General features: G+C 40.2%; 3 protein-coding genes across 5 annotated transcripts; 1 reads left to right on the top strand and 2 right to left on the bottom strand.

Moving 5' to 3' along the window:
• The first annotated feature begins 10,719 nt into the window (after nt 1–10,719).
• On the top strand, nt 10,720–32,167 carry dbndd1 (dysbindin domain containing 1). Its single transcript, XM_034196881.1, has 4 exons — nt 10,720–11,183; nt 14,932–15,081; nt 19,357–19,494; nt 30,835–32,167. Exons 1-4 carry the CDS (start codon nt 11,153–11,155, stop codon nt 30,987–30,989), a joined length of 474 nt encoding a protein of 157 aa, XP_034052772.1. The 5' UTR covers nt 10,720–11,152; the 3' UTR covers nt 30,990–32,167.
• A 516-nt stretch (nt 32,168–32,683) lies between these two features.
• Nucleotides 32,684–43,786, bottom strand: LOC117533239 (AFG3-like protein 1). Of its 2 annotated transcripts, none has more exons than XM_034196868.1 (17): nt 43,610–43,786; nt 41,233–41,323; nt 41,071–41,130; nt 40,857–40,975; nt 40,250–40,399; nt 40,075–40,149; nt 39,535–39,656; nt 39,149–39,422; nt 38,612–38,749; nt 38,223–38,376; nt 38,018–38,125; nt 36,111–36,236; nt 35,845–35,955; nt 35,632–35,747; nt 35,276–35,476; nt 34,592–34,786; nt 32,684–34,380 (listed from the first exon to the last, which is right to left on the bottom strand). In XM_034196868.1, exons 1-17 carry the CDS (start codon nt 43,721–43,723, stop codon nt 34,192–34,194), a joined length of 2,343 nt encoding a protein of 780 aa, XP_034052759.1. In that variant the 5' UTR covers nt 43,724–43,786; the 3' UTR covers nt 32,684–34,191. The 2 variants fall into 2 exon arrangements, with proteins under 2 accessions (XP_034052759.1, XP_034052760.1); XM_034196869.1 differs by having other exon boundaries at nt 41,233–41,320.
• Nucleotides 43,787–44,858: 1,072 nt separating this feature from the next.
• On the bottom strand, nt 44,859–60,703 carry def8 (differentially expressed in FDCP 8 homolog). Of its 2 annotated transcripts, none has more exons than XM_034196847.1 (12): nt 60,547–60,703; nt 59,320–59,442; nt 54,381–54,475; nt 54,124–54,273; nt 52,998–53,139; nt 52,386–52,550; nt 51,920–52,047; nt 51,442–51,555; nt 51,228–51,308; nt 46,827–46,967; nt 46,479–46,588; nt 44,859–46,165 (listed from the first exon to the last, which is right to left on the bottom strand). In XM_034196847.1, the coding sequence occupies exons 2-12, from the start codon at nt 59,426–59,428 to the stop codon at nt 46,072–46,074; spliced, it is 1,329 nt and encodes a 442-aa protein (XP_034052738.1). In that variant the 5' UTR covers nt 59,429–59,442; nt 60,547–60,703; the 3' UTR covers nt 44,859–46,071. The 2 variants fall into 2 exon arrangements, with proteins under 2 accessions (XP_034052738.1, XP_034052739.1); XM_034196848.1 differs by having other exon boundaries at nt 54,381–54,472.
• Between the last annotated feature and the right edge of the window lie 2,084 nt (nt 60,704–62,787).

The following is a 62,787-nucleotide window of genomic DNA, read 5'->3' as shown; positions in this document are numbered from 1 at the left end:
TGTGGAAGAAAAATTCTGAGTAAACATTTCCCTAGTATTTTCAGTTAAATATCGCTTTGTGGTTACCTCTTTTTGAACATTTTTGTGAACAGAGATAGAGCTCTTAAAGAAAACACAGGAATGATCAGAGAGTGCAACATCAGTCACCTCAACCTCAGAGATATTCAGACCCTTTGAGATAATTAAGTCCAGAGTGTGCCCCTTATTGTGCGTGGGCTCCGTCACATGCTGAGTCAGTCCATAGTTCTCAAGAACACAAAACAGTTCTTTAGCCCCTCTGTCCTGGGGGTTGTCAACATGGATGTTAAAATCCCCAACAATGACTAGACGGTCAAAGTCAATACACACTATAGACAGCAGTTCAGTAAAGTCATCAAAAAAGCTTGCACAGTATTTGGGTGGTCTATAGATATTTAGGAACAGAGCTCGAGAGGAGCATTTCAGCTGAAGGGCCACATATTCAAAATAAGCAAAGTTCCCATAAGATGTCTTCCTGCATTGAATGGAATCAGTGAACAAAATAGCAACTCCACCTCCTTTCTTATGCATTATTTTCTGACTCATAAAACTAAAGTTGGGAGGGGTTGATTAGACAAGAATAGCTGCACTGTTATTTTGTTCAATCCAAGTTTCCGTTAAAAACATAACATCGAGATTGTGCTCAGTGATAAAATCATTGATTAAAAATGTTTTTCCTGCCAAAGACCTGACATTTAATAAAGCTAATTTAAGTTTGTTAAATACACTATCAGTAATATGTTTTTGTGACAAGCTGTTGCTGACATGGAATCACTGCTAAATTTGATAAACTCACACAAACGTTTGAGCACTTCCTGTTTCTAAGCTGATTCACCACTCTTAATCTATTACCTATCAACACAGATATCGGCAAAGCTACTGGCAGGCAGGGCCCCGGCATGTCTTGGAAAGAGTTGAGAGTGCCATACGCCCTTGAGCCTGGACCTAGTTTGTTGCGTTTTGTACACACACATCCTTATCAGGCTACGGAGACCGCTGATGCTTTCTTGAAGGGGGGGGAGGTGGTTGACGTAGGTAACCATATTTTTTTATTTATTTAACCAGATAAAAAAGCATTGAGATAAAATCTCATTTTCAATGCTGACATGGGCAAGAAGGCAGCAACGTTACACATAACACATAACACAAACATATAAAATACAGAGAACACAACTAAGAAAACGAAAGACGAAAAGTAGTCACTACATTGTGCACATTAGGACTGTAAGAAAGGTACACTACTTATTACTGCAAGAGCAGCTGGTGGGAAGGACTTCAGACAACTTCAATTTAAAACATGCTATTGAGACAAGTGCCCTCAGTTTAAGGCGTGATTGAAGGTCATTCCAAGACCAAGGACCATAATAAAAAAGACTCCTTTTTCCAGCCTCAGTCCGCACGGCAGGTACCTGGAACCGTATCCAGGCACTGGATCTGAGGTTGTAAGGTTCACAAACTGGAGCAAATCTGGCACATACTGTATGTACAGTGGAAGCTTACCTAAAATGGCTTTATACATTAATAAAAACCTATGCTGCATCCTACGCATGTAAGTGAGGACCATCCAGTTAGGCTATACAGTTTGCAATGATGAGTCCTATGCATTTGATATATAACGCAGTGCAGCATGGTAGAGTGGGTCAAGTTTGGCCAAAACAGTGGGACAGGCAAATCTATAAATGGTATCACCGTAGTCCAGCTGGGACAGGAATAAGCCAGAGACCAACCTTTTACGGGATGAAGTTGAAAAACAACATTTAAGTCTGAAAAGGAAGCCAAGAGTGAATTTCAATTTCTTTGTTAGAACTTCAATATGGTGTTTGAAGTTCAGATTACTGTCCAACCAAAAGCCCAGATATGTGTAGGTATCGACAAACTCAACAGAGACGCCATCAAGGGTGTCAATGGAGAGGCAAGAGGATGCTGACGTGGGAGCAAAAAGCATTGCTTTGGTTTTCTTACTGTTCAATAGCAGTTTGGAATCAAGAAGTGCATGCTGCAGCGTGATAAAATCTGATTTTAAATTAGAAACGGCCATATCCAGAGAAGGAGCACATGAATATACAATAGTGTCATCAGCATACATATGATAGGTAAAAAATTGTGTCTGATTACAAATAGTTGTTTACAAAAAAATTACAAAATTGTTTACATATAATTAAAAGAGCAAGGGCCCCAAAATAGAGCCCTGTGGAACTCCCTTCTCCAAGGTGACAGGGTCAGAGACAGTACTACCCAACCTGACGCATTGAGTACGGTCGGTTAGATAACTCTGAAACCAGCAAATGGCATTATGACCGAAACGAGACACCAACATAAAATTAGACAGAATGTGGTGATCTACAGTGTCAAATGCTTTGGCTAGGTCAATACACAATGCAACACAAACTGATTTTTTATCCAAAGCAGCCTTAATATCCTCTAAGACTTTCAGACTGGCAATCACACTGTGCTTTGATCTGAATCCAGATTGCATAGGGTTAAGGATGTTGTGTGAATTTAAAAAAAGTTTTAGCTGAGTAGAAACTAAGGACTCAAGAATCTTTGATAACACAGAAAGATTTGAGATAGGACGATAGTTATTCAACTCAGTGGGATCACCTGCTTTCAAGAGGGGCGATACCAGAGCTTGCTTCCACACAGCTGGCAGTGTGTGAGTGGACAGGGAGAGATTAAAAATATCAGTTACTGGTTGTGCTATAATCTGAGCTACAATTCTTAAAAAGAACGGGTCAAGGCCGTCAGGCCCGGCAGACTTTTTAGGATCAATTGAGTGCAAACCCTGTAAAACTTCAGAGACCGAGGAATAAGCTACATCAGAAACAGGGGAGTTAATCTCTTGACTAGGGCTGTGAGTACGACCATTTTAGAGAGTCATGACTTTGCTCATCAAAAATGTGACCAGCCCTTTTTAAGTGAGCATTGAAAGCATTAGACATACCATCTGAATCTAAAATAAAAGAACCACTCACCTTCAGTTTTTGTGGGAAACTAGAAACCTTCTTGTTCTGAAGTGATTTAATTGTTTTCCAGAATTTAGAATGGTCATTAAAACAATCAGTGGTTAAGCTCAGATAGTAATCAGCTCTAGATTTTTTAATAAGGGCTGAACATTTATTTCTGAGGACACGAAAAAGAAGCCAGTCATCACTAGGGTTAGACTTTCTAGCTAAGGACCATTGCTTATTTCGATCATGAATGAGATCAGATAGTTCTCTAGTAAACCATGGAGTGTTCCTATTCTTAACTCTGAATTTTCTAAGGAGGGCGTGTCTATTAATAATCGATAAAAAGTGATCAATACAAAATTGGACGGCAACATCGACAGATGGAATTAACGCTATGAAGTGCCATTTAACCTCCGCCAGATCGTGTAGGAAAGCCTGCTCAGAAAAGTGTTTGAAGCAGCGCCTGAGCACAATAAGGCCCTTGGCTTTGGGCAACTTAGTGCTCCTAACGCAAGCAATAGTGCAATGCTCACTGATATCATTAGGAAAAACACCAACAGACACATACTTATGAGCTGCATTTGTTAGAATGACATCTGGGTATCGTTATTGGGTTTGGCAGGGTTTATTCTAGTGGGACTATCAATAAGCTGACTGAAGTTCAAAGAATCACAAACCTGCTTAAACTGTGAAGATTTATCACTCAACCAGTCCCAATTTAAATCACCCAATAATATGATTTCAGAAGAAAACGTAGACAACAATTCAGTAGGGCTAGTAATTGCATCCATGATGGCCGATGGAAGCCTATAACAGCCAATAACAGTGAGAGGAGCATTTGCTATAGTTATTTGGACTGCTAGCAACTCAAATTGCCTTGGAATTGAAATTGAGTGAAGGACAGAGCACTGTAGTTTCTCAGCAGTGTATATTGCAACACCACCAGCTCTGCCCTTACGATCCGCTCTGAATACATTATATCCATCAATGTGAATAACAATGTCATGACAGACGGTTTTAACCAGGTTTCAGAAACTACAACAATATCAGGCTTAGCAACTAAAAACCAGGTCTTGAACACATCTAATTTGGGCACTAGGCTTCTTGCATTAACATGCAGAAAACCCAATCCTTGTCTACAGCTAAACTCATTCGGAGTTGGCAAATGCAGGTTTAACAAACCCGTATTACTGAACTCTTTTGTAATATCAGTTCTTATCGTGAGTATTTCTATGTTTGTTTGACTCCTTTATTTTCTACTTCTTGGCTATTTTCTAGTGAAATTTTATTTAGCAGCTTTAATCCTCCAGGCGATCCAAAGTGTGTTTGAATTTAAAAGGCGACAAAAGTACAGTACACATGTTGCAGTAGTTTATACAGTATTTCTGCAACTACTAAACACAATCCAAGTTACCTAATGAGTAGCAGATTGATTTTAGGTTATTTGTTACAACAATCATAGTTTACAAAAACATTTGAATGAAGCACTACTTATTTTAATTTAGCTTGTGGCATGTTTTATCATTGCCACTTTACAAAGAGGATTTCAATCCTATTTATTGTGGTGGTTAAGCACACTAACTTTCATCTGCATAGACATTGCAATATGTTAAAACTAGGGCTGTCAGTCGATTAAAATATTTAATCGCGATTAATCGCATGATTGTCCATAGTTAATCGCGATTAATCGCACATTTTTTATCTGTTCTAAATGTACCTTAGAGGAATAGTTTTCAAGTTTTTAATACTCTTATCAACATATGAGTGGACAAATATGCTTTATGCTAATGTTTATTATCATTTGAACAATGACAAATATTCTCATGAATATTAAACACAACAACCTCTGAACATTAAAAATATTCGCCTCAATTCAACCTGGAACCTCTCTCATTCAATAATACAATACAACTGGTGTGTGTGTGTGTGTGTGTGTGTGTGTGTGTGTGTGTGTGTGTGTGTGTGTGTGTGTGTGTGTGTGTGTGTGTGTGTGTGTGTGTGTGTGTGTGTGTGTGTGTGTGTGTGTGTGTGTGTGGTGTGTGTGTGTGTGTGTGTGTGTGTGTGTGTGATGGATCGTTGGAGCTATGTGCAACTCAAGGCATATGCTCGAACGGGAGCTGCCTGGACGCTGCAATCATGTTGCGCGCACTATCCGTGCTGAGTGTGCTGACTTTACGTACAATGTCCCACTTTTCTGCATAAAGTCAAGTGCTCGGCGCAGTTGTGGCGAAATGTCGCTCCTCTGTTTTCATTTAAACAGCTCCATATCCGTTAGCGCAGCTAGCTAGCACCAGATGCTAACAACAACAATGCACGTAAGGTCTCTCTCTCGCTCGCTCGGGCCACACATACACACACCCTCCCGGTCCTCCCAACAGCCAGTCGGTGCCTGCCGGTGAGCGTGGAAGTGTGGTCTGCCACAAGCGGGCGGCAGGAGCGGGGCTGTCAGCATCAGCTTGTAGATGGTATTTTAAACTTGATGCGCTCTGAAACTACGGGGCGGCCGAGGAAAACAAATACACATGCGTTAATCGCAACCTGATCTCACCAGAATGCGTGACTCCACCACGACTCCTTAACACCGCATTGCGTGTTAGAGTCACGCATTCTGCTACATTTACGTGTCGGCACCACGCAAAAAACGCCAATGTAAAGTGAATGAGGCTCTTTTGTCGTGGTGCACACACGCATTCTACAACGTCCCGCAGTGAGCTTTTATTCTATAAAACGTTTTTTAAATCTACTATATAGCTTGTAGTAACTCACGGGAGACTTATTTTATTTTATTTGTATTCATAATAATTTTTATTTTTCGTCAGAATGTAAAAATTATATTAGTTACGAATTTTTGTTTTCAAAAAACAGTGTGTGTAATACAACTGTGATTTTTATTAAATTAGTTAGTTTTTAAGGAAGGCCAAAGCTTCAGCTGTGTCAAATAGATTGTTCCGTTTAGTTAACGTTATTTAAAAGATAATGATCATGTCCCCTTTATTGTATTACGAGCGTCCATTCCCATTGGATAACGGAGAATTTTACACCCGGAAGTAAGTATTCTCCTTACTGTCTATTGATTTTACAGTGATATCTGAACTACTCATCAACTCAAAAACACCAAATTATCCTTATTAATTACACAACATTGATTGGTTTAAAATGTGTACAATGCTTTTGTATTTTCCCCCTTCGATTCGGAGAAACGAATATTTTTTCGGAGTTTTTGGATGGCAGAAGACACTACACTACCCAGAATCCTCAGCTATCGTTTGGCACTACACCATGTGCTTAGCTTGACAAACCCCGTGATCAGTCCTCAAGCTCTGTGATTGGATGTTGGAGTGGCAGTGCGCGAATTTTACACGGAGCGTCAAAAAGCACCTTGAAATGGAATGAAACCCATCGACGGCACACTATTCAAAACAGGAATCGAACGTGTCCTATCCCCCCCCCCCCCCACCCCCTCTTAGGTCGCAGGCCCCTCCAATAGTGCAACACAATAAAACAGATACACAGAAGAAATAGTGCAATAAGAGTCTATATACAAGTTATTGGAATCTTTTTGATTCCAATCACTTGTTAGTTATTATTAGTTAAAGTTATTTAACCAGATAGAAGCATTGAGATACAATCTCATTTTCAATGCTGACCTGGCCAAGAAGGCAGCAACGTTACACATAACACATAACACACACATATAAAAGAGAACATAACTAAGAAAACAAAAGACAAAAAAGCAGTCACTACATTGTGAATATGATATATTAGATAAATAATTTCTATGTAGCAGCCAGATGAATGTTATGGATGTTTTTTCAAATATCAGGTGTTTAATAGTCTTATGGCCTGTGGGATGAAGCTGTCCCTGAGTCTGGTGGTTTTAGTCCGGATGCTGCGGTACCGCCTGCCAGACGGCAGCAGACAGAACAGTTTGTGGCTGGGGTGATGGGGGTCTTTTATAATCCTGAGGGCTTTCTTTAAGGTTAACGTGGTGTTTTTACTGCACTACATTTATTTTAGTTACTTTACAGATTTGGATTAATGATATGAAATATAAACAACCCTTAAATCAGACTTTAGTTACACCTGAGTAAAATTCAGTGAAGGTGATTGTCAAGTGCCAACAATCAGGAGAGATATTTGATAGTTGGTGCTTGAGAAGACTAAATATTTATCTGCAGATCCGTATAAAGCATATTCATTACTCGTTATTCTCTAATCGTTAATTAAAGACTGTATATAATTGATATTTTGCACATCCCTTTCAAGATTTCAAGATTTTCAAAGGTTTATTGACATATCATATACACAACTACGGTGTAGTTATGCAATGAATGCAAAACTTGGGTCACAGCAGGTTCCTCAACATGCATTACAAGACATCTATCAATATGTGTGTACCTCTATAAACTGTCATATTCTGCACATGTATTATTCTATCTAACATACATCTTATAAGAGTATAATAAATATGTATAATATCGGTTAAAATAAGTGCTTCAACATAGTTAACATTGCAGGAAAGTTGATTGTCAAGTTCCAAAACAAACCATGCAATATATTAGACGTTAAGTACTTTGTCAGGCTTAATATGTATCTGTAGATAGATACCCCCAAAGCTTTTTTCTTATTTAAAAGAAGACCTTAGCCTAAAGTATTCTTTAATGTTTAAATAAAGCCTTATTAGTTTGTCTGTTTTGCACATACTCCTATCAGGCACTAAACTGTTTTATTGTAGATATCACTTACAGTATCTTCTTGATATTTTCTATTCTATATTTATATCATTGACCTTCTACTTTCCCACTATTTTGTATATACTCTTAATATTTAAATGTTTTCATCAAATATAACACATTCAAAAGTGCTTTACAAAAAAAATGAAAGACATTAAGAAAAAGGCATTTTAAACAGTCATTAAAAAGCAACATAATCTACCTGCATTGCAATTACTCCAAACGTGTAATAACGTGCTTTAACCAGTAGGTGGTTTGGGTTAAAAAGCTGTCAAGTTTACAGTGTTAACAAAATAAAATATACTGCTGTTTCTGGTTTAGTTTACGACGGATATATTTTGTTATTGTTTTTATATTTTTAACACAAAAGCGATGGAAAAATCCCACAGCAACACAGAAAATATGGTCTTAACAGTCTGACCCAGCGGTCTAGTAGTTAATAAAAAACAATAATATCAAAACAGATTATTACTACTAACTTTATTGTGAAATTAAAACAGAACGGTAAAAGAATAGTTTCCGGTCTATTCTGATGCCCGATCTCTGTAGATAAATAAAGAACTACGATAGATATGTAATATGTAATGCAGCCAAACCATTTATTACAATGCATTCATGTGATGACTTTCAAAGAGTAAAGCAAGCACTGCTGAATAAAGTATGATTTTATCTTTTATGAAACGTGTTTTTTCATATGGCAGTTGGAGGTCAACCAATCACAGAGCTTGAGGACTGATCACGGGGTTTGTCAAGCTAAGCACATGGTGTAGTCCCAAACGATAGCTGAGGATTCTGGGTAGTGTAGTGTCTTCTGTCATCCAAAAACTCCGAAAAAATATTCGTTTCTCCTAATCGAAGGGGAAAAATACAAAAGCATTGTACACAATTTAAACCAATCAATGTTGTGTAATTAACAAGGATAATCTGGTGTTTTTGAGTTGATGAGTAGTTCAGATATCACTGTAAAATCAATCGACAGTAAGGAGAATACTTACTTCCGGGTGTAAAATTCTCCGTTATCCAATGGGAATGGACGCTCGTAATACAATAAAGGGGACATGATCATTATCTTTTAAATAACGTTAACTAAAGGGAACAATCTATTTGACACAGCTGAAGCTCTGGCCTTCCTTAAAAACTAACTAATTTAATAAAAATCACAGTTGTATTACACACAATGCACTGTTTTTTGAGAACAACAATTCGTAACTAATGTAATTTTTACATTCTGACGAAAAATACAAATTATTATGAATACAAATTAAATTAAAAAAGCCTCCCGTGAGTTACTACAAGCTATAAAGTAGATTTTAAAAATGTTTTATAGAATAAAAGCTCACTGCGGGACGTTGTAGAAATGCGTGTGTGCACCACGACAAAGGAGCCTCATTCACTTTACATTGTTTTTTTTTGCGTGGTGCAGACACATAAATGGAGCAGAATGCGTGACTCCACCACCAATCGCGTTGAAATAATTAGTGGCGTTAATTTTTTTTTTTGCGTTAACGCGTTAACTTGACAGCCCTAGTTAAAACGCAAGCAGATAATGGGTTTTTTCCCCAAAGCTGAAACTTTCATTAGTAAAGAAAGATAAAGCAGGCATGTAGACTTATGTATTTGCAAGGTTTTCTGTTCAATTCAGGCAACCACAAGCTTAAAAGACATGGGAACGTTGAAGACAGGATGACATAAAAGCATTCTTGCAAAGACTGGTGCAAATATTTGAGGTGCCCAGCAAAATGGATTTGCAGAGGCCCAAAAAGCAGATGGTTAACATGACACACATTAACATGGAATCATTATAAAAAATATGTTATCCACCCACTTTAACCTCAGTTTTTCATTACCTCCCTGAAATTACCACATGTAACATCTGTATGTGAATTTTCGTGTTGCTTGACTCGTGTTTCCCGCAATGGTCCGGATTTTGTAGTGAAATGCTAGTGGATTGTTTTGTTTGTCGTGGATTTTAAGTAGCTGCAGATGGACTGAAGTATTCCGGTGAAGACAGAAGTCTTGGAGAACCACAACTGTTTGACATCTTTCCCCTGGTGTTGAGAAAATGAGGTGAATCTTCCTCGGCTGGTGAGTGCTCTTCTAAACAAGGAGGTATCAGTCAGGCATGAGGAGGAAACACATTCTACTTGTGTGAACTTATAAGGATCATTGTAACCATAACTCTTAAATACATAACCGTAACAGCTCTATTTTACTGGACAGACAATTGAAGAAAAAGGGAAATCCAACGATATTCACACCATGAACACTTGCATTAAAAAACATACTGTTATTTCTTGAACAATTTAAATACATATTGTGGATTGCAGCATTAAAATACAAGGTAACCACATTGCTCAAATTACCAGAGACAAAATGATATCAGCCTACATAATAATAAAATAGACTTTTTTTTAAAGAAGACAGGAGTTGGGGTTTCTGATGTTTACTAGGCATGACAACCTGAAGGTGTTAGAGTCCACCACTAGAGGGCAAGCTCTACTAAAAGATCCCCCTAAGCAGAAAGGAGGACCATTTTCTGCTTTTTCTGAAGGCATTGTGTTCATCCTGTACCACAGACATGCAATTTGTATCATCTGTCATGTCCTTCAACTGTGTTTGATTGGCAATTGGTTTATCCTGACACCATGCCTGAGCAGTATATATTTGACATGAACTGACCCATCATTAGGTTTAATAACTTCTATATCCAGACATTGTTATGCTACAGTCATAGACATACACATGGGCATACTCATCCACGCACAGGCACACACACAATTTCCTCTCTCCAGTGGCCCATAGACCTCCCTGACACCCCATTCTCTCTGAGTCTGGGCAGGCTGTCAACTCAACCCTCCCTCCCTCTCTCCCTCTCTCTCTTTTTCTCTCACTCTTTTGTACTAGATATATCTCTCTCTCTCTCTCTCTCTCTCTCTCTCTCTCTCTCTCTCTCTCTCTCTCTCTCTCTCTCTCTCTCTCTCTCTCTCTCTCTCTCTCTCTCTCTCTCTCTCTCTGTTTCACTCACTCTCTGTGTATTCTGTACATACCAAGCCAAGCCTCTCAATGCTGCATTTACTGGAACAAGTGGCTTAGACATTTTCAGCGATGTCGCTGTTCCCAGACCTCCCTCTCTGTGGTGGACTCGCTCTGTGAGGCAGTGCAGCAGTCAGACGGCTCTGATGGCAGAGCGGGGCAGGTGCACTGAGCGAGAACAGCTACCAACATCACCTGTGGGGGGAATCTAGTACGAACGACAACAGAAAAAGGAAGAGGAGGAGCAGAGTCTTTGGAGAGAAGAGGTCTTGCCGTGTCTACAAACCCACCCCACCCTACTCTCTCTCATATGCACACACAGACACACTCTCCCCCTGCCTCTCCCTTCTTCCCTCCCTGTTTGTCTCCTCCACTCTCCGATGCTGGTGTGGTGAACAACAGGACACTCAGCTGAGCTGCATGGAGGCACAGGGAGGGGCAGGGAGCCCAGGTAAAAGCCATTTTTTATTCTTTCTTTTCTCTCTAGCATGGTTGTTTCTGAGTGTCTTTGTCTTTGGAATGATTTGTGGTCTGGATACCCTGTGTGTAGTAAGTTAGTGTCTTTTTATAATATTTGTGTGGACACTTTCTAAATGGGAGGACTGAATGATATTTGTCAGAAGAGCTGGTTTAAATCATATATACACTTTGGTGTTTGTCTTGTCAAAATTAAGTCACTGATATAGATAAGGTATAAATAGAGCAGTGCACTATTTACTATGCTCTGTCCTTGGTCATTTTCCCTCTCCTATAGGATCCAGTTGTAGAGGGTTCATTTTTACACTAAAGCTTCATGTTGAGTCTATTGCCCATCTGTACTGGTCTTTTTATATCCACACACTGAAGGTCAACCATGCAAAAGCTGGACTGAAATACAAATTGTCGTACAATAGTGGATGGCTGTGGCCTTTGTGTAAAGACCATCCAGAGAAGCCTGTGCTGTTTGGTAGCTCTGCACAATGCCTCACTATTGCACTGTAACATCTAAACAGTCAAAGGGTTGAAAATGTAACTTTGCTTGTATACATAGTAGACTGAGTATTGGAATGTATCTGAGTTAATATTTGATGTACAGTCTATAAATATGACAATATCATTATAACATGAGCTTTGATACATTAATATACATGTATATCATACTATGAGGCAAAGCCATAAAAGGGTAGTTTATTTGTCAGCGGATTAGTTGCATCTGAACCAGCAGGGTGCATTCAAGCACTATTAAAATGATGCTTTATTACACTGTTCTACCTCAAGGGTAAAGTAATGTCTCTGCAGCCACTATAAGTTGCAATTTAGACAGATATAATGGGTAATGTTATATTCCTGCTATGGCTCTGTTCCACCAATCATTGTTTACAGACAGTATCCAACCACTACATGTTCTTGCTGAGGGCCAGAATTACCTGCCCATGAAAAATTGGGAGATTATTTCTTCATTACGATGATATTGAATTAGAGTGAACAACATTATTATGATGTATCACAGGAATGGGTCACTAAGAGGGACTTCTGAAGTGCAGTTTTAGTTTTATGGCTGCTCTGTGCCAACAGCCACATAATGTAAGCCAGGATAATATTTTGGAATACGCACCAAAACACTATAAACTGAGACTGAATGTTGGGGTCTATGTATCCCTAACTTCTGCACAGTAATTCGGTCATCAATGTTAAGAGATCTTTTTAGAAATTCTAAATCTCTAAAAAAATATAGTAAAACAATAAATGCATCCAATTACTTTAAAGTACAGAAGATGAAGAGCAATCACCAAGTGAAATGATCTTGTGAAAAGGGTGTTGAGAGAGGATGGTAATTCCTCCTGCCTGCGTTACAAACAGCGATTGATTTATTGAACCAGGACACTGGGTTTGATTAAACCTTTGGCAAATGTTCACTAGATAATTTTCATCCTCCATCCCTCTCCTTTTCTTTCCCTCTCTCCATCTGTATGTCCTTCCGTCTGTCCTTCTGTCTGTCTGTCTGTCTGTCTGTCTGTCTGTCTGTCTGTCTGTCTGTCTGTCTGTCTGTCTGTCTGTCTGTCTGTCTGTCTGTCTGTCTGTCTGTCTGTCTGTCTGTCTGTCTGTCTGTCTGTCTGTCTGTCTGTCTGTCTGTCTGTCTGTCTGTCTGTCTGTCTGTCTGTCTGTCTGTCTGTCTGTCTGCCTGTCTGTCTGTCTGTCTGTCTGTCTGTCTGTCTGTCTGTCTGTCTGTCTGTCTGTCTGTCTGTCTGTCTGTCTGTCTGTCTGTCTGTCTGTCTGTCTGTCTGTCTGTCTGTCTGTCTGTCTGTCTGTCTGCCTGTCTGTCTGTCTGTCTGTCTGCCTGTCTGTCTGCCTGTCTGTCTGTCTGTCTGCCTGTCTCTCTGTCTGTCTGTCTGTCTGTCTGTCTGTCTGTCTGTCTGTCTGTCTGTCTTGTTTTTTATTCTAACTTCTTCCCAGCCGCTTTCGCAGGTGGTGGCTAGACCAGGCCATCTGTGTAAACTTGTCCTCCTTTACAGGCAGATTATATTCTGACTTTCTTGAAAGATCTGTTTTTTCTGTCACATAACAAACATCCTTACTGAGAGCCAATCTCATCTCCATCAAACTATAAAACATTTAGCCATACATGAAGAAGTAAATTTACACACGCATTTGTCTTAGATGGTAGCTGTATCTGTGGCTAAAAACCTAAACATGTCTTTATGTGATATGCAGTAATGTTGTGTGTATTCTATATTTCCTTATGAAACACAAATAGATTATTTTTTTTAATAATGCACTGCAACTCCAACAGCCCTCTACTCTTCCAATCCAATTTTAGAGTTAATGCATCAAATTAGCTTTGGTGGAGGGGCGGAGGATAAACTGCCTTAAGAAAATGGAAGTCCTGCGTTTTTCTACTATGGATATTTGCTGAAGAAGGTGATGGTAATGGAATCCAAAGCTGCTCGTAGATAGTCTAAATATTGAACAAACATTTCATTATAACAGCAGAGGTAACTTTATAGCCTTTCAGTTTCTGTGGCTTCTCGCTGGGGAAATTAATCAATAGAATGCAATGAACACTGCTTCAGAGTAAAAGCTGAATCCATCTTGTTCTGGCTTAGCTTTCGGTGTAACTGAAATGTGAAATTCAACTGTCTAAGAGCATACTGCAGGAAGAAATATCTACCAGCAGCCATCTGGTGAGGCCCATCAGGAATCTGCTATACTCCCACACTTCTTTCCATCAGATCTACATGTTATTAGAAAAAAAAGCCATCCTGCCATGTTGCTAATGTTGCTCCAAACACAGTTTCATTTTCAGTTTTGATTTATAAAAACTCTATTCTATAATAAATCTAACATGCTTGATTTGTTGTAACCACCAAATCACATGAGCCTCCTGCAATTTGTCTATAGTCGATGTTGCAATTTCAATTTCTGTATTATTTCAGTTAAATGAAAAGCGTTTCTGTTCTCCTCTCCTAACCTCACTGAGTCTCATCACAGTCTCACTCCACTGTGCTTTTAGCTGTGTCAAACAGGCGAACTGAGTTTGTGCATACTCCTGCATTTGAAGGGATTCTATTTTAGGTGCTATCTATTTTTAAGACTTTGTTAATAGAAACTAATAGAAAACTTGTTTTCCAATTTTGAATGGATGTGTTGGTTTCAAAAGCATGGCCAGGCTGTCAGAATGCATATTGTTTATAGAAACATTAAAATGACAATTATGTAACAACTATAACAACAGGCAAGTTAACCAATCTTCTTTCAAGGAATCACACATCTAACATACAACACTGTCTTTACACATGCACACAAAGATGTAAACAGAAATGCATACAGGATTGACAAAAGACAGAGACTATGAATGCTTTTAAGAATATGATAGGAAAAGATGATTGGTGATGTAGTTAGTTATCTGAGAATTAATGTCAATTGAATTTAGTAATTGACTGGGAAAACGTAATATTGAGTAAACGTGGAGGACAAATACAGAACATCAATTAGACAGTGGGTCCAAAATTGCCTCTTCTTAGTGCTTAGGATCACTAAAGCCATATCTTCCCCTTCATTGCAATCAGTTTTCTTGGAGCTTAATCTGAGATCTACAGAGCAATAACCCAGTATATCTAAAGATATCCTTTATTAAAAATCTAAAAACCTATCAACATATCTATCTTTTTGTTCTCTTGGCTCCCTCTGACTATCTGTGCTGTGCCTATGTGTGCCGGTAGATCCCAATAAAGACATCCAGAAGCTGCTGAAGCCCTCTAGCTCCAGTGACATATCCAAGGAGTTGTTCCACCACCCAGGGGAGGAGGAGGAGGAGGAGGGCAGCCTGTTGGGGCACACTGCAAGCCTCCTGCACATCGCTGAGAAAAGACGTGAGTACCCAGGGAAGTGCAGGGTATTGAGAAGTCAATATTCAGAATGTGAAACAGTGATGAACATTTATTGTTGCATAATAGTGTAATTATGGGTGGAAATGCTCTGAGCAAGATATTTGATCGATACATTTGTTTCCAACAAAGAAGAGATATGAAATAAAGATGACAGAAGACATCCTGCTTCTGATAAAGAGTGTATTTTCAGAGGCAGTCACTACTGGATCGATGTGCAGTAAAATGGAGTAACACATAATGAATTCCCCATAAAGCTATCTCTTACAACATGTCAGGTATCTTATTCTGGTCTATTTACATCCTCATCCAATAGAGTTCAGGTGGATCTGCTCCAAGCTATAAACCCACTGAGTTAGTGTGGCCTATTTCAGGTTTTCTAGTCCCACATTCTCAAAGACCACTGCAGCTTAGTCTGAGTTGAAAGGACTCATTGTGCGTCCCTTACAGAAGCTGCCCTGTACGTGCCAGGCTCATAGCCCAGGCACAGAGGCAGATACTGGGGCTGCACGGGTGACAAGGAAACCTTTATCTGCTTCACCAACCAAACACTTTTTCAGAGAGGCCACTCATCCAGGAGCTAATGTCTGTGTCTCGACGTGACCCACTAACTAACAGTGCCACCTGACAGGTCAGCTGATAGTTTGTGTGGCATAGAGAAAGAAAGAACAGATCCCATCCTGAGAAAACATTGAATCAAGATGATCATCCCTGTTGTTACAGTACGTTTTCTCCCCAATCATTGAATGATCAGACATTTTAAAAAGAGGGCGTGCTCTAAAATATATTTTTCATTTAAGTTTGTTGTCCATTGCAGCTTCATATTTAATGACACGGAAAGCCATTCCTCCCTAGTGCTACAGTTTTATTTCCATAAAGACAGACTATAGTTCATCTTCAACATTTATTTTTAGACCTTGAGCAAACAGCCTACCTTAAAAAGAGGTTTATGAGAAGAGCAAGTTTGAGTTGTTTGCAACTGCAAGAAATGTTGAAGTCAAAATGATGTAGGAAAAAAGTGGGATTCACAAACTTTCCTTCCACTTGATTTAAATCTTTGGTAAGTAAACTATGCATTATTCATGAAACATTTCAGCAGGGTGTTGTAAAATCATGTTTTTCCTTAAAACTTTTATGACATTTTCAAATTGATGGATTCGCTGTTAGAAATCAGTGCTTGTTTACCTGTCAGCGGTTGATTGGCAAACAATGCAACAGAAAATAACTGTGCAAGTGAGGATGGCAGCATGCTCAGTCGCTGTGAGGAGAAAAGAACCCACTAGCAACAGATGCAGGAGAACATGTTTTTTGGCATTGCTTGTTTATTATACTGTCTCATACCGTAGTCCTTTCTCAATCTTCTCCACTCAATCAAAGCCTAGATGTCAGTACAAGCTTCTCGGATTTGAAAAATGACCTCAGAGCCCTAATGTGCCAGTAGAGAGAGGGAGGGGATTACATGTTTTCAGCATGCAAGGCACATTCCCTTTGCTCCCATATCCCTTCTCCCAAATGTTAACCCCTCCCTCATACCCATCCTCCCTATTCTTTGTTCCATCCGTTGAATCTAACTGATTAATGAACTAACTGAACTAAATGAAAGGAATCCTTTTGATAGATTATTAAATGTACAGCATGCAGACACTTATTTGTCTTGCTGTGATATTCTAAATTAAAGAGAACATGCTTTTATTTTTCAGTGAATTGATGGTACCTACACTTCTGACATTTTAATTGTAACTACAAAGGCATGAATTCACAAGTGTGGTATCAAGCAAATGATGACAAATGTGCCAAAAAGGAGTTGAAACAGTTCAGACGACACACATTTCACTTTATGAGCCAACAGACTGTATGCTTACTTTGAGAAAAAGGCAGTCTTCTTTTAAATCATCCATCTGCTTTAGGCACAAAGTCCCCTTTTTGTTGTCTCAGTGTGAATTCTCTATTGTCAGTCTTCTCCACTGCCGTCTCAAAGCCCTCCTGATTGGCTTTTGAGATGGAGGCAGTTGTTTCAGTGTGTCTGCCTGGAAGAAAGAACGCACTGATCAATTATTTAAGGAAAAAGGGTGTGGGAGAGGAAAAAAGAAGATGGGGAAGATGAGGTTAAAAACAAGCAAAGCAGAATGTGAATAACCTTTTAACCAACTGAAGAAAATGGCAGAAACTAATGCAAGGATTTTTTTTTATAATGCCTTCTTTCTGCAAAATACTTTCTCTTTTATTCCCCTATTATTCTTTAACATTTCCCTTTCTTACATATAGCTTCACCTCTCATTTTCCCAGCATCCACCCTCTCCCTCGTTTCCCTTCATCTCCACCTCTTTAATAACACCCCCGCCACCAGTTTCTTGGAAAGGGGGTCAAAAAGAGTGATAGCTATTTGCAGGCACCTCACAGCCTGAGGGGAAAGCAAATATATTTAAAAACAGTCGAAAGAAAGAAATAGAAAAAGGCGGTTCTATGTGATTCTTGTAACCAGTAATTGCATAATTCAGTGTTTCTCCAATGAATATGTTCAACTATACTATCAGACAGCAGAGTGATGTGAATGTTGTCTGCTGCGTTTCTTTGCTGCTGTTTAATTATATGCGGTCCAGTGGTTCGGGTGGTAATGGAAACTGTTGAGCTTTACCCTTTGATGAAGTGACTTATAGGACAATTATATTATTGTACTGTAAAGGAGTAATGTGACGTCAAGCCTCAGGCAGCTATTTTCACATTCCTGTATGAAAGTCGCATGTGATCAATAATCTGGCCATTTGTGAGCTAAGACGTACGCAGTGGGGAGAAGCTAAAAGTCCCATAGGTGGTCTCTTTTTAAGTGTTAAAACCTTCTACATTCAAAATGGGAATGGCTATAGCATAAATAATTATACTATACTAAAAAGGATTAGTTCTGATATGCTTTTTATTCGTCATGGCCGACATGTCCTTTATGTAAACATGACGGAAAAATTGGGTAGGACTGTACATTTGGAGTAGAGCAGAAGGTTTGTAAAATAAAGGACAGGAGAGGTTGGTCTTGGGGTTTCATCCCCTTGAACTTAGTCTTACTACATTTTCATTGCTCATATCCTTATTTGCATTCTCTCAAATCACTGCTTACTTATGTTATATTCATTGTGTCTCCCGGTATTTATGATATTGAGTGTTTTTATTAACCATCGCATGACCAGCCACTGCTCCAGCGTGATGATCCGTCTTCTTTATATTAATATGTGCTTAAGCAGGATGCAGGGCATTAGATTGAACAGAAGCAGCAGGAGAGTGGGTTTTGCCTCTTCAACCTACAGCCTTGTCTAAACAGCCTGGAAAACAGCAGGAACACAACATGGGATAATAACAGCTTTCAACCTGTCACATAACCCATCGTTTTCTCCACAAAGTCACGCCCACAAACAATTAGTGAAGTGTTTGATTCCGTCTTGACGTTGCATGGCAGACAGGCATCCACTGATTCATAAGGAAATACAAACACACCTGTCTCAGTGCTGTCTCCAAACATGTTTCTCACTATAATGGCAGATTAGTTCAGCTCTATTACACAGGGATATGTTCCTAACTCGAGCGATGCTGAGACAAGCAGATGCTGTTGGACCCTCGCTAGGATTTATGTGTGTAATACAGAGTCTTTGAATACATTTGTCTTGCATCACATTACCATATGAGGTTTGAGGTCAGCCTGTTTGGAATGCGGAGCCTCACACGTTGATTTAAATTTGACCCTGTGAAGCAGCACTGACACACTGCGTGTCGAGGAATTTTGTGCAGAAATTAACAGGTGCAACACACCCAGGGGAAAGATGAAGATCACAATGTGTTAAAGACCTGTCTATTTTCATCTCCTCGGCTCTTGTTTCAATTATTCTCTGACTGCATTAACACACAGGTGTAGAGTGGGGAGCTCTGAGGCATATTCAAGTCATCCACTGTGAGAAATATGACTGAAGTACAGAGACGTATCCTTGCAAGAGATGTACAGATAAAGGCAAATGAAAGAGTACAATTGTTCTTTGTTGGAAATAGATTTTACAATGCTGTGAAAGCCATCTATTGATCTGATTATGAGAACAATGAAGATTCAAGAGTGTTGCATGATGGGCGGAGGAGCTCTGTGTAGAATATATGCGGTACTTCATTTATTTTTAAAGAGACACTTTTATTCTACACTTTCAGCAGAAAAACTAGTGGATCATTTTCATCTGTCATCCTCCCTCCAGATTAAAAGTATGCCTCTTTCTCCCATGTGCCTCACAGAACCACTGAGTAGTGTGTCTTCTTTGGAGGTGCACTTTGACCTCCTGGATCTGACTGAGCTGACGGACATGTCCGACCAGGAGCTGACTGAAGTTTTTGCTGACTCTGACGAGGAGACCCACAACGAGTCCCCAGCAGGTAAGGCCTGCTGAAAAATGATATGTATATGGTTTTACAATAAACACAGATAATGCGTGCGTGGTGTGTGTGTGTGCGTGCTAGCTGGATGGTATTTTACATCATGCTGATCAGTAATGATTTTAAATGTTGAGTGACTCCCTTCAGGTACTCCATTGCAGTGTCTAGATACATTTCCCTAAAGGTTTGACTGCCTTTTCTACATTGTTCCATCCTTTCTGATTCTCATGTAAAACTGTTTTATTTATGGTCTGTCAAAAAATGTCAACTAGGAACTCCGTCATTCTGGAAAGCAGTAATAAAGAAGACATTGTTTTGTTGAGCGTCATGTACAATTGTTGTCACAAACGAGCTGAGAACCAAAATGCAATACACGGGAAACCAGGGATAACCAGCTTTATTAAAGGCAATAGGCTAGTAGGAGACAAAACGGCAGATAGGCAAAGGGCTGGTCGGGGACAGGCGAGGGTTCCAGGAGAAGGCAAGACGGGAGTCGCAGGTACAGAACGGGTCAGGGAGCAGGCGAGGCAGAATAGTCCGGGTACAGGCAGGGTCAGGAAACAGGCTAGGCAGAATAGTCCGGGTACAGGGCAGGCAGGGTCAGGAAACAGGCTAGGCAGAATAGTCCGGGTACAGGGCAGGCAGGGTCAGGAAACAGGCGAGGCAGGCTGGTCAGGGACAGGCAGGGTCGAAACCGGGAGAGCAATCTGGAGGATAATGCGGGAAAGACTGGCATGTTGCAAAGTAGGTACGATCTGACACTGAGGTGAAAGTGAAGTGGGCCTAAATACTAATGGAGCTGATGGGTGTAACAGAGTGAGAGAGAGAGACAGGGTGTGACTACCAGGTGACTAAGGAATGTTAATGCAGAAAATAGGTGAGTGAGAAAGCAGACTGTGACAATTGTATATTAAAAAGCTGACCCTGCATGTGTGTCACCCAGCAGGTACTGTACAGCATAAACACTAAATCGTCTTTCTCCCCTGATGCGCAAGAGGAAGCACAAATTCTTTGCCTGTGTTTTATTTATGACCTGAGAGCCTCATCCTGCATGCGGACAGTGAACTCTCTCTCCAGCATGCACACAGGATTTCAAGGTAGCATTAGATTTAAAGGTCTATCGACGTCATTTAAACAATGTATTAGAAGTATTTTATATTCTGACCGTGGACTGTGCCCTTCAAAAAGTAAGAAGAAATGTTCTTGATAAAAATGTCATACTTTCGATTGTGACACTTTCATCGACTAAGGGCGTAACCAATTATTCTACTTTGTCTGAGAATACATTAAAGGTTCAAAACAGATATTCATCATTCTGGAGACAATGACATACAAATAACTAAATGGACTTCACAGTTTGAATCCACAGAAGAACAGTGCTTGACTGATTTTGGGTCATTAGCCGTACTTCCATCTTTAGTGCAAAGACAGACATCTTAAAATGTTAATAATCTGGGTTTTCCTCATACTTTTCTAATTCTGTCACTCTTATTTTCTCTTATATGTCTCACTTAGCATATATTACAGCATTATCTCACTTCTTTTTTAAATATTTTTTTCTAATGTATCATCACAGCGTTAAGTGTGAGTTATGGTCCCAATGGGCCATCTGTGCTATGTGCTGCTGTCTGCAGCTCCATAGCCAATTATTTAAATGAAAGTAGCAGAGGCGCATTTATTACTTCAAAGACCTACGTTCTTTGTTTCTTAGTAAAACCTTGTGCATTGAGTGTAGTCTCTGCTAATACAAGTACAACAATAAAACAAAAACATTACCAGAAAATGCCATAATGTTTCTTCACAGACAGAGTTACAGATCATATGGATCTACGTAAAACTGCATTAAGATATGTGTTTGCCTGCATAGTGGCAGCTGAAACAGGTTGTGAACGCAACATTGATATGCTATATCCTTATATTGTGTATGTGCTTCCTTTCAAAAGTGAAATCAAGTCATTTATAGCATTGTTCTACTGGGGAAACACAATTAATCCAAGTAATCTCATTAATTATTTCAGATTAGATGCATAATTAGAAAAACCATTATGCAATGATTAATTCATTTCAGTGTGGTTAATGATGATAGCTCAAAATGTTTTACAGCTTCTCATATGCAAACATAATTAAATACCAAAAACATAAACCTATAAAACAAGTTGGTAAATTATACTTATATGCCATACATATTGTCCTTCCTAAACGTTTTAAACACATGTTCACACAGCCGAGCAGAATAAATACTTAGACCCCGGCCACACGAGGACGAAAACGGCTAAACGCATAGGATTAACGCAAACGCAATCGCAAACAAGCTTCCGTCCACACGCAATAGTTATCTGGATAGTGTCTGCCCACACGAGACCGCTCCGTTTAGCTCCAACCGCTGGAGAAGCTGCAGTACATATGCAGGAGCCTGTACGTGGCGCTGTAACATCCTCCACAAAAGCAGCGAAGAAGCATGGTTGTCATGGTTGCCCTTCCGTTTATTCTCCGCGGTGGGGGCCGAGGGAACCGGGCAGAGTGTTTTGCCAGTCAATAGGCTTGTTTGAGACGCGTTGCGGCTCGCCTCGAAAGTAGACGAGAGTAGCCGATCGCAGCCGGGGGAGGTCTCAAAAAGCTCGCCTGAAGTCGGACAGCTCGGAGTCGGCTTCGTCTTCTTCATCTTCTTCTTCTCTCGGTTTTTTGGCGGATTGCAAACAACTTGACTCGGTTTGCATTTATAAAGAATGCACACATGTGTTTAATCGTTAATGTCAGATATGTACTAAGTAAATACATTTGTTCCTGCTCAAGATTAGATTCAACTTTATTGTTATTGCACATATTATAGGTACTGAGACAACGAAATGCAGTTTAGCTTCTAACCAGATGCAACAAGCAGTAAAGTGAAAAGTAATGTACACAATAGACAGAATAAAATATAGAATGAATTGAATGATGAATAAACAGTGAGGGGTATGAATACACTAGATATCAGCCTGTGAGCAGTATGAACAGTGTGTATGAATATGCTAAGATATATAAAGTATGAAAACGGTAAGCAGTGCAAGTATAGTATAAAATATATAGATATTAATTTCATTATGATAAACATTGTGGAACAATGATGAAAAATGGGAATGGATGTGGCGACGTAAAACTGACACAAAACAACAACAAACTTTTGCCGAGCCAATTGGAGAGTTTCATCAGCAGCACGTGGTAAAAACCACCAATGAGCGCTCAGCTCGAGATACCAGCGAGTCGTTTCCCATCAAGCATTTCGCTTCCGCAGCCTGTGGAGAGGAACTGCGCCGCCTCGCCGCGCCTCGCTGACGGCCCCTACACACGGCGGCGTGCGTTGCCACTTCAACGCTTCTGCCCATTCACTTTGAATGGGGTGACGTCACGATTCGCCGAACTGCATTGTGGGAGCAAAGCGTAGCTTCTCTCGCGGTGCTCGCTGCAAAAGTAGAGCAATGTTCTACTTTTGCGGCCTCGACGGAGGCGTCAGCCAATCAAATCCCGCGTATGCAAATCTGACAGCACAAGCGCTAGCCAATCAAACCGCGTGTATGTTGGGAGAGCCAGACCGCAGTTATTTCCCATGTCAAAAAATGGAGGAGGAAATTATCGTGGCGTTAGGGAATCACCCGGTACTATATGACCAGTCCCTCTTTACATACAGGGATACAAACCGGAGGAGCCAGGCATGGGGGGAGGTGGCAGAGACAGTGGGTGAAACTGGTAGGTTTTCGCCTGTTTGGGGAGTTTATATCCAGTGTACTTCGTTTGAATGGACAGCTAGCAAGCATAGACAGTATATTTAGCCAGCATGGATGTAGCATGAATGCTTTGCTTTGTATGTCCGGGGTGGGATATTCATGTGATTGGTTGTTGGTCGCGTTGTTCGTAACAAATCCCCAAGCTTCAGACACGCCCACCGCCAAGCGGTAACGCACGCCGCCGTGTGTAGGGGCCGCCACGGCGGCGTGCGTTGAAGCTTCCAACGCTTCTACCCATTCACTTTGAATGGGGTGACGTCACTTTTAGCCGAACTGCATTTTGGGAAGCGACGTGGAGCGTTGCTGGCGTAGCTGGCTTCAAAAGTTGAGCAATGTTCAACTTTTGACGCCTCGACGGAGGCGTCAGCCAATGAAATCCCGTTTATGCAAATCTGCCAGTACAAGCACTAGCCAATCAAACCGCGTGTATGCTGGGAGAGACTACGCAGGTTATTTCCTCATATTCAAAAAAATGGAGGGAAAATTCATTATAGCGGTAGTGAATCACCCGGTGCTGTATGATCAGTCTCTGTTCATCTACCGGGATACAAACCGGAGGAGCGAGGCATGGAGGGAGGAGGCAGAGACAGTGGGTGGAACTGGTAGGTTTTCGCCTGTTTGGGGATTTTATATCCAGTTTACTTCGTTTTAACATTGCTATTGCTTTGTATGTCGGGGGCAGGAGATTCATGTGATTAGTTGTTGGTCGCGTTGCTCGCAAAAAATCCCCAAGCTTCAGATACGCCCACCTCCAACCGTCAACGCACGCTGCTGTGTGGACGCTCCGTCAAGGCTGCGGGCGTCTTTGTCCCGCGAGATTTCAACGTCTCATGTAGGCGGGCCTCCAGAGCAAGTCGGACAAAATGACTAACCATCATGCAACGCACTAGCAAGACGTTGATCGCAACTGCGCAGGTCTGCGCAGGTCTCGCTTGTGTCAAACAAGCCTAATGTGTATTAAAGTTTAAATCTTCCGACACAATTATAAAAGTGCCGGTCAAATGTCTTCTTTGTTATTTATTGAGCTTTAAAACAAATGAATAACGACTCTATATAATAATAAAATACACGGAGCCTCTCTTTTTCCTCCCTCTCTTCGGACAGCGTCAGTGTCTGTCTCATGCAGCAGCTGATCCAGTAATGAGTGACCCGGCCGACAGTAAAAATAAACATATTTATAACTAGTTTAGGTAGTTTGAGAGGTGTCTCCGTCCTGTCAGATTAGACTTCACTCGCGTTTATGTCCATATCGAGAGAAAGATAAATAATCTGAATTCAGTGTGCAGTTTACTTTGACGCGGGGGTGAGCAGCAGAGGTGGGGAGAGGCGGGGCTATTGCGCAATCATTATCAGAAAATGATCGCTGAAGCTGCAGTACATATCCACAAAAGCAGCGAGTAAGATCCCCCCCGGATGTGTAAGTCTGCTGTAGATGTTGCACAAAGAACTGTAGCATGGTCAGTAGCGTCCGGAGCACGATAGCAACTCTGCGATCCGCCATTGTTGTTGTTGGTGGCGAAACACATCAGCAATGGCGCGGGGTACGCGGAGGTGAGCAGCAGAGGTGGGGAGAGGCGGGGCTATTGCGCAATCATTATCAGAAAATGATCGTATAGGGCGCACACACGGAGCTGTTTGACCCCCCAGAGCGTTGTGTATGCCGTTCTATCCACCTTGGGACCAGTAGCGTAGGCAGAAATGTACTTTAGGGTGGGCCTGTAAAAAATAGGGTGGGCCAGATTTTCCTTCTGCACATCAGAAGCTAACAACAATCCCTGCCGGTACCGGTGGCAGATTATTTTTAGAATACTTTTGGAATACTTTATTTTTCCATAACAGATGGGTATGTTTTGGTGAACAGGAGACACGTATTTTACTGTTTTAATGGCTTATCAAGAGCACAAACACAACATCTTGGTGTCATTCTGGACAGCTCTCTCATCTGCACCCCACATAAAAAACATCACCCGGACTGCATTCTTTGTACTGTCTTAAAATCTTTCCTTAGAATATGTTATAAATTGTAAGGTGTCCTTGGGTGCTTTGAAAGGCGCCCCTAAATAGAATGAATTATCATTATTATTTATTATTATTATCTGAAACGATGTAATAACTTTTAAAACTTTTTCCAGTCACTTGGCCCATGCATTAAGCAGCAGCAGACCATTCACTTTGATTTTATCCCGTTATAAATGTCATCATTTCGACAATAAAGAAATGCTACATAAACGTTATCTTGCATATTTTATCTAACCATCTCCGTTTCTAACTTTCAATATATTTTAAAAGAGATCTCTCTCTCTCATCTGCGTGCGGGTAATGAATATTACATTTTTTGAGGAAATAATCCACCAATAATTCCAATAAGTATTCCAAAATGTATTCACTTCAGGTTTACGAGAGTAACTGTAATCAGATTACTCGTTTTTCAAATGTAACGTGAGCTGAATACACTTGATTTTTGTATTCTGATTACGTAACGCCGTTACATGTATTCCGTTACAACCCGGAACCCAACCCTGTGTATATCTCTCCGGACTGTCCACCAGCAGATGAAAAACACCCACCTCTCCGCCTCTTCCAAGGGACGAGGGAACCGTGCGGCAGAGTTTCCGTTAACATTGTTTTCTTCTGACAGCCCAGCAGCAGGAGAGGTGGGGAGAGGGAGACGTGGGGAGAGGGAGGCGGGGCTATTTCATAGTTATCAGAAAATGATCGTATCGATCGCTGCTAGAAGAGGGCAGTGGGAGCTCTTCTTGGAGTCTGGCTTTTTAAAAAAAAAAAAATTTCATTAGTGAACTTTGAGCCATCATTTATTTTGCAGGCAGCTCTCTGCCTCTCTCACGTTATTATTGCGCGCGCCTGAACCAACAATCAGTTTTTTTTTTACCGTAAATGAGTTCGGTTCAGAGGACAAAGCACATACAACATTAATTAAACTCGATATTTGTTCACTTGAATTTCACTTTGAATTCTTAGATATTCTCAATGGGTGAATACATTTTTTTATAATAATAATAAAAAAATTTAAAAAAAATTCTATTTTTTTAAAATGACACCGAAGCTTTCTCAGGGTGGGCCAATGAGTAAACTGGGTGGGCCTGGGCCCACCCTGGCCCTATGGTGGCTATGCCACTGCTTGGGACCCGTTATCGTTTCCTCAGTCGTTTAGTGCCGTATGCCGTCGTCCTCGTGTCGCCGAATGGTCTATATGACACTAAACAGTAACGCAAACGGCCGTTTTTGTCCTCGTGTGGCTGCAGCCTTAGCTTGTCCACCCTTCTCAGCTGTCCGCTCCAACACCACCAAGGTTCATTAATCTTTCCCTCAGTCCCGGCCTCAGCTGCTCTCAGTAGCCAGGTGCCGGAGATGCAACAGCCCAGAAGCTTTTAGTCCAAGGCCTTGCAAAGCCGGACATCCGCTGCTCTGCTCTTATCAAGCTGAAGACCTGCTGTCAGGAGGCGTGCAGCTGTAATTATGTTAACTGATTTCATTTACATAGCCTCCGTTGCGAGAGATAAAAAAAATCCTACAATGATTAAATGTTTCCACTCTCAGACTGACATATTCAGATGATTGATCTCTTCTTATTGTTAGTTAATGCAATTGTCAACCTCACAATGAGCAGCATGTGTCATTTCCTGTTGTATTTTTTACCAACATTAACCTTGAATACAAATAAATCAGCACCCTGAAAAAGTGGCAAACCTATTTTTCTCCTCCAAGAAAGTCTTTAACCTTTTCGACATGAGATTTATCAGTGCCTCTCTTCAGCGCTCCCGCTTCTACCTCTGAGCTGTCCCACACAGACACAATCCTCCTCTCATTCACACTTTGTCTCTTAGCTTGTCTCCATCCCTAACTTCCAATCGCTGTCTCCATGTCTGCCTCCTTTATGGCTTGTATATGAAAGTATAAAAATCCCAGACAGATGTGGCAACAACGTTTGCTATAGAAAATCTTCAGGCTGATACTCAAGCAAAACACTTTTTTTGAAAATCATATGATCACCAAAGGCATGAAAGACACAGCTCTATACAATGAGCTTTCTGGAATGAGGCTCTTTCAATTGCAGAAGTTTGATGCTGTGATCATTTTGAGTCACATATACAATAGACGCTAATGCTTGATTTGTGCATTTGATTTCCGCTGTCGTTGCCCCTTGTTCAAACATCCTCATTAGGAAAATACACTTCTCGTAATTCTGCAGCAATCTAAAGTAGCAACATGATATATTTCACACAAGAACATCTATCCTCCCATACAGATACTGGGCTGTTCAGACAATGGCAGTGGGTGGGTGTGTGTGAGAAAGGATTTATGCAAACAGCGATGCACAAATGGACGATGGATTGATCCATAAATCCTAGATGTTCTGTTACATCTGAATTCCTGGATCTCGTTAAATCCTCAGCAATTATTCAGCCTTTTTCTTTCATGCAAGTAGATTTATGAGTTTCGGTAAGTCATCAGTGTGTTCAGGGCGGGGGCTGTTGAAAAATGTTTGATTTGAATAGTTTTTGTCAAAGGTTGCAATGCAAATGTGGTAGAATTGAGCTGTGCTGTGTGAGCATTATTCTCTATGGGAAACTGCTGAGTGTGTGCCAGTGTGTGCCAGTGTGTGCCAGTGCGTTGAGGGCATGTAGGAGTTGAGGGAGAGGTTAAAGGAAGAGGAGAGGAGAAAAATGGGTGAGCGAGTTCATGCTAAATGTAGGTTCTTCCTGAATTATTCACTTTTCCCTGCTGGGAACAATGCCTGGTCCTTAAAAGCCTTTACAGTATCATAATCTGTCGTACTCTGAGTTACTACACTGGCACATTATTTATAGATGCTTGTCTCTTGTTTGTTTAGTTTACCATGCTGTCTTTCTTCCATTTGTCCATTCCCATCTTCCTCTCTCAAACGTTCAGCTATGTGCAGCTTAAATCCTGATTCAGATTACATTTTTCATGCACAGTTTAGTGAACTTCATAGCCAGACAGCACAGAACAGTACTGAGACTTTCATCAAGTGTCTGTTTTAGAGCAGCTCCAGAGGCAATGAACAAAAGGCTGACTTTGTCTAGTAAGTTTGCACTTTGTTTTATAATGAGCCAAACCGAACATACTACCCACTTTCGTGAAAAACCTCAACAGGCATAGCTTTGGACTCATATTTATTGGTTGTTGTAGTAGCACCGGAGTTTGAGCAGATGACATTTCAGAATATTAATAAGTAGTGTGTTTTTGTATGGTTGATTTGAGTCGTGTTTGAGAACGGGAGTTTGTTTGAAGGATTTGGCTGAGGATTTGTTGAGAAGTAGACGTGCGAAGTGATGCAGAAAATGGGAAACAGAAATGTATTGTCCATATAGTGTTTCTAAACAGTTTATACGTGCTGTGTGGTACATAACAGATCAATCAACTTGAAACACAGCACAACTGCATAAGAGGGGCACACCCTAATGATCAGTTTACAATCTGCTGTCAAACCCCTGCAGGTATGTCACTGCTTGGATTGTGGCCACAAGTGAAGCATGTATGAAATGTTAGCCTGTAGGTGTCAGCTTCCTATCTTGTGTAATTCAGTTGTTATTTATCCATTTATCCTTTAGGACCAAAAGACCAATTTGAATAAATCCTCTATAAAAGCTCCTTTGAATGTTAAACTTACTGCCTTTGGGGCTGCTTTGGGCTTTTAACCTTTGACAAATAGACATGCACCAATTCACCAACACTCATAAAACAAGTATTGTTTACCTTAATTGGGTTTAATAAGGAGGTCTTTGTCACACACTCTGCATTTGCGCTTGTGCACATATGAACGAAACATGTAACAGTTGTTTTCCTGTGCCTAAAGGTTTTCTGTAGGAGAGTCTAGTGTCTAAGAAACATTAAGTTGTGCTGCAACACGCTGACTGAAAAATCAAATGGCTTCTAGCCAGCAGCACAGGAGGAGTACAGTGCAGTACGCCTGTGACTGCAAGAGAGCGAGAGAGTAAAAAGGAACATATGTGTGTTGTGTGAAATGACTTCACCTCTCAGGTGTGCAAACATTTCTCTTAGTGTGTTCCAATAATTTTCCTGAATTTATGTTCAGGGGTAAAAACAGGTCAACAAAAATCTGGAGTGGAATGAATGGAAAAATGTTATTCCTGGTTAAAACAGATTAGACACACATAAATGTAATCACACAAACGATCAAGCAGGTGATCGTAGCATTGCTGCAGCAGACGCCTCCGTGCTGCTGAGGAGGTTGTTGTCCCTCATTAAAATCTAGTGGAGACGCCATCAATCTTTTTAGATCAATACGCCTTTTCTTCCTCCCTCTTTTCCCTCAGTCTCTAATGTGTGTGAGGTTATGGGTGTAACTTCAGGGAGATATATGAGCCAGGTTCCCAGCGTGACCTTCCAGAGACCCAACATTAGACTGGGAAGTGTGAATAGAGCAAGTCACAGCTTCCCCTGTCGTCTTTCTGACGACAGGTTGGACATCACCACCAAGTGGTGTTAAGCGGCAACGACAACAAAACTGAAAAAAGAAATATTTGTATTTTATAATATTTGTATAATTCAAACATTTGTTATAGTACTTATGTGTTTACTGGATTTTACAAAGCGAAAGCAGCTTTTGGTTTGAGGAATGCTTTTGGAGATCATAAAGATGCCTCAAATTAGATTCTTTTTTTAAAGTTTCTTATCCAATCTTAGCATTATGACACTTTCACAGCTTGTAATCTTGCATTTACAAGAACCTGTTGCCTATCTATAAATAGCTGGCATGTACAGTGTGTGTGTGTGTGTGTGTGTGTGTGTGTGTGTGTGTGTGTGTGTGTGTGTGTGTGTGTGTGTGTGTGTGTGTGTGTGTGTGTGTGTGTGTGTGTGTGTGTGTGTGTGTGTGTGTGTGTGTGTGTGTGTGTGTGTGTGTGTGTGTGTGTGTGTGTGTGTGTGTGTGTGTGTGTGTGTGTGTGTGTGTGTGTGTGTGTTTGTGTGTGTGTGTGAGTGAGAGAGTGTAGGTATGCTATAGACGAGGGGTGTCACTTTTTTCACTGAGGGCCACATACAGAAGAATATAGGAAGGGCTGGGCCACTCACTAGAGGTTTATTACTTCATATGTTCTGTTATAAATTGGAAAAGTCAATCCAATGTAGGTAAATCATTCTTGATACTTGAAAATGCTGTAATAAAAAAACATCTCACAGCCCTCCAGAGGGTTTAATTTATTTTGTTGGCAGCTCATCAACTCCAAAATGGTGGAATGAGCTCCCCATTAACATCAGGACAGCAGATAGCCTGCACATCTTCCGGCGCAGACTGAAAACTCATCTCTTTCGACTCCACTTCGAGCAATAGAATTACCAACAAATAACTGCTAACAGAGCACTTATATACTAATAAAGGACTGGCTTATCTAAAGCCAGTTGAGTAGCACTTGAAATGTTTGGATCTATGAAACCTGATGTAGCCTACTTATGATTCTGTTTTCTTCAAGGTTGTATCTTCCTGGTCGAATGTACTTACTGTAAGTCGCTTTGGATAAAAGCGTCAGCTAAATGCAATGTAATGTAATGTAACTTAATTGTGTGTTTGGTCCAGGTTCCCACCAGCCTGTACTGCCCAGAGGAGGGTACATGCGCTCTCCCTCGTGGACACGCTGCAGCAGAGTTGAACACCCGCGGGAGAGGAAGCATCACAGCGACTCGGACACCGCAGAGCCCTTAATGAAGCTGGAGAGGCCGAAGCAGCCCTGACATCTGACAGGAAACAGCCGAACCGCAGAGAGAGAGAAAACCCAGAGCCAGACAGAAAGAAAGAAAGACACCGCCAGAGCAGAACAACAAAGCGGACCAAATCTGCCCGGCACACTCACACAACGTTAACAGGGTTCAGGATGAGCTCTGGAGAACAAGCTCTGTACTCCAACATGTTGAGATGTGCAATACACACACTCCCCCTCTCCTCTCTCCCTCTCTCTACACACAATAATTCAGATTTTCATCAAAGGGTTCTTAATGCACTCTGGACTGACATACAATTATAATCTTTGGATGACAGACAGGGTATGAGGTCGGCAGAATAACAGCACCTCCATCCTCACAGCCTCTCAGGGTGTGAAATAGCCTGGACAGTATTATTGATTCCTAAATTGTGTCCTAAGCATGTGCCCAGTCATTTCATGGTGAATTTCAGACTTTGGGATTCAAATTGAATAACCAGGATATGATTAGAAACACGAATCAATAGCTGTTCAAAATGAAATATCTTGCTCAGGCTATCACTTAAGAAGTGTGACAGGGTATTTCTGTTGCCTGCAATAAAGGTAACTTGATCAGTGGAAGTAGATGTCAGTAAGGTCTCGCTCTTTATATCCACTATAGCCTTCTTCATCTTAGTGAAGAATGTGTGTTGTTATTATGATTGCCTAAATAAAATGTTTTGCACTTCTCTCACTGAATTGTATAATAGCGCCCCCCAGAATTATTGGCATTTGGTACAGATGATAGGTTAACAAAATAAGTAGCAAGTTATATGCAAAACAATGCTCCAACCATATGTTTAAATAAATCCAATTTTTATTATTATCAAAAAAAGATGTATTTCAGAGTGCTGGAGTAATTAGAGATGGTTCTTTAAAGTTTGAGGATGCATTAACTTGATGGGTGAAGCAGTTAGAAATAAAGGGAGAATTGCATCAGGTGGGCTTCAGTGAACTTTGCATGAATGCCAAAAACACAATAAAGTGCCAACAATTTTGTAATTTCTTTACACTCATGATGCAATATTTAGAAAGGGTTATAGCTGATTACTTGATGCATTTATCTGACGTTTAGCTTGTCTATACCGGGAGTGCCAATAATTCTGAACTGTGGCAAGATGGATCAAATGACACTGGGATGATGGACGAATAAATAAAAGTCATCAAAAAGAACATTTTCTCCTGTCATTTACTAACTACACTTTGAGTGCAGCCCCATTTGGTATTGTGTGGCAACCCCTAACATTTTAACACAACAGCAACTGTAGATGGTGTTTTCACAAAAATATCTATAAGACAAAGGCTAACAAAGGTATGTTCTGCAAAAGAGAAAGCACACTGGTTGCTCAAACTTTAAGTAATATCTAAACATTTATTTTAGATATTTCTAATGGGATTGTGGCTTGTTCACACAGGTTACACATACTTTTGGAAATTACAATTTGTATTCTTTTTAATTTGATTATAAATAACTTGTTTTTAAGGGCATTTGCTTACATCCCAGACAAATACTCAAATAACTTGTAATTCATCCAAGGAACTGCAATTAGATTATGTGTTATTTAATAGCACCACACATGCCAGAATGAACAAACTGTTAAACAGTATCAATAGAATTCTGAAATGTTGTAATAATAAAGAAATACAGAACATGCTAAATATAGAAACCGGGAATATAAAACAGAACACAGGCGTATACAAGTTGTTTAATGTTGGTGTGAGCCACAGCAGCCTCACATTCCTTTCCAAAAAATCAATAATCCTCACTGACAAGATATATTCATCAAGCAAGAACAAGAACAGTGCATTGTCAAGCAATATTTTTCACTAACACTGACATACAACCAGAGAACAAGACATGTTCCAGTGTCAAGCTGGTCCTTTAACCAAACGTCTTTTCACTATCTATTGGAAAACCTGATAAAAAACGTTTTGAAAAGGGGCCGATATTGCAAGGCATTTAGTTCAAGTATGTTTTTATATTTGAGCTGGTTAACTCAGCTCAAGAGCAACTGGCTAAAAGAAGAAGACACAATTCACATTACAATAACAGTGTGTAACCAACCATCTAGGCCACATGAAGTTATTTAGCTTAGCTTGCTTGGGTCATCAGGGACAATATTCAAGTCAAATATTCATCTCTGGAATTTGAGCCCTTTCTCCTTTGTGTTTATTTACAAGAAATGTTAGTTAACCGGAAAAAGAGTGTGTGAAATGCCATTTTGTAGCTCATATAGTACTTAATTCTTCCTCTGCTTGTTCCCAGTTCTTAAGTAATCATCAATCCAAGTAATGGATGTCTACAGTAGATGCGATCCAATGACATATGTAGTATCATATGTGCAACACTGAGTTCTAACAGCTGCATCTCCTGATAACTGAATGAGAACCAGGTTGCGAAAGGCTGACGTCTGCTGGAAGACTTTCATGGTGATACAAATGTATTTAAATTGAGACACAACTTCACAGATATTTAAAGATGTCTTCATTATAGAACCGTGTGAAGACATATTTAAAACTTTCAGAAGAACAATCAAAGTACTTTTGAAATCTTAAGAAAACCTGGCCTCTACACTCAGGGACAACACGTTTTAGATATTTATCCATATATCCATTATAATAAAGTGGCAGCCGGAAAAGGAACCATTCTTGTCATATTAACAAAATTGGGGTCCGATGAAGGCATAGAGCTGTAGAATACCATTTTACCTTTGATACCATCATATAATGATACCAGCAACGTGTGTAACTGACAAATACAAACCACAATTCATGTACACAACACACAATGTCAATGAATTCTCAATGTTACAAATCTCATTTGGTTTCAGTTTTGTAAGTGGAAGTAACTGCATCTCAGTGTGAGAGGAAGGCAACCCCAGGGAAATGTAAGCGACAAACAGCTCCTCACAGAACTGTGGCTTACAGACTGAACTAAGAATAACATGATGAGTATTTTATGTAATTCCCCCCGGAATATAAAGACCACAATTCAAATTGCATTATTGAGGCCATTTAAGACCAGTGCAACACACATCGTATCTCACTTTGCTGCTGTGAGAACCAGGGATTTTTTTCAGAGCCCCGAAACTCTGGACCAAATGGTGAAAAACTTCGGAAATATTTAACTTAATTCAGCTAAAATATTTTCCTTGAGGCGTGTGTCCAGCTAGAGGAAAAGGTCTGATTTGTTTTGCTCATTCTGGAAGTGTTTTTCCCACCCTCAGTACTCCTTCTGGCTCTTGGGATATAGAGTTGTCCTCTAATTTCCCCAGCACATCAACAAACTCCTCATATGTTGACTTCTCTTGAAAGGGACGAGTTCCCAGCAGCTCCACCATGTCTGCTTTGTCTAGCATCTCCTTTTCTAGCAGACGTTTTGCCACCTGCAGCACATGAACAATTATAGTGAACAACAAGCATTTTTAAGATAATGGCTAACTCCATCAATACAAATGTAATTTATTATTGCTGACTTCGAGAACAGATGAGCAGTAGAATTAGCGATCAAGTTGCTTCTTCATACAGTGGTGGAAAAATGGCTCTTTATCTTTACTTCTGTCCATCCTTTTTGTCAGTGATGTGAGTAGTTCTCACCTTGTCCACCATATCTCTCTTGTCCGTAACGAGCTGAAGTGTTCGCTGGAAGGCAGAATCTATGAGCAAGCGGACCTCCTGATCTATGAGCTGGGCTGTAGTTTCACTGTAGGGCTTCTCCGTTACCATGTCACCCTGCTGAGGGAGGTCAAAGGACATCTGACCCATCGCATCATTCATTCCAAACTGTACAACCTGAAATATGAAGAGAAACAGGCCGTTAGTTACAAAACAAACTGTTCTTGTGTGCCTTTATTACAACATTGTTCTCAAACTAACAAAAATGCTAAGTGACTTCTAATTGTGCACCCAAAAGCCCGTTTGGATATCATGCGTTAAGACATGTGTTTCTGTCTGTCTTTCGGTCTATGGCTCATCTTGCAAACTACCTGACCCATCAGACTTATACATTTGTTTTGCTTATTTAGGACTGATTTTATACCGTCAGTGACTACTAACTCGTGGAGTTCCATGAGACGAAGACAAACCTACCGAGTCAACTTTTATAGTTATTATTAATACAAGTCTTACCATATTTTATATAACTTCCATTTCAGCATCTAAGTGTGCCTCAAAGAGTGTATGACTCAACATTAACTCCCAATGTCATATTTTATCACATACAGTAATTTACTGATTTCTTGTGCATTTGTTAACATGTTTGTTTTAGAGTATGGTGAATACCTGTGCATATGCAGACTGGGTGACCTTCCTGAGGTCATCCTCCGCTCCGGTGGTGATTCGCCGAAAGAAAACCTGCTCTGCCACTCGACCCCCCAGCATCATGCACATCCTGTCAAACAGCTGCTCACGGTTGAACAGGTACTGTTCCTTAGGCAGATATTGCACATAACCCAAACCTTTTCCTCTGGGAACAATGGAGACCTGAGGGAGTACATGATAGTTACTCCAATTATCAATATAATGATGTGGGGAAATCCCTATTTAATTGCAGAGGGTAAAAACAAATCTATTCAAGGGCAGAAGGTGGATTCAGATGGTCAAGCAGCAGTGTGAGAGAAAGCAAACGGTGTGACTACCTTAAGAAGGGGGTCTGCATGTTCGAGAAACCAGCCGGCCACAGCATGTCCGGCCTCGTGATACGCCACAGTTGTCTTTTCTGGAAGCTGCATTACCCGAGTCTTTTTTTCCAGACCTGAGAGAAAGGAGGATGTCTTACTGACTTGATGAAGATTTATAACCTATATCTAATTAATCAAGGTTCACAATAAGAATTGTCCATGTCAACTTACCTCCAATAACTCTATCGACTGCCTGCTCAAAGTGCTTGGTGTTGACATGTTGGCTGAGGTGGCGTGCAGCTATTAGTGCTGCTTCATTGCACACATTAGCAATATCAGCCCCTAAGACAAAAAGGAGTCAAAACAACCAAGTTAACCTGTCGTGTGATCAAAATTGGGCGAGAAATACAGCATGCAAACTGTATGACATTTGTAGAATAATAAAAAAAAAAAAGTGGAAACACTTGTGAACATGCACACACATCTCTTCTTCTTACCAGTAAAACCTGGAGTTAGTGCAGCTAGCTTCCTGGCCAAAGCCTGTACTTCTATATTGGTGTCCAACTTCAGAGGTCTTAAATGCACCTTAAAGATGGATGCTCTGCCTTTAATATCTGGTAGTCCTGTACAAAAATAGAAAAATAAAACAAGAAAATATTTAGAAAATTAATTTTGAAGAGCTGCTCATCAAATTCTGTAAATCAAACTGGTCAGTAAAGACAACATTCAACGACAAACCCTGTGTCAGCAGTATGTGTCGTTAAGCTCCTCATACAGCAGTGTTAGCTCTTACAAGGAGAGAACTGTTTTAATGGGAAGGCAAAGTCATGGGATCAGTGACCGCTTACATTTTTTTATACATTTAAAAGTTTGTGACATGCTGATTTTAAACTTTAAGTTAAACATACATTTGAAGTCTGACTGGAAGTCTCTGCTGGTCAGGACAGCAGAGAAGATCATCTGAGTTTCTCTCCCTCCCATCAGAGACACCGCTCAGAAACGCTCCCTGACAAAAGCCCAGAACATTTTTAAAGACCCCACTCATCCTCACCATGCTCTGTTCTCCGTGCTGCCCTCCGGCAAGAGGTTCCGCAGCATTAAGAGCAGAACAGTCAGATTCTGTAATAGCTTTTTCCCCCATGCCATCAGACTGCTGAATATTAAGTAGACCAGTAACACAGAGATTACATTACGCTGTGTAAAGTGCACATATTTTCTATATAGTATGTCTATTTTATTTATATGTATAGTAAGTCTTTATATTTTAAACGCACACTTTATCTTTAATTTGATCAGCACCACGTCACTATTATTTATTTATATGTACAATTTTAGCAAGTTTTTATATTGTCCTGTTCCTGTAAGCCAGTACAACGAAATTTCGTTTTAATAGTACACTCTGTGTCTTGTTGAAATGACAATAAAGTATGTCTATCTATCTATCTATCTATCTAAATTGGCATTGAAACTGTATTTGAGGCAACTTTATCTTAACAATACTGTTTACCTGTAACAACAGAACGATTAAAGGAAAGGGAACAGAAAAAGTCAACAACACAGAGGAGTGTGTGTCTCGTCCCGCATTTTGGCCGCCAGTCATCTAATCCTTCTTTTATAGAGAGCCAGCTCTCTCCTTTTGACCCAGTGTTCTATTCAGAGAGAAATCTGCCCTGCCCACTGTTGTCCAGCACTGCTGGCATAAAGCAAATTAAATCTCAGCAGGCTGAAAAAGATCAACCATTTTAACCACAGAGATAAAAGCGCACAGTATGCAACACACATTTTAAATGACATTACAACTGAGCAGTCGCAAATAAAATAAAAGAAGCAAATATAATAGGCTTGAAGCCAATTTCTTAAATGGAAACCATACAGTGACTGTGTCAGTAAGGTTAAGATTAGCACCTCATCTGAAGCAGACAAATACAAATAACAAAGTTAAATCTGCTAGCACATTAGTGCCACTGAATTGGGGTTGTTGCATGGTGCCTGCTGTGCAGTAATACTGAGATGGTGTGGTAACACATTTACACATTAATATGGAATTGAAAAAGAGGGGAAAAACATGAGAAAAACCACTCCGGGTTTGCTTTCAAGTCTAAAATTAAAAACATCCAAAGGAACATAAATTGCATTACGGAAAAATAATAAAGTCGGCCGGTTTATTTTATACAAGATGTAAATCAAAACCCCCAAATAGCTCTTACCTTGCAACTGATTAAGTGAAATGTAATAAATTTAACTTAGAGGCACGTTTAAAGTGAACCAGGGATACACGATGATGTAGAGAAAGAGATGTGGATAACAGATTGAGTGTAATTAAGTGAAACCTGCTCTCAGGAATCCAGGAGAGAGCAGTAGCCTATAAAGTTAGAGAAGACCTAAAACAAGTGCTTCACTTTACCTAAGTATATATGTCGGTCGAAGCGTCCCGGCCTCATCAAAGCTGGATCCAGAATATCCACTCGATTGGTGCCAGCTAAAACTATCACATTAGTACAACTGTTGAACCCTGGAATGACAAATACAAATATCATATGTGATGTCGTGAAATAATGCTCCAGGAATGGGACAAAAAAAGTCTTGAAAACTAAGAGATTACTGCCTACCGTCCATTTCCACAAGCAACTGGTTGAGGGTGTTTTCCTGCTCGCTGTTGTTGCCAAAGTTCCCTCTGCCTCTCTTTCTGCCAATTGCATCAATCTCATCAATAAAGAGGATGCATGGAGCGTGTTTTCGAGCTGTGGCAAACGTGTCCCTTATCTTATAAAGGAAAGAGCAAACAGAAATCACAGAAATTATCTTACAGTTAGCATCCTTTCCTGTAAAAAACAAAACACCCAAAGCAAGGGTCATGCTTTTTATTTGCACCTCTAACATAACAATCCCAATAATAATTGTGTTTACAGTTTTGCCAAACAGCATAATGAAATGCATGTGACCAATTCATTCAGTTTTATGACTACTTGGCACTATCCTGCATTTAGCCCATACTGACCCTCGCTGGACCCACGCCAACAAACATTTCCTGGAACTCGGAACCGTTGACAGTGATGAAGGGGACGTTGGCCTCTCCTGCCGTGGCCTTAGCTAGCAAGGTCTTTCCAGTACCAGGCGGGCCCGCCAACATTGCACCCTGGTTTAAGGAGACATGTTGCACTCATTTTCAGGCTTATATTTGTTTTTTGAGTTTCTACCAAAACCTGGTTAAAAAAACAAAAAAAAACATAATTGTTGTATCATATTGTCTGTCTGTATATACCTTTAATCACTCTTTGTCTGAAAGGCTCTGTTTAAGACCCTCTCCAAAAGAAAACAGTATGTTCTGATTGGCTTGTGAGAAAAATGTGGTGCAAATGTATTTCTCTATAGATATTTAGATGTGGGTTCAATTCAAATAACCCTGCATGTAACATAGGAAAGGAAGCCAAATGTGAAAGGCTTGTTGAATCCCATGATTCTTGATCAGGGCAGCCATAAAAGCATTAGGTTTTCCATCATATCTCCTGAATAATGATGAATGCTAAGGGCACACCTTTGGGATCTTGGCTCCTAGGTCGTCGTACTGCCGCGGGTTCTTCAAGAAGTTGACTAACTCCAAAATCTCCAGTTTGGCCTCCTCACATCCTGCGACATCTTTAAATCGAACCTTGATGTTGTCTGTGATTATTTTAGCTTTGGATTTACTCATGCTGGAGGGGTCTCCTTGCCCTTTACCCCCACGACCTCCTGCCATTGGTCCCCTACGCATGGCAACAACTAAAAAGCTGACCAGCAGTAAGGTTGGGAGAACGTTTAAAAGGAGTGTCCTGTGGGGGGAAATAAATAAGCTCCATAAGGCCAGCATCAATATGACAATACAATAGTGTAAAGTCATTTTAATATGAACATTTTCAGGTACTCATCTAATAAAATCCTCACCCATCGTTTTCACTGCTGTAGAATACAGGAACTCTCTGTGAGTCGAAACCCATTTCTTGCTGGGCCATTTCCAGGTTGTGCTCAAAGGACTCAACACTGCCAATGTTGAACCACAAAAAGCTCTGAAATGTACACAAAACAGAGGGGATTCAACATCAGTATACTGTGCAAAACGTTTGCTTATGTACATTAAACTCACAAGCAAGCCTGTCTAGGTTTTTCTAAAAGGTAAATAACAAGGAAGACATAAACTCTTCTTTCAACAAATGTAAACAGTCAATCAATTGCAGCTTCTGTTGGCTATGATAGCTAATTCTAGTGCACAAAAGTACATTGTTTTACCTTAAAAAGTAGTATTTTAAATTGCATGTGATCAACCTAATCGGTGGACTGGATTCCAATTGAAGTTCAGAATATACGTTGTAAGAGAGCCTTTAGTTTAAATTATTAGGCAAAACAAAGGTATGACTCATCTCTGTTTTAAAAATATCCCTTAACCTAACCAACAGCATGACCTATAGGAAAAGCAGAATAACTAACCACTTCCGGTGTGTTCACTCCATTGAAAGGAATTACTTTGACATATTGTTTATTGACAACCTCCAGGTGATCGACCTGTGTAGAGGGCACAAACAACAATTTGTTTACATGGTGGAAAAAAACAAGCAATAAAAACGAAAGTAACAAAAAACGAAATCCTCTCTCCGCCTCTTACCAAGCCTCTGTTCAAGTAGTACTGCACAAAGTCCTTCCAGGAGATCTGCATCCCCGTCTCTCGGAAGTAAAAGTACAAAAAAGCTGAGACCATGCCTGCTGCACCGAATGCAACGTACTGAAAAGATCTTTGATGCAAGGGAAACTCCTCCTGTTGGGTCAAGAAATGTTGTAAGAAAAAAAACAATTCATTAATTGAAAGACTGTAAAACCATCTCTCTTCTTACACTGCAACCGCAGTATGCTGCCTGCCAGATATATCATGATATGAACAGTACTAGTATGTATTATAGAAATATAATTAATTTCATGAATTGACCGTTTAGAAAGACTGACAACAATACAGTGTACAGAGTTCTTGTTAATTAAACATAGATACATAACATTGATATAATACTATGAGTAGTTCTATGCTCAAATAGGTCAAAATGCATGCTAAATTATGAAGAATGCAACTTAGATTTGCTCTAATTAGTGAGATCAGGCTTAGATTTGAATAAAATATATCATATGCCAGCATTTAAAAAATAGATATACGTAAAGTTAACGTGTAGTGCATTTTGAAGTGCATCTAAGACAGAAATCGGTAATATTCTGGTCATTCGCACCAGAAAGCGCGTCCACCAGTGGGATTCTTCCTTTTTTCCGCCTTGTTTTCTTCCGTCCCCATCATTATTTGTGTCTTGCTCTTCCGTTACAAGAGATTCTTGTTTTTTGGTATTTTCATCTGAATGGTAACAGAACATCAGTCATGCACTGCAGAGGAAATGAGAACGGAAGATGTACAAATGATGCTGTGATAGTGACTCAAACATTCCTCACCTTCAGTTGATTTGTTGACGCCAGGGCTCTCTTTACTCTTTGGGAAAAACTTTTCAAAACCTGAAAGCAAAAACAGCAAACACAAACAACAAAATATTTAGGTCATCGTGTGCAAACGTTTCGCTGAATTACGTAGTGTTACAGCATTAGGAGTTACATTACCTCTTGGGGGTTTGTTTGAGCTAAGTAAGCGAGCAAGTTGGAAACTGTGTTGGAATAATCCTCCGCATCGCCTTTGGATCAGTGACCCCTTCTAAAACAAAAAGTTACAATATGATTAACAATCTCACAGCATGGCCATAAAAAAAGACTTCTGGAAAATAAATATTAGGTTGAAAGAGATTAATTCAACAGGCTTTCTAGTAGATGTTATAGACTGGTGATAAGAAACAACATTATAAACATTGTGTCCCGGTTAACTTGATTTAATTAAGAAACTGTTCCAGATAACTCACTTATACACTGAACCGTGTCTCTAAATCTCACATGGTATTTACTCAATCAAATACCATTATCAATAATTGAGAATAACAACATTTTACACAACATTTAGATGTTTATATTGATGGAATATATATTTGGGTGCCAAAATTGTTATTGTTGAAAAATTATCTTTACAATTAAAGATGCCATAAACAAATGCTTGTTTAATAATAATAAAAAAAATCCTAAATGAATATTAAATTAAGCAAACTTTTAGTTAAAGGTGGGGTAGGTAAATTTGAGAAACCGGCTCGAGTGCGTTAGAATTTGAAAATACACAACTAGAAAAAATCTGCCACTTCCTTACAGAGCCCCTCCTCCAACACTCACGAACGCGCACATGACCAATGAGGGCACGAGATAAATTTGTGCACAGATGGAAGGCTGACAGGCAGGTAGGCCATCCAGTTATTTTAGCCGGGCCGACTAAAATGATTGGTCGTGCTTTTTACAGTACTACGGCTTTCACAGATGAAGTTTTTTAATGGATTTTTTGTCAAAGCACTTAAGATATTCATTGCTATCGGGATGTTAAGAGCATTCCATGGAATATAACAAAAAGTGTATCTCGAGCCGGTTTCTCAAACGTACTATACTCCACCTTTAAATTAACACTATAGTTTACATGTTATACTACCTTTGCATTCACAAGCATTTCTCATTTCAAGTGTTTATTGTTACCAGAGGTGGGAAAGGTACTCAAATCTTGTAGGCTACTACCAGAGTGTAGGAATACTCTCTTACAAGTAAAAGTCCTTAAAATTGTGACTAAAGAAAAAGTACAAAAGTGTTGTCAGCTAAATGCACTTAAAGTACCAAAAGTACTCATTATTCCAATTGGCCCCATTTCAGTATAATATACATGATATGTTTTCATTATAATTATTGTAGAGGAATACAACTACAATATTAACCTCTGAATTGTAGTGCTGTAAAAGTACAAATTAGTAACACGTTGAAATACTCATAAAAAGTCTCTATAAATGGTTCTTAAGTACAGTACTTGAGTAAATGTACTTAGTTACTTTACACCACTGATTGTAACAAAGACATGCTACAGCAACAGCAGAGCCCACATACGGTCACACACACCAGCAGCAGCAATATATGGAACAGCTGTATGGGCTGGGCTCTATTTACCATGCAAAGAAAACAAATACACGATAACCAAAACATTTATTATCTGTTTGTTGCCCCAGATTAAAATCTGCCTCATGTCATGTGACATCAAAACTGTAATCTACTGTATCTCTATTACATCTACATTCAGAAAATACCGTTTGGAACACAATGTTCAGTGTTAAAGTGCAGCTCATAACGCGCACATGACCAATGAGGGCACGAGATAAATTTGTGCACAGGTGGAAGGCTGACAGGCAGGCCATCCAGTTATTTTAGCCGGGCTGGCTAAAATGATTGGTCGTGCTTTTTACAGTACGGCTTCCACAGATGAAGTTTTTGTATGCATTTATTGTCAAAGCATTTAATATATTCATTGCTATCGGGATGTTAAGAGCATTCCATGGAATATAACACAAAGTGTTTCTGAAATAAATTACATACCCCACCTTTAATATTTGCTTGATCAATTATAAAAGTAAAGACAAATGAATGAATGAATGAACCAATAAACAAGCCTGGGCTCAATGCCCCTTCCCCAATACAGTACTAGACACGCCCCCCTTCAAAAACAATATTATGAAACTGAGGAAATTGACTTCTAAACTAAACATAATCAAAAGGACATATCGTGAGAGTGCAAACAACTGAGGAATGATACATAAACAGTGCTCAGATTGTTTGTTTACAGATGTAGGGGGTCTAGACTCTAGAGTCTAGAGCTTGCACCGAGGAACACTGTGTTCTTTCCCATGACAAATCAAATACAATTACACTCCGGCATTACTGTGATCCAATGCATAATGCAAGTGTTGCAAAACAACAAGGTTGCATTGATATAATTCATGCAAATGTGTAGGTTTTTTTCAAGGTCTCTTTCAATGGCTCTGAGAGGACCGTAGCCACTTTAGAAGAAGAATAACAAAAGTCACCGTACCGATGTGAGGGCTCCGCCGCTGCGGAAAGTAGCGATAGCTGATAGATCTCGACTCCAGGACCGAACCGCCCGGACCCGGTTCCGAAAGGGCCCGACACTCAGAGCGAGAAGCATATCAGCTATCTTCCCTGGGCTTCACTGGAGTATCGCTGCCTGCTGGAGTCAACAAGAAGTACTGTACCGTGCACCATGCACACAATGCCATAACCTCGCGAGATTCTAGTTACAAAATAACTGGTCGTGGTTTCACATGTGGGACTTGTTTGATAATCATTTAAATCCGAAAGACATATCTTTCTTTTACCACTATGGGTTCAAATCATGACTGGATAATGGTTAGAAATTCAAGCTAAAAACAATAAATTAAAATCATTAGTATCTGTATCACAAAGCCTTGGAGTTTGACTGGTTCACTGAGTTCATTCTGTACATGTATGTACCAGTCTATGGTATGTACACTTATGCATTGATATGTTTGCGACCAGACTTCCTGTTTATGATGGTGTAATAAGGGAATTTACATATAATATAACTATAATATTGTATTTTGAATTCTAATATCGCAGATATTGGATCTGAATAAGGGTTCTTATTAGATTATTTACAGCACAGGACATACTGTATTTTGCATAATCACTGGCAGAATTCCAAGTCCTCGACCACTGTCAATGCACCATATGTTTTCACAAGTGGAGCCAAAAGAGGCGTGGACGCTCCCCCTTTTGGACTTTATACTTTATAAGCAGTGGTTGGATGTACATACTCAAATAGGCTATTATAGTTTAACCTTTAATACATACGTTCAAATTGTACACATATAACAGATCTAAATAAACGTGTCAAAGCATTACTAACTATTGCTTTGTTACAGCATGGGCACATCTTGCATTTTGGGGCCAGTGTTGTTGTCAACTGTTGAATAACGCATTGTACCATCATTTAACATAATACATACATTGGGGATGGATTTAGAGCATACCAGGCAGAAGAGCAGGGGGTCAGGGGGCCAGAGAGCCTTTGAGGCAGTATTAAAAGAGGTATCAACATTAGTTTTTTTTTAAAGTCAAATGGCTTAGTCAAGAGAAGGCAAGACTCAGTGACTGTTTAGGCCTGATCATAAATGTAATTTTCTTAGAATTTTGATTTAAAAGTTTAAAGGTTTTACACACGTTAAAATGAGGTCCAGTTATTATCATTTGTCCACGAACAGATGACAGTTGAACTGGAGTTAAGCACAAAACTGCAGTTGTAATGCATCCATTACTTTATTCATGCACTACTCGACATGTTATACAACAGGGCATGGGTATTCCCAACTCCATTAGTTTAAAAAAAAAAATACAGTACATCATGCTGAAAGATAACACAGCCATCATTAATTATTTTTAAACAAATATTTGAGGTCAACAATTACACATTATCAAAGTTGTCACGTAACATCTTTGACATCCCTGGACAACATGTGCTATAGGTCATTTAAGACTGAAACCATTAACATGATGGTAAATGTAATAAGACGTTTGGATAACAGCTGTATGTAACCTGACTATCTTAGGCACACAATGTTCATTAGTATTCACAACCATGTGCTACTCACTGCACTAAACTGAACAGATCAAACGCATAACAAACCATCTGAAATGAGTTCACAGTTTTGAATAAAGGAAAGCACATTTAACTTCCATATTATTATTATTTTTTGTAGCTCTACAATTCTTATTACAAGAAAACATATACTGGTGATGCATGCTGTGCTAATATACCTGTTGCCAATATCTGAATATGATCACATAGTCAATCTATTTATTGGATTTATTATTGTAAACTAATTGTGCACTTTAAGTTGTTCATAACAAACTGCTGCTTGGAAATGATAGCTTAGAAGGTAACTCTCCTAAATTACAATAGCCTGTTCACAAAATTGTGGTATAAAACAAAAACTGGAAGCTAAAGCGAAAGTTCCGGTTAATATTACTAATGTTAATTAGTCTTTTAAAGCTAGTTATTATCCATTTATCATATATGGCAACCTTAAAGTTTATTATTCAGCGATGTTGGCAGTTTAGGTTAATGAAGTCGAGGATTGTAATGGTTAATATACAACAACTCCTGCATGCATAATCACCCATGTTGATGTGGCTTTTCTCTATATTTTATACATTTATACAAGCAGACGCACAAAATAACTCACTCACACAAACACATACACAGTGTTCAGTACATCCAGTTTCAGTATGAATCAAAAAGTTGGATAAAAATATATATATATATATTCATTTCCAGATGGGTTTCTAAGTACCCTGCTTCATGTTTAGTGCACAGGAAGATATAGACACTACAATATTAACATACGCACAAAACAAACCAGGACAAGGACGAAAAGCTAGTCTTCTGTTGATTGGGTAGAGCACAACACGAGGCAAAGTGCAACATCCAGAAACATCAGGCGGTCCTCTCCAGAGTTATGCATCCTTCACATCTGGCACCTCGTCCTGCTTGCGGTCAGTCATTCGGGCACATCGCGGACAAGTTGTGGAGTTGTCATAGTAACAATCTCTAAAGAGACAAACACCAACAATGTTGTTACATAATATGTCAAATGGATTGTGTCCATTAGGGTAATGAGTTTACCTTCTTATTATCTGATACGATCTGCATTTAAATCATGACATGATGATCTGATTTGTCAGATCTGAACTAGATAAGCTCAATAACTGGACATCTTTAGGGTTACTAGTACTGCAGCTCCACTGAAAACAAGGGGACATTCACTTTTATAGCTTCAACATTTTGTTTCCGTTATGGCAATGCTGCGTTTTAAACTCCTCGTTTGCAGTATTTTCAGTCTGATTGGCTGGTGGTGACTAACCTGTGGAAGACAGCAGAGCAGTCGTAGCAGACGGAGGTGTGACTGTCAAACGGGAACAGTATGTCTCCTTCCTTACACAGCTCACACACAAATCCTTTGGCTTGACAGCGCTACACACACAGACACACACACAACAAATTGGAAAGACATTTAGAGTTTCAGGGAGGCTTAATTTTCTCTCTCTTTTAGCGAACAATGCTCAATCATTTCGCAAATAGCTGTAAATATGAAAAGTATTTGCTAATTGCGTTTTAGAAGTTACTACAAGATAAAGTTGAGAGAGATTCCCACAGAGGAAATGTGTGTCCTTTCAGAGCCAGATCATGTTCTCTGTGTGTATCCGCTCACCTCACAGTCTAGTTTGATGTGCTTAGCAAATGTGGTGTGGATCTCTGTGAGGGAACAGCTGAGTCTGCCACTGGAGATATCAATCAAATCCTGAAGTGAGTACATGTCGTCGTTCTCCACAAAGTGCTGACGATCTTGAAGCTGGGGAACACAAAGATAGAATAAAATACTAATATGTTTTTTTTGTCTGTTGTAAAGCCTTTTTAAATCACAGAAAAATGAATGCAAAAGCTCTGAAATATCAGAAGGAAAAATAATGGAGAAATATTTGAGCTGATGCTGAACCAAGTCACGTTTACAGTATTTTCATGGACTAATAATATCACATTCACTGCCTCAAATGTACTGTACAACGGTAACTTTTTCTGACACAGCCCGGCTCTCCCCTTCCACCACATGGTGGTGCTCTTGTTACAGTATATAACCTATTGGTCACATAGCATCATATCATGCAACTGTATCTGATGCTTTAGCTCAGAATAAGAATCAGAATCAGTGCTGGAATTGGGCCGGTACTCACCGGTACGCAGTACCGGCACTTCTGGTTCTGACCCATGGAGTACCGGCACTTCTTGCTCAGTACCGGCATGCTGGCGGTACTCCGGTACTCATGCACCGTGCCAGTACTCAACACTCTCCCGCCGTTCTTATTATACATCCATATATATATATATATATACAGCCGCCCGGTACTCAGTAGATGCGTCATGAGGTGCCGAACGGACATTCTCATCGCTCTAACCGCTGGAGTTTCACAGCGGCTGTCAGCTGTTTACTCCTGTCATTCAAACAGAACGTGCTGGAGAGGGGGCGGGGCTTATCTTCTCCATGTAAATACTGTGGTGGAAACGACTATGTCAAAATTAACCTATTTGACCGTGATTTAATAGTAATACACGTTTCAAAATAATAATAATAATAATAATAATGCCGAAGTAACAACATACTGAAAACTGTTAGTAAAACCATGTTTTAATGCTTTACAATTTACATACCTAGATGCACGTGTGTTGTGTTTATGCAGTGCAACTCCCACCCAGTGGGTGGCTATGTAGAGTGATAGAACAGAGCAGGCACGCCCCCGAGAGAAGGAAAGCAAGTCACGTCACAAATTAGCATTTCTAAAATGTTAGCGTGGATTAATAAAAGTGCAAAAAGACAGCGGTTGTCGCCGGAAGAAACTTCAAATACAGAGAATGCTGTGCCTGTGTTGGAAATTGTGTCTGATGGGGAGCTTTCTTTGGTTGATCCTCCTGCTCCAAGTTCTAGTGCATTAGCATTAGCACTAGCTCCGCCGCCTCCTCCAGAGCCTCTAACGTTAGCTGCTGCTGGCGCAACTGCCACCACCAACACCGGGCAAAGCGATGCACCTGACTGCTGGACAACGGACCAGGTGCAATATTTTTGCAAGACCAATGCATGGCTCCTTCTTAAAGATAAGAAGCTAGGATGTCGGATATGCAGAGATGTCAAATCTTTGGGAATACACACTGGACAAGGACTGAAACTGTCAACTGAATGGGGTGAGTGTGCAGTGTCTCATTTCGGTGTTGACAAGGGCAAACAACAAGCTAGCCTGAGAAAAAAAATCAAAGAAACATAAAGAATCACAAGCCCATGTAAAAGCTGCTGACATCCTTACATCTGCTTCACGTGAAACTATTCAACATCAAGTGCAGTCTATGCATAAATCTGAATTAGACACCACTATCAGAGTTTTTCGAACGGCATATAAAATTGGCAAACATAGCCGGCCATTCACAGACATGCCAATTGATTTGAATGTACAGAAACTGAATGGGCTGAACGTGGGCAGGGTTTTGCACTCCAATAAAACCTGTGGCGAAATCATCGACCACATAGCTCATGAACTGAAGAAAAAATGGCAAAAGACATTACAGAAAACCAAAGAAAACTCTGTGTTTTGGTCGATGAATCTACCACTATTAGTGGTAAAACGGTGCTTGTTGTGTGTCTACGCTCAGCATTAGCTGATGCTGAGCCCGAAACGTTTTTTTGGGAGCTGATCGAGTTGGATGGAACAACGCTGATGACATCACAAAGGCGTTAATGGAGTGTCTTGGAAGAGATTTTAACGAGGACTTTTTAGGTCAGTGTTTCGTTTCTTTTGCATGTGATGGGGCTTCAGTCATGCTAGGGAAGAGAACAGGCGTTGCTACCCAGTTGTGTAGTAAATTCCCAAGCCTGTTTGTGTGGCACTGCTCCAATCATCGTCTAGAGCTGGCAGTTGGGGATGTGGTCAAGGAGGTCTCAGGGCTCAATCATTTCCAGATCTTTTTTGACAAACTCTATTCCTTTTTCCATGCCTCCCCCAAAAATCAGAGGCAGTTAGCGCAGTGTGCGCAAGCAGTCGGACAGCGTCTCCTGGTGATAGGGCGTGTTTTGTCCATCCGCTGGGTGGCTTCAAGTGAAAGGAGCGTCAGAGCAGTCTGGGAAAACTACCGAGTGCTTCATGATCACTTCACAAATGCTGCAAACGACAGGAGCAGGGATTCCAGAGACAGAGCAAAGTACAAGGGCCTGGATGATGTGCTCACATCTGCAACGTTTGTCAGCAATCTGGGACTGATGTACGATGCGCTCACAGAGCTCAGCGACCTCTCTCGGCAACTCCAAAAAAGAGAGATGACACTGCCTACAGCAGATAGGCTCTTAACTCGAGAAATACGAGTTTTTGAATCCATGGTCACCATGCCTGGCCCACACATGACTACAGTTCATACAGCTCTAGCTGAGAAGTCCTTCAAGGGTGTTGCCCTGCGTGAGAATGGCAGGCTTGTACAGATTCATGCAGGTCAGTTTTTCCGCAGTATGGTAGAGAATCTGAGACACAGAATGACTTCCACAACCTCCTCTCATGTCAGCACAAGATAAATCCCATTACATGGCCGGGAGGCCCGGGACAATCAGCTAATCCAGGACATGAAAGTTATCCATCCTGGAAGTTGGCCTGAAGAGGAGTTAGACGTACAGTATGGGGACGTAGAGGTGCTACGTTTGTGCGAAGTGCTGAAAGTGGACAGAAGAGAGACTGTTCAGGGCTTTCGCGAATACAAGGAAACCAGGGCATCCCGTACACCTGCTGCCATGGAGCCTCTACTGAAAGCAGTCCGAACCATCGCTGTCTCCACTAGTGAGTGTGAGCGGGCATTCAGCTGCATGAACGATATCCTTACTGCAAAAAGGAATGCTCTCTCTGTCAGCCGACTGTCCAGCCTGGTTTTCATTAAATGTAATGGACCATCACTAGGACAGTTCAATCCGGAACAGTATGTGAGGTCCTGGCTGGCAAAGGGAAGGAGAAGTGCTGATGAAAGAGCCTGTCCAGCTCCAGCCCCTGATACTGATGTCCCCAAGGCCTTCTGGAGCCTTTTCTAACAATGTGAAGTATATTGCAAAGCAGCTCACCCAGTGAGAAGACTTTTGGCATAATGTGCCGATTTGTACAGATCCTGGAGATAGAAGGACTTCAGACCAACCAGGGAGTTATCTGATCAGCTTGGGGTTCAATGTAACTCTTTACCATGGCTCAGACTTTGTTACTTGCAGTTACAGTTTCTCATTTTAGATTGTGCAAATTTTGCATTTGTTTTTACATGTTCTTTGTTCATGCTCTTTATCATTTTTCTGAGTTGGAAAGTTAGATTGCATCATAGTTTACTTTATACATATTTGTATTCTTCAGTGGTGAAGTATATTGCAAAGCAGCTCAGCCATGTGAGAAGACTTTTGGCACTTTTTCGTTTTTCGTTTTCTGAGTTGGAAAGTTAGATTGCATTCAAAATGTACAGAAATACTTAATTTTGTTAAAGCTTTTTATAAAAAATGCTTCTGACCAGAGCTTTGTTTCCTTGTCATTAATGTTGAACACCACCAGAGGGGCTCTCACCTGAAAGGTCTCTGCTTCATGTGTCTTCAGCAGAAGATCTAGACTTTGATTGCTATATTTTCAGTTAATATTGACCTTACTGAGCTTTAGCCATATCCGCTGCCTATCATAAAAAATGTTAAGTACAGTGAACCTTTCTAAAATATACAGTAGTAAAGAGACAAACCCACCAGCATTATAGTAGCCAAATTCTTGTGTGTGGGCTGTATATATAAAATTGACTTGAAAAAGTTGCTGATTTTAGAGTACTGGCACCTTTTTCATTCCAATTCAAGCACTGATCAGAATACCTTTATTCCTCCCACAGAGGGGACATTTGCATTTGTTACAGCAGGAGAAGTGCCAAATACAGCTTAATATTACCCAAAAAGCATGCATACAAAATATATTAAGATAAAAACTGTTAAATTAAAAAGAAAAATTACACAATTTACAAAGTACACATCCACAGCTGCACCATGCAAATTCAAATTCAGTCAATACATAATTACCTGTAGCAATAGTCGAGCCTCCATGGCCTCCTTACAGGTAATAAAATAGGGTTTCATCAACAGAATATCTTGACGGAGCTTCTGTAAAGGAAACACACACACACACGACAGAATTGCAGTTGTTAAATAGGAATATGTGAAAGATATTTTTTAAGATTTATTTTTCATTTACAATGAGAACATCTACAAATTCCAAAGCAGTGGAGCTACCCACCCTGATCTCAACCAGTTCCTCCACGAAGTTGAATAGCAGCGGGTTGATTTCTTTCAGCCTCAGCACAGGACGTGAGATCATCAGAGCAAGGTAACGCATTGAGGAGCGACAAACCTGAAACAGAGACGCACACTGTCAGAATATGCAGACATGGACATGCTGATACACCTCTCAGACCCATACAGTGATGTGGGTTAAACCTGTATCTGACTAAGATGTGCAACCCTCCTCCTGACTGGGTTTAACAGGAAAGTGCTGACTGGTAGGTATTTCTATTATGTAAGATGATGTTATTGATGTTCAAACGACATCAAGCTGACTACCCTGAATAATTATCTTCCCTGTGATGTCCTGAAGTAAAATTGGTGGAGTGCGCCCTTAAGTTTGTTTGATGCTTCTGTAATGCAATTATGTGTAATTCTGGGATTAGCAATAACATTTATGGGTACAGTTGCACATTCGAGTCTTGTGTTTTTACCTTGCGTGGGTCAAACTCCCAGTTGTGTATGACACGAGCTGGGACCACGGCGGAGTCGTTCCAGTGGCATGTGCTGCAGTAATACTGGCCTGTGTAGTCGCACTGCCTGGCTTCAGTGGGCACGCCCCCCTAAACGTTAATATAGCACAGTACGTTAAAACTATGACACAAAAGAAAGCAGGATGTCATTTAATACAGTTTCAAATCATGATCAAATGCATTGTATTTAGATGTGCAGAAGAGGATAAAGGTTACCTGTAATGTACCTGTAATGTGTAAAATAGTCATTTGTTATGTGTTTGTAATTTATAGTCATGCTTTTCTGGATGGCTTAAAATAAACCTTTATTTATAACTATGTGCACATGCCAAGCAAACTTGAGTTCAAACAGCCGAAGACGTATTGCTTTTGGTTCCTTTGTTCCCCTTCTTTTTTTGTTTGCATAACACAGTCGATTTGCACTCACTCAGTGAAATAGGTGTACGACATTCTGCACAGCGGTAGTCCTGTCGGTCCAGTCCGATCTCCGGGCAGATGCTGAGCTCGTACTCCGACTGGTGGCTGACTTTTACCCTGACACAGGGCTTGGTGATCAAGTTCATACACTTACTATGGCAACGATAATAGCAACCTGAAACAAGAAAAGGCAACGACATTACCACTTTACCCAATGGGTTGGGTGTGAATCGCTGCTTAACATATTTAAGTCCAACATTCAAGAAATATATTCAGAGAAGAATTAAAAGTTAACCTTAAAATTTAAAATACATCAATATGTATTGAAACTGAAAAAAACAACCCAATTCCTATTAGGAATCTGGGTTAAAGGACAGTCAGTTAAACAAATGTTCCCCTTCTCTGATTGGTTCAGAAATGTAAACATGAAGCATGCATGCGTAGCTTTGAGACAACAAACGAGACAGTGGGATTGTGGATGGATGTGTCATGAAGTCCAAATTGAAAGCCTGTGCATGAGTTTTGAATTGTTTGCACTATTGGAAGTTTTAAAGTTTGGTACTACTACTAAAACATCTCTACAGTGTTATATCAAGCTGATGCACTGCCTAGCGTGTCTAACCTGTGCAGGTGTACCACGTCTGGATAAGGCCCCAGATGATGGCGCCACACTTGTCGCAGGTCTGCTTCACACTTTTGCTCTTTTCCTTGGAAAAGCGGTGCTCCAAAAGGACTCTCAGATTCGGTTCATCCTCCTCTGGGTCCTTTTAAAAGGACAAAGTGAAAAACAGAATGTACCACTAACATGGCAGTAACACAGTTTATGTGTAGATGAAGATGAGAGAGAATACAAAAATGCAATATCCATATTAATTTTTTCATAGTCCCTATATGACCCTTCCTGAACACAGACAGATGTCTACTCTCAAGGAAAAACAACTTAATGTAATTAAACATGGCTGACAACCAAGTGACGCTCAGGGAAAATCTCCCAAAATGTACAGTACTGTACTGTACATGACATTCAGCTGCTTCACATGATAGGGTTCAAATGCCACAGTATAAATACCCTTCATCAAAGATCATGCAGATGCTAACTAACAAGTTGAGTGGTTGACCTAAAATAGGGTGAGTGACAACATTCAGTCCAATTCACTAAATGAAACCCTTTATTCTGTAAGATCATTACATTTCCCTTTACTTTGAAACTGGACTGATAACTGATTAATGTATTGATTTGTTTTGTAGTGAGAGATCTGCAAAAAAATAGATTGCAAGTAATACAGTTTTTTCTCATTTTAAAGAACATAAACTGTGCCTATGAAATTTGAGGAGTTCTGCAGGAAATAAGAGATCTCCACAAACGTGTTTATTATTATCAGTCTCCAAAGTTTGCTCTCATTTATCTTGTACAGGGTGGCGGCTAAAAGAGCAAAGCTGACACTGAGGAAAGCCTTTATTTGTTCAATAGGATTTCTTATGAGCCTCCCGACATGAGACTCACGTCCACCAACGACCATCATGTATGTAAATAATAATTGCACCCATTAGATTATTCTTTACCCCAATATTTGATGTTTTCCACAGAAAGGAAGCCATGTTTCTCCACAAATGTGGGTACAGCTGTGCATTTAAAATAATCAGAAACATGCATATGAAATTGGTCACTTTAAAGTGACAAATTGTCCGTCCGAACCATTATTAAAAACAACAGTTATCCCCAGCTCTATTCACTCCTCAGCTCCTACCTTAAGTTCCTGCAGTTTGAGACGGAGGTGGATCAGTTTCACCACAGTGTCCTTTTGTCTCTCTGAGTGTTCTGGCAGCTCCAAGATCAGCTTTTTACACTCCTCTATGGCCATTTTAAGCTTCTCAATGTCGGATGCAATAAACGAACCCTGAAACAGGTGAACAATTGAACATTAATTGAGAGCATTAAAACCAATAGATCTGTATGTAGGTTTCTTTAAATCAGATTTTTTGGAGTTGACTATTCCTTTCTTACCATGGGCCTTGAGAAGTGGTCCTCAGCTAGACCGAGGTCCATGGTCCGGTCTGAACTGTGGGTTCTGGTCCCAGAGAACAGCTCAGGTCTTGCTTCTTAAAAAAGGCAACATGGCATAAAGCACTGTTCTTCTTGTAGGGATACAAATGCACTCAGTCACACAAGCTAATTTCGCACACATGACTGTGGCCACTCAAGACAATCCCTACACTCTGACTCAGCTCTCAGGAAGTCTAGAAGGACAAACAGTTCAAAATGCATAACTGAAGGAATCCTTTACAACAATCTCTTATCAGTTTGGAAAATGTGTAACTAAGCCAGGAGAAAAGACAGACTCCTGAGTCATTAAAACAGCTACTTAACTACCTGAATGAACCTTGAAGTGCTTTTAACTTTTGCGTCCAAATGTTTATAATCAATCTGTTCTGGGAAATATCATCGTTTTGTGAAGATTACTTGCAAAAATAATCTTCAAGATGCAAAGAGTGCTTTCTAAACTAGATGTGAGCTTGTGCTTTCTAGTGTATGTGACCACATTAGAGCTGCATAAATAGATGTTATTGATTTGGCCACTTGGGAGCAGCAGAACAAGCTGTAACATAACATCTGACTTGTTTCCTTGTTATTGAGCAAAAAGGGACATGGGTGTGGGGTGGGGGGGTGGGGGGGGGGGGTGAAGAAGCCAACATAGTCACACTATCTTGCGCTTCAAATTATGAATCAAATCTCAACTGAGTGTGTAACATTATACATATTAAACTCAGCAAGCAATGAAAGAATGCCAGCTACAGTTTTTTTCATAACTTTTTTCCCCCACACATGACTGGTCACACACACACTCACACACACATCCAGCAGACAGGAGGAACATTCTGCTGTATATTGAGTCATTTCAATGAATGCAATTCAAACAGAATGTGGAATCAGAGGATTCATTCTAATAACAAATTAACAAAACACTGAATCATGTGCATTTTAAAAGGAAAGTGTCATTTGTACAATGTATTATGACCCATAGAATAACCTTGCCACAAAACTACCTCAATACAGTTGTTGTTGTTGTTGTTGTTGTTGTACGAAATGTGTTGATTGTTACTTGTAGTGTTGTCCTGAACTAAAAGGGTTGTAATAAGTTAGTACTTTAAGCCCCCATTTATTTTAGAGTTAGACTTAGTAAAAAATAAAGGTTGATCATCCTCCCCTATTTAAAATTACATTTTTAAAAGATACATTTTTTACAGGTTTTACATTTAACTTAAAATCAAATGAAACCAGAACACCCTAATCATTCGATATATAATATTCCAAAATGTCAACCAGTCTAATTTTTATTTTAAAAAAAAGGTAGACAACAGCAGACAACAGATGATGTTTTTACCTGCATACGCCTCACAAAAAAACATGCTCAGTGAATCCTGCTTCTCCGTGCCAGACAACAGAAACATACATATGCCACGAGTCAATTCTCTTAGTGTGTCAGGCTTGTCTGTCCAAGTTATTGTAATTGAAGAAAAAGTTTGTATATCCAAAATCCTAAAAATACAGGAAGTGTTCAGAATGTACTGCTTACACTTGTGCTTTTCATTTCCTCTGGTTAGCTCAACCTTCCAATACATAAGCTTAGAGATACTAACACAAATCCAGCATTTGTTTTCTTTATGTTAGGATCTTCTCCAAACTAGATTAAATAGTTTAATTTCTGTAAATATATTAGGGAAACAATTAGTCAACAGCATCACAAGGGAGTCACTGCCCCATACAGTTAGTGAGCCATAGGGATGATATGTAAGCAAATAATAAGGGAGCTTTACCACATCTGAAAGTGACCTTTAGAAAAGTAAAAACCATGATCTCAGAAAACACCTCCTACGGCAGCACACATTTCCTTATGACAGGCCTCAGGCAAGGAACATGTGTTATTTTTCAAAACAATTGCTAATAGAGAAGTAGGACTAATCCGAATCTTTTCACAGTCTGCAACACCAGCATAACAGAAGATTGTAATGATAGCTGGATGTCTGGCAAAGTAGATTAAATACTTCCTAGACAAGGTCAAATGTGCATCATAACGACAGAAGCTGGAAGGAATTCATTTCTCATCCTCACAATTGTATCTGCTGCACACACGTTCTGGGATTTTCCCGCGATACATCAGAAAGTGAAACAAGGGTTCGACAGAGTTGTTTTGTGCTTAAAGGGTCCATGTCATGCTTTTCTGGTTGTCACACGTCCCCTTGTGTGTTATGAAGGTTTGTATGCATGTAAACGGTCTGCAAAGTCACAAACCCTCAAAGTACACCCTGTAGCGAGTAAAACTCTAACACAGAAAATACCTGTCTATGCTGCCCCAGAACGCCTCGTTGGAGATGTATCTTTTTCCATTGTTTGCTTCCTGGCTTCTGTGATGTGTGAACACCCAAATCAACAACAAATGACCAGATTGGCCCAAATGGACCAATCCGCGGAGCACCTCACACACCAGGATCCCTTGGCTAACTAACAGGGAGTCCCAATTGACTTGCATAGAGCTCCCTGAACACTGGTAATTAGGGATGCTCCGATCGATCGGTCACCGATCGAGATCGGCCGATACTCACTCTCTACCGATCGATCGGTGCTCTCTAAACATGCAGATCACGAGAGCCGATCGCATGACGTAAAATACATAACACTTTTCTCTGTGTGCGGCAAAACAAGCTCGCCAAAATGGCTTCACCGGTCTGGCATTATTTTAAGGTGTCCGAAAAAGACGGTAAAATAGTGGTATGCAACGTGAGTGAAGCAGAAATCCTGCAGCTCCGCCCGCTGTGACGGACCGGTGAGCGGAGCGAAACACACAAGAGTTAGACCTAACACACTTAGCTATTTTATCTACCTGTGGAACAAGCTAAACTAGTTATTATAAATATATTTATTCTTCACTGTCGGGTCACTCATTACTGGATCAATGAGCTGCATGAGATACTGACGGGCTGTCAGGAGAGAGAGAGAGAGAGGGGGAGAGAGGAACAGAGAGCACTTCCGCTCATTTCTCCCGTGTTATTCTCCAAAGTGAATGTAAACTTGAATAATGTACATCATTTGAATGTAATAATTAAGTTGATTGTTGTTTGTGGAAGCTCCAGTGAATGAGCCCCATTAACTGAGTTTAAACATCACTTTAAATGGAAGATTTAAAGTGATGTTTAAATCTTCCATTTAGGTCCCGCCCACTCGATCGGATCGGCCGATACTGATTCCGGCGATCGGCCCCGAAATTGGCGATCGGAGCATCCCTACTGGTAATAGACGAGTTGGGATCACAGAGAAATGCTCTCCGCAGACCCATGCTCACAGCGTTCCAAACCTTTTTCTTACTCAATATCAAGCCACACTTATTGTTTTTACTTCGGCTGTGAGTGTTTGTGTGTGCTCAGGATGAGTTTCGCTGTGTCTCTCTGTATCGCCAACCCGGAAACCTGTCCGCTCCTCGCAGCAGCGAGCCTCGCAATGTCCCGACCAATCAGAGCACACTGGGCTCACAGGGAGGGGGGGGGCAGGAGCTCCAACAATCCGTTTAGGACAGAGAGTGAATACCTGGTGAATACACATACTATACAGAGATGCTGTATGAGAAACCAATGTGATTTTGGAAAATTGCACAATTTAAATCTATTCTAGTAGACCTCAACAATGGAAATATGATCCGTAGAAATGGACATGACATGGGACCTTTAAGTCTTACGTAGTCTTACGCATGTGTTCTGGCAGATCCCAACAGTGAAATTGATATGACTGTAGAGGAAACTTCTGTGTAGCATGCAGTGGAGTCACCGACTCAGGAAGGAGACACGGGAAGAGTCGGAGCTTTGATGTCAAACCACTGTGATTTATTTGGAGTTGGTACCAGAGTATTCACATCACAAATCCAAGAGTCAGAGATTCTGACTCCACGGTAGAGTTGCCACGTCAATTCTGGAGAGCCTCTCTCTTGCCAGCCCATCTAACTGGTTTCGCAGAGAGTAAACAACATATTTGAGGAGATAGCCTAAACAGTGTGGGAACACAGAGCTACTTGCCTCGGACACTTATGACCTCGAAGATTTCACCTTGGAGTCCACAAATACAGAGAAGGAAGTGTCCCAGTGTACCCACAACACAGACCATCTGTATCCCAGTATTGACCGGTCACAGAATGGGAACAATAACATTATTGGCTAAGCCGCCTGTGTCCTTAAAGAAGGTAAACAGACATCGAGGTTTGTCCTGTATGTTACTAATTGGCGTCTTATGATAATTATTTCCACAACAATGACATGTTTCTGTCTACATGTTATCTTTTATGAGGTCTTTGTGAGCACTAGAGAATAAATGAGACCCATGAGGTGTGGTGAAGTGCAGTGTGAGTTGCTGTCAGCCACCGTAATAAACGTTGTTATGTTTAAAGTAGCACTACTTGATAAATAATAATAATAATAATCCTTATATTTATTATAGCGCTTTATCAATGACTCTCAAAGCGCTTTACAAATACACATTACACATACAGATCATACATGTAATGGTCATCTACTGTGGACAATACCCACAGGAGCAAATTCGGGTGAAGTGTCTTGCCCAAGGACACAACGGCCTGACGCAGTGGGGCGGGAGCGGGTTTCGAACTGAAGTTCCCCAACGCCCCCTTGATCTGATGATCAAACGCACAGACCACTGCGCCACCCGTCCCCGAGGTGCATGACAAGTGCATGACAAGTCACCAAAACTGTTCAATTAATAATCCATATGATTTTAAGGTTAACAAATCTTGGTTCATTAGTAATTAGTAAGTTAAAGAGTCCATGAAAAGCACTTGGACCTAAAGCATCAACCTTTTTTCCTAGAAATGAACTACAGGTGTGAAAGTGACCATAAAGTAATGACATATGATTTGCCTGTGAAGAATTTCCACAAACTTTACCGTGGAGTGGGGGCGTTTTGCCTCCTTGGGGACCATCTTCTTCCTCTCCACGATCAAAGGGATTGAGGCGGGTTTGGCGAAAAAGTGCAAGTCTCTCATCATACTCCATTTCATCGGCTACATCTAAAGAAGAATATAAAACATAACAGTAACAGTGATAAGTTGGTTACTTTCTCTTCTCTTATATTTATGAATTGAAGCAGGAAGCCGGAACCTAATTTGCCGGCACGGCACTTGTTTTGCAGTGTTTTCCCATTCACATCCCAATTATATCGGGCACCTGCTACCTGTTATACTTGTGATTTACACTTTCTGTAAAAACACTGTAAAGAATCATCCGAAACTGAACTTAAATGAGACTCCACAAAGCCACAGAAGAAAGTATACAAATTATTGTGGATGTTTTCCCAGACAGCATCTTCACAGAGCACTCCCTTGATAAGTAAATTCTAAAATATGCTTAAATTGATTAATGTTAATGTCAAGAAGTTATGTTAATGGTCTAGAGCTCTTTTAAAAAAGAGAAAAAAACTCAAATATCATCTTGAACAGCAGACTGCTTTTCATATCTGAAAAAGGAATAAATGCATCTTAAAGAGCTATCAATGTCTTACTGTGTGTTTTTGCCATAAATAAATAAAAACCATGTGTTAACTTTATGTTAGTGTTTGAGGATACGTATCAAAAGCATACAAATTAAAACAACAGCACTCCTTTAAATCAATGTACTGTATGTACAGACCTTTATATATACAGTCTATGGTACAGACCCAATACACAGCACTGTCACTAACTCTGGCAGGCTATAAAGCTAGTTATTTGGAAGTCACTTTTGATATATGCCCAAAAAAAGGCATTCAAATATTTGTTTATGATTCATTGATATTATCGAGGTCAGTGACGGTAAAAGGGATCAGCAGGGGCAATAGGAAAACACATTCTGAAGCCTCGCCTCATCCACTGTAACCAATCAGGGCTGTTGTTGACAGTCCGCTCTCTAACACAGCGGTAACCTTACCATTATTGTTGCGAGCCATAATGCTAAACATGTAGGATGTTAAATATTAATTATAAAAGCTATGCTAATAATATAAAAAGGGCACATCAACAATAGACAGATGTCAACAGACAGCTAACGACAGCTAGCTCACTAGCTTTGGGGAAAAAAAGCATCTGCTGGATGCTAATGTTAGCTTATTAAACGTTCCTGTTTGCTCAATAGCTTACCCCGTTGTCGACACTAGTAATCGTTAAGGACTCGGCAGCAGTAAAATATATTTGATGGTTGACACCAGTGGTTACAATTAACAGTTTTCCCCGTGGTGGGTTGTCTCTTCCATCAGCAACAACACAAGACAAAAGTGTCAAGTCATCCATTGTTTAAAAATCGATTCCCGGTAAGTATTTTCAAAATAAAACCCGTTTGGCACTTAGGAGTCTTGGTACCTTCCAAACAACTTCCTCAAAGATTACAAATCGTCCCATTGAATTGAAAAAGAGGTGTTTCCCAGAACATCTAACAGCCTAATAACTGACTATTAAATTAGATAGTGCACTGATGATAGGAATGGACATTTCATCAAATATTACAATTGACAAGTTGTCGTTTCTGAGTGTCTAACAAGAAGGGGGATTATAGTTGGTCTAAATGCCATGGGAAAGTATGCCTGTATTCAGAGATGTACACGGTTAGACCTGTGTTGTCATTGCACATGACTAAAATCTGTTGTGCAGCAGCTCCTACAGTGGTACATTTAAAATCCATATGCCAATAATCACACATAGCCCTTAATGCTGCAATTACTGTGTAAGTGGCTTTGTGGTTGTCTTGAATATCCATGTCAGATGAAGCCTCATGAGATGAAGCCTTTTGAGAACCAATTGGCTGGAAAGCTTCAAAGCTTCGTAAGGCTTCATCTCGCCATCACTAGTTTAAATGTAGTCTGGAATCGGATCGCTGGGTTGCTAGAAACACAGCTGTCATCAGACTGGCAGGCTGTTACTTGCTCTGCTCAACCCCCCTCCGTTTAAATGGACTCAGTAGCGCCCCCTGCTCCGTGGAGAATAACTCAGGACATTTCTGAGAAAATCCTCAGCACCACAACCACGGCGGTCCTGCCAAAAGTCACGTGATATTTTGTTGTCTGTAGGATTGTTTGTACTCATAGAGAAAAAGGTTTTGTACTTGTAAAACCTATGCTGTATTTGTTTCTGTGTTTGTACTTGTAGAAAATATGTTTGTGTAGCCTACTTGTAAAACTTAAGCTGGATTTGTCTCTGAAACATGATAGGCTATTAGAACAATGTAATGTGTTTGTCTGATAGACACGTTTTTTATTTGCAAAACTGAATGCATTCGTTTGTATATGGTGTTTTGTATTTGCAAACCAGTTTGTTAGTGAATCAAAAGGTATTTGTAAAACTAGTTTAGTTTGTTTGTGGAGTTATGGTAGGAAATTAGCTCCATAGGCGCGCGCTCTCACGCTGAGCCACATCATAGCCTTCATAGAATCCAAATAATGAACTCGGAGGTAACCTCCTGAGGAAGCAACTACCATGAAATTATTATTTCAACAAGGTAACCAAACATGTTTTGCCTAAAAATACCAATGATGAAAATTAAGGATTATTCATTCATTTTGGGTTCATGTTTCATGCTCTTCTTCTGTACAAACCAAAAGTAATTCCAAAAGATACAGGTCATAACATTCTGGTAAAAAAAAAAAAACCTATATCCACCAAACTCAACAACTAAGCAGTGAAGAGTTAAAGAGGAAGGGAAAGTGACTAAAATATCCCCAGAATTAAAAAAAATACATCTAGTGCTAATGCTCGTTAGTAGTTATAATCATCCTGTTTCAATCACATTAGTATGCATGAAAAGTGACATGTGACACGCCCCCAATTACGCAAATGAGCTAAGTCCCGCCTCCCATTGTTCGAGATCCTTTGATGTGAGTGGGTACAATCATGTTAATGAGCTAAGTCCCGCCTCCCTTTGTTCGAGATCCTTTGATGGGTGTTATAACAGGTAGGTGTGAAAAGCCCCCCTGTGTAGTGCCTTTGTTGTCTAATTCTTTGATGTGTTAATTAAGGCAGTCTCTTTGAAGTTATGCTGTCTGGCCCCTGTCCCCTCACACCCTTTGTAGTCTAATCCTTTGATGTGAGGTGTTATAGCAGGTAGGGGTGATATAAGCCTCTGATGTTAATCTAGGTGTTGATTAAGGCAGTCTCTTTGAAGTTATGCTGTCTGGCCCCTGTCCCCTCAGAGTTGACTAATCTAATTAGCCTTTGATGTTTGCCCTTTGATGTGAGGTGTTATAACAGGCAGGTGTGATTTCACACTGGTGTGTTATAAGCCTTTGATGTTAATCTAGGTGTCTCTTTGAAGTTATGCGTGAGACTGTCTAGCCCCCCGCCCCCTCCCAGCCCAGGCCTCTCCCCCTTTTCTCCACCCCTTCCTTTGAC

This window comes from Gymnodraco acuticeps, unplaced genomic scaffold (assembly GCF_902827175.1).
Source record: "Gymnodraco acuticeps unplaced genomic scaffold, fGymAcu1.1, whole genome shotgun sequence".
Taxonomy (NCBI): Eukaryota; Metazoa; Chordata; class Actinopteri; order Perciformes; family Bathydraconidae; genus Gymnodraco; species Gymnodraco acuticeps.
The sequence above is the reverse complement of the archived record's forward strand: the minus strand, read 5'-3'. Positions and strand labels throughout refer to the sequence as shown.

Excerpts from the sequence above, each read along its gene's own strand:
- dbndd1 (XM_034196881.1), top strand. The coding sequence starts at position 11,153 with ATGGAGGCACAGGGAGGGGCAGGGAGCCCAG. Across the intron at positions 11,184-14,931 it reads GGGAGGGGCAGGGAGCCCAG|ATCCCAATAAAGACATCCAG; the intron begins GTAAAAGCCATT and ends GTGTGCCGGTAG. Across the intron at positions 19,495-30,834 it reads CCACAACGAGTCCCCAGCAG|GTTCCCACCAGCCTGTACTG; the intron begins GTAAGGCCTGCT and ends TGTTTGGTCCAG.
- def8 (XM_034196847.1), bottom strand. The coding sequence starts at position 59,428 with ATGGAGTATGATGAGAGACTTGCACTTTTTCGCCAAACCCGCCTCAAT. Across the intron at positions 52,551-52,997 it reads GACGTGGTACACCTGCACAG|GTTGCTATTATCGTTGCCAT; the intron begins GTTAGACACGCT and ends TTCTTGTTTCAG. Across the intron at positions 52,048-52,385 it reads TCGTACACCTATTTCACTGA|GGGGCGTGCCCACTGAAGCC; the intron begins GTGAGTGCAAAT and ends TTAACGTTTAGG.
- LOC117533239 (XM_034196868.1), bottom strand. The coding sequence starts at position 43,723 with ATGCTTCTCGCTCTGAGTGTCGGGCCCTTTCGGAACCGGGTCCGGGCG. Across the intron at positions 36,237-38,017 it reads CGACCGACATATATACTTAG|GACTACCAGATATTAAAGGC; the intron begins GTAAAGTGAAGC and ends ATTTTTGTACAG. Across the intron at positions 34,787-35,275 it reads CCCAGTCTGCATATGCACAG|GTTGTACAGTTTGGAATGAA; the intron begins GTATTCACCATA and ends TTCATATTTCAG.